General features: G+C 43.6%; 1 protein-coding gene and 2 pseudogenes across 3 annotated transcripts; 2 read left to right on the top strand and 1 right to left on the bottom strand.

Annotated features, from left to right (window-relative positions):
- Positions 1-19,410: 19,410 nt before the first annotated feature.
- Positions 19,411-70,638, bottom strand: LOC149744041 (2'-5'-oligoadenylate synthase-like protein 2). 3 transcript variants are annotated; one of them, XM_089905866.1, is made up of 5 exons: positions 46,029-46,514; positions 39,233-39,556; positions 37,989-38,140; positions 35,238-35,388; positions 19,411-20,618 (listed from the first exon to the last, which is right to left on the bottom strand). In XM_089905866.1, the coding sequence occupies exons 4-5, from the start codon at positions 35,330-35,332 to the stop codon at positions 20,423-20,425; spliced, it is 291 nt and encodes a 96-aa protein (XP_089761992.1). In that variant the 5' UTR covers positions 35,333-35,388; positions 37,989-38,140; positions 39,233-39,556; positions 46,029-46,514; the 3' UTR covers positions 19,411-20,422. The 3 variants fall into 3 exon arrangements, 2 of the variants coding, with proteins under 2 accessions (XP_089761992.1, XP_089761993.1); XR_016391582.1 differs by lacking the exons at positions 19,411-20,618; positions 46,029-46,514 and adding an exon at positions 67,194-70,638 and having other exon boundaries at positions 33,879-35,388; XM_089905867.1 differs by lacking the exons at positions 37,989-38,140; positions 39,233-39,556; positions 46,029-46,514 and having other exon boundaries at positions 35,238-37,979.
- LOC149744042 (putative POM121-like protein 1) lies at positions 29,068-31,351 on the top strand (annotated as a pseudogene).
- On the top strand, positions 30,977-31,082 carry LOC149744043 (U2 spliceosomal RNA; annotated as a pseudogene).
- Positions 70,639-72,089: the final 1,451 nt, after the last annotated feature.

Below are 72,089 nucleotides of genomic sequence, written 5' to 3'. Positions count from 1 at the left end.
GGTGCTTACATACTTTCCCTCTCCCCCATCCTATGGGGAAAGTACCTCTGCTATAGATTTAACATTTGCCTCCCCCAAAATCCATATGTTGAAATCCTAACCCCCAAAGTGATGGTATCAGGAGGTGTGGCATTTGGGAGGTGATAAGGTCATGAGGGTAGAGCCCTCATGCACAAAATTAGTGCCCTCATAAAAGAGACCCCGCAGAGGTCCCTCGACTTTTCTGCCATGGGAGGTTACAGAGAAAACACACCAACTGTGACCCAGGAAGAGGATACTCACCGGACTGTGAATCTGCTCGCACCCTGATCTTAGACTTCCAACCTCCAGAACTATGAGAAATAAACTTCTGTTGTTCATAAGCTACCCAGACTCTGGTATTTTGTTATAGCAGCCCAAATGGATTACGATAACCTCTGTCCTTAGGTTTCAGACCCAGAAACTCAACTTTGTAGAGGTTACGAGAACCCTAAAGCCACTCAACCAGGCAGAGGCAGATTTGAAATTTAAGTCTCCAATTCCACATGTAAGTCTATCAGACCCTGTCTCCAGACATGATGTCATGAACAAGAGCTAATGCAACAAAGAGTTTACATGCAGCAAAACAATTAGCAAACAAAGTAAGAATATAGTAGACCGACTGTTTTGGTCACCCAATAGCCATTCACCACTCTTCCAGTTGAACAGAAGCCATGCCCCGTGGGCACATTCAGCCCTGCTGTTTTCACTTCCCAGATTTGAGGGGTAGGAAATTATTATCCCTCCTGGCCATCAGCACCCTGACCTCTACCACCCACCGGGCCAGCTTCAAGAACAGCTGGATCCACCTGTTCAAATGAAACAGGTCTGCTCTCTGTGGTGTTGGCTTCTAGTTCAAGCAGCTCTCCCCACATGATAGCAAAGCTGGCTCCCAGCGGTTGCAAGCATGAATCCTACCAGCCTAGCAGTCCCAACAGATACCTTTTAAGTATTTTTTCCCCAAAGCTCCAGTTAAAAGTCCTAGGCTGATTCCAATTTGATCTGCTCTGGACATTTTCTTTAGAACCTAGAAGGCTGCCAGACAAAACACAGGATGCCCGCCTCGTTAAAGCTGAACTTCAGATAAACAGTAATTTTTTTATAGGAGTATGTTGCATGCAGTGTTGAAGACACCCTAAAAAGTCGTGGTTTTCACCTAAGGTTCAGCTTTAACTGAGCGCCCCGTGTGGGCTTTGCCGGCTGTGGTGGGCGCCGAGCGGGGTCGGCGGGGACGGGGGTGTGGGGGTGGGGTGGGGGTGGGGGGACTGTGGCCCGAGCCGTGTTGCACACCCAGCCCACAGCGTGCAGGGAGAGAGGGGCAGCCTCGTCTCCGCTGCAGGAGCTGAGACGGGGAGAAGGGGAGCGCCCCAAAAGGAAACCAGCTGCCCCTCCCAGGAGAGAGGAGATGGCTGTTAAGCAGCCAGAAACAGCAGAGGAGCCCGAGCACCGAAGCGGCGGCCTCTGAGGACGCGGCGCACATATTTCAGGTGGGCGAGCGGCACGCGGGCCGGTCCGTGGGAAAGAGGGGAGCCCGCGCCGGCCCCTCCGCCTCCCGAGCCTGTGCGTTTCCCTAAAAGAGCAGCAGCTGTGCAAACTGACGGTTCACAGTTGTGATAAATCTCCTTAGGAAAGCACTTCGATTAAAGTCACATCTAACTAGAACGCAAGAAGTCACCCCTGAACAAACCAATTGGGAGAGGGGCAGCTCTGGGCGCGCACCCACCCCGCTGCTGTTTTGCTTTCCCCGCAGGACGAGGGCCGCTCACTGGGTCGCGGGGACAGCGCGCTGTCTCAGCTGGGGAAGAGGCGCTTTCTCAGGACACATGCAAAACCCAAAGTGTGAAAGGAGGCCTTTATTCCATTCCTTTGGGGGATTTCTTAATGATGTAAAGCCCAACTTGGTTTCAGATCTGCCTGTCGTTTCCGTGACAGAACCTTCCTGGGGGGTCCACCAGCAGCGGGGTGGCCAGGCGCCACAGGGCTGTGCTCTCCTTCCCAAGCCAGTTCATCTCCATCTGTAGCATTTTCAGAGAAACTCTCGGATAGGTTTTCTCCAACAGGTTCTTTTTCCTTCACTTTATAAAGTCATTCTCCTGCACAAAACGAACGGCCTGAAGACATCACTGAGCCTCTTTTTCTCCCAGGGTCAGGGCCAGCACGGCCCCCAGACCACAGGGGCGCAGGACCTCACAATGGGCTTCAGGCCTTCCCCTCCCCTCCCGCCCCTCCCACCCTGCCCTACCCCTCCCCTCCTCCCCTGCAGAAATCACATCCCTTTCTCCAGACTCCCCACTTCAGCTTGAATTCCAGCAGATCTTTACCCTGCCAGTTAGTAATTCAGGACTAATTAGGTGATTGCTTTCATTTATGGTTGCAGTTGGGGCGGGGGGGGGGGGATGAAATGGCTTTGCCCCTATTCTTGTTGGAAAAATAAATCACACCCACTGTCACTTGAGATCTTATTTTTGCCCCCAATCAAGCAAATTAGCAGCGTGGTTCATTTTCCCAGCATTCACTCCTGAACAGACGGCAGTGCCCTGGAACGTGGCTTAGAGCTGTGTGGTCAGTGCAATTGTTTGGGGCTGTTTGTGCCGACAATGACAGGAGACGCCTGCCTCCCAAAAGTAGAGTGGCCCTTGTCTTGATTAGGCCAACGAGCTGCCCGGAGCGCTGCCCGCCCGGCTTCTGAGGTAGATGTACTCCGCCATCTAGTGGACATGGGGGCTCACTGCAGTGTGCTCGCTCTCCCGCCTTTCCTTCTGGCCGGTAAGGACAAGCAATAATGCTTCTTGTAAATTCCTAAAAATAGGGAGGTCTCATTATATCACCAGGAGTGAAATGTTTGCCTCAACGTCTGTAATGAAAGTGCAACCCCATGCTTGCACAACGTCTGTCTTGTCAGTAGCCCTCTTTCATCCCGATGTTTAGGTCCAAGACAGGATCGTCATTGTCTGAGCAATGGCTATCTCTGTGAAGCTGGGTAATTCTCCCCTGTCCCAAGTAGTGTGGGAGGAGACAGTGAGCACCTTCAGAGGCGCCTTCATCTCTGCAGCCTCGCCATCACTCCTCATCTCGCCCACAGCAAGCCCGATTCCAAAGTGCACAGGGTAGAGGCGTTCGAAAGTTGGCTTGTTCAACCAGGGGCATTGCCACTTCCCAGCCGGAGCCACAAACACACCCACATCCTAAGACTCTTTTCACTCTTGGCGTTGAGGAGGTTCCCACTCTGTCCCCTGACTACACGCAAGTCAGTGTCTTTTTCCTTTCCGCTCATTCTACCTACATGAAGAGCACGTTGATCTCCCCAGTTTTAACACAGGAACCATGATTTTCTTGGGTTTTGTGTACTGGGGAGGGGGGGAAGAGATTGGGAGAGAGAGCAAGTACATCCCAATATGGAAGGGCTTGGGGCCGTGGTTCTCAACCAGGGGCAATTTTGCACCCAGGAGACATTTGAAAGTGTCTTGGGACACTTTGCATGGTCACAGCTTACGCGAGGCTAAATGTTCTTCCATCACAGGACAGGCCCACAGCAAAGAAGCATCCAACCCCACCCAGCAGTCGTGCTGAGGCTGAGAAAGCCTGGTTTAGGCTCTCAGATATCACCCTCCAGCAAGCCGGTGAGAGCACTGATTGTCCTCAAATGGGCCACACTGCAGAGGCTGTGGATAGATAATTCATCCTCTCCCAAGTCAGTACTGACCACCGTTTTTCTTCTTTTAGGCTCTTCCATTTTAAACATAATTTAGCTGTCTCTTTTTTGTCCCTCTGCTCTGCTGGGAAGAGAAAGGATTGGAAAGGGAGAGGGGAAGGTGACAGAAAAGGGGGATTAGAGGCCTCACCTGTTTCTCCTGGAGAAGCTGGGCACATTCCTCCCTCACAAGCTTTGTGACACAGCAGGGTACAATTAAAAGCACAACAATTTGCTTGTTATTCAAGTCAGGCATTAGTCTGGGTAATGGCATGCTTGGTAGAGAGATGGACTTCCTTGTTTGGAGCTAAGCACAGGACTAGCTGAATTCTCCATGGAGAAATCTTGATTTGTTCAGGTCTTTCACGTTTTCTACAGAGAAGGGATTATGTCTTCCTAAAGAGGGGCCTTGCTTAAAAAGCTACAAAAGTATAAGAAAAGGATTTAGGGCAGAGGGGGCTGTGGTTACGTAGCTGAGGGGTACAGGGAATTTCAGAGCCAAGGATTATTTAAAGCCATAAAGTTAAAAAAATAATTGGTTTAGGGACTCCCCTGGTGGTGCAGTTGTTAAGAATCCACCTGCCAGTGCAGGGGACATCGGTTCGAGCCCTGGTCCGGGAAGATCCCACATGCCACGGAGCAACTAAGCCCGTGCGCCACAACTACGGAGCTTGCACTCTAGAGCCCGCGAGCTACAACTACTGAGCCCAAGTGTCACAACTACTGAAGCCCACGCGCCTAAAGCCCGTGCTCTGCAACAAGAGAAGCCACCCAATGAGAAGCCCGCGAACCGCAACGAAGAGTAGCCCCCGCTCACCGCAACTAGAGAAAGCCCGCGCGCAGCAGCAAAGACCTAAGGCAGGCAAAAATAAAAATAAATAATTTTTTTTAATTTATTAAAAAAATTAGTTTAGCACTACTGCATCCGTGCTGGCGAGTACGCTGTAAAGGCAATTAAGCATGAGCTAAAATTCATTTTACTTTGGCTAATTACTGCATGGATCCAGGAGAGGGAGCGGAAAGAAAACATGCCCCCTCCCTGGCAATCAGGGAGGACGTTGGTTTTGGTTTCTTTGCCTTATAGGCACGCTTATTAGTTGGGGTGCCCAGAATCCAGCCATCACAAGGGCCTTATTAGTTAAAACACAGGAAAATTGTTCTCTCAAGGCAGAACAGTGAATGCTCTGCTGTCCCAGTGACCAAGCAGAAGCCACTACTAGTTTTAACTCCATCAATTATTGTTAGCCAGAGAGGACATGACATACACAGTCCAGACTTCACCCATGTGCCTGCTGAGCCTGGGTCAGGGGCTCTCAACCCAGAGCAACTCTGCCCCCCTCCCCCCAGCTCCCCGCCCCCCGGACAATTGACAAGTTCAGGAGGCATTTCTGCTGTCACAGCTGGGGAAGGACTGCTGGCGTCCGCTGGGCAGAGGCCAGGGATACTGTAGGAGCATCCCACAATGCCCAGGACAGCCCACAGCAAAGAATTATCGGACACAAAATGTCACCAGTGGCAAAAGTAAGAGGTCCTGGTGTAGACAGAGGCAATTTCCTCTCCTTGAGTAGGTGAAGGTCTTCAGAATCTCCACTTCCTCAAATACATAATGGACAAGTCATCAGATGACCATATTTCATGCTAACACGCTTTTCTTCCCCCTTTTCTACACTGGGTATTCATTCTCCCACTTCAGGAAATCGAGTGACACTAAGAAAAACTTGCCCTGGAAGGATGGTCCGCGGGGGCGAACCGAGACCCAAGTCGCTGCCTGCCCTCTCCTTCTCCGATTCACACACACACACAGCCAAGAGAAAAGACAGCGAGCTTCTCTGCAACCCCCTGGTTCGGAGTTTTGAGAAGTTTTATTCCCTTCTCTGAGATTACCCATTCTTCCCTGCATGAAGCATGTTCAGCGAAGTCATTTGTCCTGCAGCTTTACAGGAGTTCAGATCCCGCAGCAGTGAGATATCAATTTCCTCCCTGGAGAATGAGGACTCCCCCTGAGGGAGGTTAATGCTCAGGACAGGAGCATCCCTGGAGCTGGTGACAGCCAAGGGGCTGTGACTCAGGACTGTCCCAGGCAGGCCATCAACTCTCTGGGAGAGCCTCAAGGATGTACTTAGCCTCCCTTTACAGGAGGTGAGGAGGGCAGAGTGCTGCAGACGGGGAGCGGGGCGGCCACACCCAGACTAAACCCTAGCTGGCACCCTGCAAGAGACAGAAAACCTCTCCCCTCAGGTCCCACCAGCCCTGCTCTCCCCTTCTGTGCACCCCTTTCAAATGCGTTTTCCTGCGTTGCCCCCTCCCATTCAATCCGTTCTAGGTACAGCAGTCAGGGTGATCCTGGTGAGTCCCAAGTCAGATCGTGTTGCTCAGAGCTCAAAACCCTTCAGAGGCTCCCATCTGGATTCGAACAAAAGCAGTCTTCTCCCCCTCTCCCCCTCCCCATTCCTCTCTCTCTCTGTCTCTCTGTCTCTCTGTCTCTCTCTCTCTGACACACACACACACACACACACCGTCCCTCCCCTTCCCTCAAGCCCTTCCAGACACACTGGCACGCTGTCCCTGGCTGTTCCTAGCAGCTCCCTCCCCATAGCCTCCTGCACTTACTATTCTCTCTGCCTAGAATGTTCTTTCTCTCCATAACTACAGGGGCTGCTCTCTCCACTCTGTCCACATGTCCCCTTCAAATTAGGGCAGCCCTCTTTCCCTTTGATGCTTTATTGTTCCCGTAACCTACATCATCTGGTAACATGCTAAAAACTTCCATGCTTTTATTTGCGGGTCCTTCCCTACCCCACCTCTCACTCCCAGATTGCAAGGATCTCTGTATAATTTTTTCACAGCCGTCTATCTCGAGGACCAAGTACAGTGCCCGGCTCCAGCAAGCACTCAGATATTCGCTAAAGAAATTAGGAAATGGACCAGGCTACTTAGCTTCAGAAGCTCTTTCATGGAAGTTCCCATCCCCTCCGTACCAGTTCTCAGCTAGTTGACTGAAGACTAGCACCCTGACAATGAGGCAGCTCTAAACTGTGAACGACAAAAATATTTACTGTGTCTCCGAGGGGCACTTTTGTTTGGTATTTTATTTTTTAAATAATTTTGTAAATTAATTGTTAAATTTATTTATTTATTTATTTTTGGCTGTGTTGGGTCTTCGTTGCTGTGCGCGGGCTTTCTCTAGTTGCGGCGAGCGGGGACTACTCCTCGTTGCGGTGTGCGGGCTTCTCACAGTGGTGGCTTCTCTTGTTGCAGAGCACGGGCTCTAGGTGCATGCAGTTCAGTAGTTGTGGCACACGGGCTTCAGTAGCTGTGGCTCGCAGGCTCTAGAGTGCAGGCTCAGTAGTTGTGGTGCACGGGCTTAGTTGTTCCGCGGCATGTGGGATCTTCTCGGACCAGGGCTCGAACCCGTGTCTCCTGCATTGGCAGGCGGATTCTTAACCACTGCGCCACCAGGGAAGTCCATGTTTGGTTTTTATTTGTAGTGAAATGCACATAAAATTGTATCATCGTATCACTTATGAGTGTAGAGTTTAGACACGTTCAGGACATTCACGTTGTGCGGCAGCCAAACTCCAGAACTCTTTTCTTCTGGAAAAACTGGAACTCTCTGCCCTCCAGCAACCGCTACCCCCAGCCCCTGGCACCCACCATTCGACTTTCTGTCTGTATGAACTTGACCACTCTAGGTGCCTCATACAAGTGGAATTGACAGCATTTGTCTTTCTGTGACTGGTAGATTAGCATCATGTCCTCAAGATTCATCCATGTTGTAGCCTGTGTCAGAACTTCCTCTTTAGGGCTGAATAATATTCTGTTGTGTATACACCCCGTTTTGCTTATCTATTCATCTGTCAGTGGGCAGTTGGGTTCCTTCCACATTTTAGTTATTGTGAACAATGCTGCTATGAACAGAGGTATACAGAGTATCTTGCAAAACCTGCTTTCAGTTATGTTGGGTATATACCCAGAAGTGGAATTGGACCATATGGTAATCCTACTTTTAATTTTGAGGAACCACCATGATATTTTCCACAATGGCTGTACCATTTTACATTCTCACCAGTAGTGCACAGGGTTCCAATTTCCTACATCCTCATTAACCCTTGTTATTTTTTGTTTTCACAGTAGCCACCCTAATGTGTGTAAGGTCTTGACTTGTACTCTCCTAATGATCGCTGATACTGAGCATCTTTTGAGGTGTTTATGGGCCATTTATGTATCTTCTTAGCAGAAATGTCTAATCAAGCCCTTTGCCCGTTTTTTAGCCAGGTTGTTTGCTTTGTGGTTGAGTTTTAGGAGTTCTCTGTACACTCTAGATATTAATCCCTTATCAGATATGTGATTTCCAAACATCTCCTCTCATTCTGCGATTGCCCTTTTCCTCTGTTGATAGGGTCTGGATGCACAGATTTTTAAAAATTTTCATGAAGTCCAATTTCTCTATTTTCCTTTTGTTGCCTGTGCCTTCGGTGTCATATTCAAGAAATCATTGCCAAAATCTAATGCCATTAAACTTTGGGGCACTTGTGCTTTTTAAAAGACCTTTTAATGACAAGTTCCCCAGTTTGGGGAGTTCAGAGCCCTGAAACCTAACTATAAGTGTTCCCAATGCAGAAAGTACATAAGAACCAGAGTGCTTAATCAACATTTCTGTTGGCAAGTGAGGTCCCAAGGAGCCTGTGGAAGCACAGCAGAAGTAACATGGAGGACTTTTAGGCATGTTCTCTGCCACCTTAGTTTCCTCCCTCTTTCTCCATATATCCCTCCCATTTTTCATTCCTTCCTTCCTTTCAGATAACATGTCTGGGGAAGGATATGGTGAGGAAAATGCTTTTACCTCACTCCCCTATAACAACACTGACCACCCCATGAGCCTTGGAGAAACAATTTGCCTAATTTGGAGAGAAAAACTCCATTCAAGCCCTGCTGGGATGCACGTTCAAATCTGCGTGACCACAAAACCCACGTTCATGGACCCACTTGCCTCTATTGCTTTTTTAAGCTATAGGAATGCTGGATGAGGAATGTTGTCTGTTATTAACTAGCAAAACACGATCCCCCTTTGAGCCTTCATGTCATTATCTATAAGGTGAAAATGGACAAGAACATCTCCAGTGTTACTTTTGAAATTTTCAGTGCTATCTTACATGAAAATAACATGAAGACACAGAAGCAAACCTGCCTTATTCCCCCTTATGCCTTGACTTCTTGGCCTGCAGAGAGGCCTCCAAGACCCTCCTTGGACGATCCAGGGTTCAGCCCAGCACTGAGCTAGACGACCATGGGCTCCCCTTCCGTGAGTGAGTCTTTGCATGACTGTTTTGGGTTTCTTTCCCTAGACTCCCATTTCTTAAACGTTTAACAGGAGAGCCAGTCACAGATCTCCCTTTCACCCGAGGGCTGGCAGGTCACGAGGTCGCCAATATTTGTTTTATGTACTGCTAAGAGATTAAGGGGCAGTATAATTTCAGAGAAAAGTTAGGTTCTCTGGAAGTCAGGAACCCCAGCATCCTGCCCTTAAACACTCGAATGACCTTGAGCGATGAAAGGTCCCCAGACCTTCATTTCTCATCTTCAAATGAGAAGACAAATTGGACAACATCACTGTTTCCTAAAGTGTGGTGTGTACACCGCTGTGGAAAGTAAGCAATAGGTAGAAACAAGTTAGGTGCTTTTATCTTATGCATATATCTATAAATACTTAAATAGCCTCTCAGCTCTACAGTATCTTAGCTATTATTGCTACAGCAAGGCTGAAGTCGGTGACACACACACAAGCAAGACCCAATGGTAGTACATGCGGTGAAGGTATCGCACCTTCAGGAATTGTCCTTTCCACCCAAACTGTCCAGAAAGATTGACACCGATGAAATGGATCGCTATTGTGGATCCTCATGTACCAAATTCCCATGAGCTTTGCTGAGAAGACCTCAGCAGTGCATCAAAGCATCCCTTTGATGCAATGTGAATAAGGTTTTAAAAAGTTATTAATGTGGTTAGTAACCGACTGCAGTTTGGGAAATCCTACACTTGATTTCTTGGCTTCTTCCACGTCTAGCTGTCTTTGACGTGTGACGTGCTTAGACAAAAGTCAGTGTGCTCTCTTCAGGTCAGTCTTAATCTATAACCTGTGTTATACATGTGCCTCATTAAGGACAAATTTCTAGTTCCAGATGGGGAATTTGGAGCGGGCTCTTTTTTCTCTAAATGAATGGGGCTCTACTCCAAGAACACAGACTTCACATATATGGGTATAAACACATACATACACCAGTCAAGTCACTTTCTATCCCTCTATTCACTGTTTAGGCCCTGAAGGTATTGTTTACAGCCGGACACTTGGCTTGCAGGGAATAATCTCATCCACCTGAGATCTTAGGCCCAGTGCCTCCAATCCCCTCCTCTCTTTCTGTTAAATTTCTGCAAAGGCAGGAAGTACCAGAGTGATGCAGAGGTTGGCTGGAAGGTTGAGAAGAGGCCCCAAAGATGTAAGGCTTAGGATGACCCTGAAGAACAGATGGGGTTTGGGCAGTCGGCATGGAAGCTAGAGAAAATTCCAACTGGGCAAGGAAGGAGTGGGCACTATAAATGGGGGACAGGGAAAAGACTGGGACACAGGGTTTGGACTGGGAAGTAAAGAGGATGCTATAAGGCAGGTTCGAGGGGTGGGTTAGAGAGAGCATGATGGCCCGCTAAATCTTTTAAGCTCCACTCTGTGCCACTCACGTGCTACAAAAGGGTTTATTTCAGTGTAAGGTAAGATGTAAGTGCTACTTTAAGAATTTAACTGAACCAAAATGACCTGGGGACCAGGATGCTAGTCTACTGTTCTAGGTACCGTTCTCCTGGGGAAAAAAGCCAACGTACAATGGTGCATTAGTCTGTTTGGGCTGCCATAATAGAATACTAGAGACTGGAGGCTTAAACAACAGAAATTTCCTTTCTCGCAGTTCTGGAATTCTGCAGTCTAAAATCAAGATGCCAGCAGAGTTGCTTCCTTCTGAGGCCTCTCTTCCTGGCTTGCAGACAGCTGCCTTCTCACTGAGTCCTCACATGGTCTTACCTGTGTGTGTGCATGGACAGAGAGAGGCCGCTGATGTCTCTATCTTCTTATAAGGACACGAGTCCAGTCTGATTAGGGCTTCACCATTATGACTTTATTTAACCTTAATTACCTCCTTAAAGACCCTATTTCCTAATACAGTCACATTAGAGGTGAGGGCTTTAACTCAGGAATTGGCGGGGGCGGGGCGTTTCTGCCCTATGTGAGAGGGCTGGGAATGGCACAGAGCACATCCCGCTGAAGGCTGTGCCTGTGCTGCCCTTCCCACCTTTTCCAGTGGTAAGATATAGGCAGAGAGGGAAGAGCGTTCTAGAACAGGCTTCATGACTTGCTTCAGTTCAAACCTATTCAAACCCAAGGACAAGCATTCACTCTTGTGGACCAGCACAGCTTACCAGATTTTCAGGGGTTGGGGGAGAGTTTAAAGCCCAAATAAAGTGTTAATTTCTCGTTGGCCGGGGCCACAAGCCGCCCACACAGTGTGGGCAGATAGCTCCCTCAGCATCCAAACTCCCTCTGTGGGGAAATGAAACCCCCGGGGTCATTTGGAGGAAAGGTGCAGTTTCAATACACCCATACAAAGGGAGTAGAGTCATAAGATTTATTACTTTCAAAAATAGATAACTAATGAGAACCTACTGTATAGCACAGGGAACTCTACTCAATGCCCTGTGGTGACCTAAATGAGAAAGAAATCTAAAAAGGAGGGGATATACGTACACGTGTAACTGATTCACTCTGCTGTACAGCAGAGACTAACGCAACACTGTAAAGCGGCTGTGCTCCAACAAAAATTAATTTAAAAAAAATGATTTATTACTTATATATCCCAGAAGCAAAGGGACACAGTGAGCCAGGGGAAGGGCAGTCTTCCACCCCAGGTCACAAGCCAGCAGGAGATAGAGCAGGGTAGCAAGCACCTAGTCCTTACAAGGTGATTGGGGCAGAGGCTACTAACTTTTCACAGGCTTAACTCTAAGTGGTTATTTTTTTTTTAACATCTTTATTGGAGTATAATTGCTTTACAATGGTGTGTTAGTTTCTGCTTTATAACAAAGTGAATCAGTTATACATATACATATGTTCCCATATCTCTTCTCTCTTGCGTCTCCCTCCCGCCCTCCGTATCCCACCCCTCTAGAGGGTCACAAAGCCCCGAGCTGATCTCCCTGTGCTATGCGGCTGCTTCCCACTAGCTAGTTTACGTTTGGTAGTGTATATACGTCCATGCCACTCTCTCACTTTGTCACAGCTTACCCTTCCCCCTCCCCATATCCTCAAGTCCATTCTCTAGTAGGTTTGTGTCTTTATTCCTGTCTTACCCCTACGTTCTTCATGACCTTCTTTTTTTTTCCCTTAGATTCCATATATATGTGTTAGCATACGGTATCTGTTTTTCTCTTTCTGACTTACTTCACACTGTATGACAGACTCTAGGTCCATCCACCTCACTACAAATAACTCCATTTCGTTTCTTTTTATGGCTGAGTAATATTCCATTGTATATATGTGCCACATCTTCTTTATCCATTCATCTGTTGATGGACACTTAGGTTGCTTCCATGTCTTGGCTATTGTAAATAGAGCTGCAATGAACATTTTGGTACATGACTCTTTTTGAATTATGGTTTTCTCAGGGTATATGCCCAGTAGTGGGATTGCTGGGTCGTATGGTAGTTCTATCTGTAGTTTTTTAAGGAACCTCCATACTGTTCTCCATAGTGGCTGTATCAATTTACATTAAAAAATTTTATTTTATACCCGCTTAGCTCTAAATGTTTTTAAACTTTTATTTATTTATGTTTTCTGGCCACACAGTGTGGCATGCAGAACTTCCCTGACCAGGGGTCAAACCCATGCCCGCTGCAGTGGAAGCTCAGAGTCTTAACCACTGGACCACCAGGGAAGCCCACTCAGTGGTTATATTAAAAGGTTCCACCAGGGAAGGCAAAGCAGGAACCTGTGGGGATACCCTAAACCTATCTAAAAGTCCAGACTCTGAACTTTTGGTGTTAGTAGGGTCACCATACTGTAAAATGCCTAGGCAGCCACTCAGAAAAACAAAATCGTTTTCCTCAAAGTTGTTTTCCTCATCACCCCTTTCTAGTTTTGACCCTCTTGCATTATGATCCCAGCTAGGACAGCAGGTGACATGACGCAGCTGCAGGAAGGGCTTGGGGAAAAAAGCTCAGTGAGGGCAGCCTGGAGTGGAGTAAGATAGATCCTGGGTGAAATCCCAGCTTCACCACTAGCTGTGTGACCTTGGGCAAGTGACCTCACCTCTCTGAGCTTCCATTAAAAAAAAATTTCCATTATCAAAAATTTTAAACAGAAAAATAGAAAGAGAATACAATGAACACTTATACATCCGCCCAGATTCAACAAGTCTAAACTCTGCCATATTTGCTTCAACTAAGCCACTTTAAAGTAAATTACAAACGCTAAGGACCATCGTCCCTAAATACTTTAGCATTTGTGTCCAACGAAAGAGAACATTTCCCCCCATAACCACAAAACTATTACGCCTCAATAAAACAGTTCCCTGGGGCTTCCCTGGTGGTCCGGTGGTAAAGAATCCACCTTCCAATGCAGGGGACTCGGGTTCGATCCCTGGTCAGGGAACGAAGATCCCACATGCTGCAGGGCAACTAAGTCCACGTGCCACAACTACTGAGCTCCCACGCCTCAACTAGAGAGCCCGTGTGCCGCAAACTACAAAGCCCACACACCCTGGAACCCACGCGCCACAACTAGGGAGAGAAAATCCGCACGCCACAACTAGAGAGAAGCCCGAGCCCGCACGCTGCAACAAAAGATCCCGCATTGCCACAACTAAGACCTGACGCAGCCAAGAAAATAAATAAATATTAAAAAAACAATTCCCTTATATATATATATTATTTAATATTCTGGCCACATTGAAATTTCCGCAACTGTTCCCAAATTATATTTTACAGATGGTCCATTCACACCAAGATCCAATCAGAGACCTTGCATTGCATTTGGTCATTATGGATCTTAAATCACTGAGTTTCCATTCTGCTCATCTGTAAAATGGGAAAAGAATAATACATACCTCACAGGGTACACAAATTAGACATAATACATGTTAAGGGGTTAGGCTAGTGCATCCAAAAATGTACACTATTATTATTAGCTTCCTTACTGGACTTGCTCTGCTCAAGGCAGCAGTGCATTGGGATGGAGTGTCTTGAGATGTCAGTAGCATGGGCTAGAGATAATGAGGCAACAGGTCCCAGCATCCTCAGGGATGTAGACCCACAAGCTGCATTTTGCCCAGCCCTGGCCTGGGGATGGAGGGAACCAGTCTCACCTTGACCACCTTCAGCACCCCCGATTCCTGGTCCAGCCCATGCTCCCCCTGGAAGCTCTGCTCCCTCAGGAACTGCTCCACAGCCTGCACAGTCTCCAACACCTCTTTTTTCCACTTCTGGCTGGGATGCAGGCAGTGAGCCACGAAGGAGTTCAGCCTGGAAGCTGGGGTGACAAAGAGCTTCGGGGGCACTGCCATCTCTGTCTTGAGAGTACCACTGGTGGCTAGATATATACCCACACACCTACCCAGCTCCTGGCACACACACTCTTCTTTAAGGGGACTCCTCCTCAGCTGACCTCCAGCACCCTGTGGAATAAAGGACCAGAGTGGAGAGGAAACAAGGGGTGTCTGGCTGACCAGGGGATCCTCTTCCTGGAGGCCATTCACTGCAGCTGGGGTATCGAGGGACACTGGGTGAAACCACCTTAACAGGCGGGGCTTTTAGTCACCCTTTCTGCTGTAGGTTTCATTTCTCACCTCTTAATTTTCCTTTTACAACTTGGAAACTGAAACTGGCTTGAGGATGGCTCTGGGAAAGGCAACTCCCCCAGGAGATGGGAGCTGGATGGTATCCACCAATCCCATCCCCACAACCTTGTCACCCAAAACAGGCTCAGTAAGAGCAGGCACTCGCTGGAGGTTGGGCTGAACAGTGGGAATTCTAGGGTTCCGCAGAACAAACTCTGGAATTCCAGTCTGCCCTTTGCCAGACTCTTAACCTCTCTGACTCTCACAGAAATAATCCTTAAAATGGGTTTAAGAATAATACCTACCCCATAGGTTGTGTGGATTAAGCAAGAGAACATTTAGCAGAGAAAAAACATTAAGTAAATGCAAGTATTGTTATTCGTTCACTGGACATCTATTGAGTGCTGGCTGGGTGCCAGACATTGTGCTAAGAAGACAATGTAAGACGTGGTTCCTGCCCCAGGGGCTCCCAGAGCAGTGGGGGAGACGCAGGAGACACAGAGAGTCCAGTGTCCTGTGTACTAGGAGAAAAGAGGGCACAGAAACTTGGTGGAAATTCAGGCAGAAGAGTTTCTTTGGGGTCACCTGTGGTGTCAGTGAACACCTGCTTGAGATGAGTCTTAAAAGACTGGGAACGCGGCCAGGAGACAGAGGGCACAAGACAGGATAAGGCTGAGAAGTGTGAATCATCCTGGTATGTGCCAGGACTCGGCTGTCAGATCCACGTTGGCATGGAGGGCAGGGAGGGGAGAGGTGAGAGCTGTGCCTGGACAGGTGGGCAGGGATTGAAACTCGGAATGCCATTCATTCATTCATTCAACAAACATTTGTTGCGTGCCTGCTATGTGCCAGGCAGGTGTCCTGGGGATACAGCAGTGAATAGGCAAAATTCTCGGACTGCAGAGAGCTAACCCTCTAATGGTGGAGACAGATAATAAACAGGATAAATAAGTAACATTATAATAATTAAGACGGTGATAAGTGCTAATCAGGAAAATAAAGCAGGGAAAGAGGTTAAAAGATACTGACTACGTGTGTGGGGGGGGGTCAGAAGTGGCAATGTTCAGGGGTTCAGTCTCAAGAAAGGTGGCTAGGGAAGGTCTGAAAAGGAGACATTTGAGCAAAGACATGAAGGAGGCGAAGAGTGAGCGGTATGTATGTCAGAGGGAAGAATGAGAGAAAGTGGGACTTCCCTGGTGGTCCAGTGGGTAAGACTCCACTCTCCCAATGCAGGGGGCCCAGGTTCGATCCCCGATCGGGGAACTAAATTCCACACGCATGCCGCAGCTAAGAGTCTGTATGCGGCAACTAAGAAGTCCACACGCCCCAACGAAAGATCCCGTGTGCCGTGACTGAGAGCCGGCTCAGCCACAAATTTAAAAAAAATAAAATAAATTAAAAAAATTAAAGAAGAATGGGAGAAGGAACAGCAAGTGCAAAGGCCCTGTGGCGGCAGTATGCCTGGTGGGATTGAGGAATAGCAGTGTGACTGGAATGGAATGATCAAAGGGGGAGAGTGGGAGGGGATGAGGTTTGAGTACAAGTGTAGGGGGCAAATTGTGTAGGATCTTGAAGACTACTAAGACTTTGGCTTTTACTCTGATTGAAATGGGGAACCACTGGGGAGTTCCAAGCAGAAGAGGGACATGGATGGACTTTCATTTTAACGGTATCACACTGGCTGTTCGTGGGAAGATTGGATTAAAAGCAGAGGGTGGGGAGTGGAGGTGAGAGCAGAAGCAGGAATTCAGTTAAGAAGCTACTACAACAGTCCAGGCAAGAGATGTGGCACCTTGGATCAGAATGGTAGCAGTGAAAGGTAGGGAGAAGGGGTATGATTCAATTTTCTTATTATGGAAAATTTCAAACATGAACAAAAGTAGAATAATACAATGAACCTCCATGTACCATCCCCCATCTTCAACAATTATCAACCTGTAGACAGTTTTTTAAATGTTTATTCAGGTCTTCTGCCCATTTTTATTTTTATTGGCCACCCGGCACGCGGGATCTTAGTTCCCCAACCAGGGATTGAACCCATGCCCCCTGCAGTAGAAGCACAGAGTCCTAACCACTGGACCACCAGGGAAGTCCCAACCTACAGACAATCTTGTTTCAATGATATCTCCATCCACATCTCCCCTCCTGTATTATTTGGAAGTGAATCCCAGACCTCATATCATTTCACTGGCTATATTTTGAGTATAAACAGGTCTTGCTAAAGGATAGAGTGTGATGTGAGAGAAAAATTAGAGTCAAGGACCACTCTAAGGCTTTTGGCCTTAGCACTGGAAGGATGGAATTGTCCTTAACTGAGAAGGGAAAGACTGGGCCAGGGCACAGTGTAGGCATGAAGGTCGGGAGCTCGGCTTTGGAAGCAAACTTGAGTGTCTAGTGAGAGAGATCCAAGTTGGCTAGGGAGTTGCATATTTGAGTCTGGATTTCAGGGACGAAGTCTGGGGTTGAGATACAAATTACCAGCATAGATATATTTAAAGCCATGAGGCTGGATGGGTTCACCAAGGGAGTGAGTATAGAGCAAGACAAGAAAAGGACCAGTGACTGGGCCCTGAAACACTTAATAGTATTAAGTGATTGGGGAGAGGCAAGCATCCGGCAAACAAGAATGCGAAGGAGTAGCCAGGGAGGTGGAAGAAAAATCAGCAGTGTGTTTTGATAGCCAAGTGGAAACATTGTTCTAGGAAAGAGAAAGTGATCCACTGGGTCACATATCAGGTGAATCTGCGCTGACTTTGTCCTGAGGGCAGTGGCAAATCAGAGGAGCGACCAGAGGTGAAATGACCATTCTGGAAAGATTGGTCTGGCTGCTTCTGTGGGGAGGATGGATTGCAGGGGCCAGGGGTAGATATGTAGGGAAACGTGTCAGGACACTGTACAGTGATCCAGGTGAGAGGGAAGGTGACCCGGACTTGGCCGGAGAAGGGATGGGATTCTAGGTCTACCTTGGGGGGAGGGTGAACAGGACTTGGTGACTACAGGTAGGAGGTGAGGGAAAAGACAGGATGGCTATCAGCTCTCTGGCTTGGGTACCTGGGTAATGGATGGAGGGTACTGTTAACAAAGGGAGGAAGATAAAAGGAGGAGTGGGAAGTGGGGAGGTCTACAAGGGTAGCTGTTTAAGCCAGAGAGCTTAAAAAAGTTGTCCACATTGCCTAATGCTTCCGATAAGTTCAGGAATATAGGTCTGAGAAGCACCCAAGAGGCTACTGGTGATCATTGTGGGTGAAATGTAAGGGAGAGCTGGGAGCAGAAGCCAGATTTTAGGTGCGGGGTTGAAGAGTAAGTTGGGTGAGGAGGATGGAGACCAGGAGTGTAGATAACACTTTCAAGAACTTTGTCGTGAAAGGGAGGAGAAAGACCAGGTGTTAGCTGGAGGAAGTGGTGGGGTGGAGGGTGTTTGTTGTCTTAAATACCATTTGGGGGAAAAAAAAAACCCTCAATCATGACACGTTTCAATTTAAACTTTCCAACTGGCTAACCCCAAACGGAAAGAATCACATTTTTAATTACATAAATTCTAAAAGTCTCCATATTTTCAAAGTTTGGTAGTGCCTGGTCCTTAAACAGTCCTATATTATAACTGTTTAAAGAGCAGTGGCAATTTCGCAAACCAAAGTCAACAATAAAGTGAGATTCCAAACATTTGTCCTATGTTTATAATGACAGATAATGAGCTTCAAGGCAATATAAAAGTTATTCAAACAAACGTTATTCAAACATTCAGACCTTACATCTTAGTTTAAAACTTTTTTTGAAGTATAATTGATTTACAACACTATATCGGTTTCAGGTGTACAACATAGTTATTCAATATTTTTACAGGTTGTACTCCATTTGAAGTTATTATAGGCACTTCCCTGGTGATCCAGTGGTAAAGAATCTGCCTTCCAATTCAGGGGACACAGGTCTGATCCCTGGTCGGGGAACTAAGATCCTACAGGCGGCAGGGCAACTAAGCCCGCGTGCCACAACTACTGAGCCCATGTGCCCTGAAGCATGCAGGCCACAACTAGAGAGAAACCTCCACACCACAACGAAGAGCCCACGTCCTGCAATGAAAGATCCCGCACGCCTCAGTGAAGATCCTGCGTCTCGCAACTAAGACCCAATGCAGCCAAAAATAAATTAAATAAATAATAAACCTTTGAAAAACTAAAGTTATTATAATATATTGGCTCTATTCCCTGTGCTGTACAATATGTCCTTGTAGCTTATCTATTTTATACACAGTAGTTTGTACCTCTTAATCCCGTCCTCCTATTTTGCCTCTCCCCACTGGTAGCCACCACTTTGCTCAATAGACTTTACATATTAGTTTTGATTCATTTCATTATTCATTTTCATGAGATATCTGGGAGTTCAGCAGCTTTCAAGATTTCGAAAGGGGGAATTCCCTGGCAGTCCAGCGGTTGGGACTCTGGGCTTTCACTGCCAGGGACCAGGGTTCAATCCCTGGTCTGGTATTTAGGAACCTGCAGGCCTCGCAGAGTGGCCAAAAAAAACGATTTAAGAAGGGAACATGGGGCTTCCCTGGTGGCGCAGTGTTTAGGAGTCCGCCTGCCGATGCAGGGGACATGGGTTTGTGCCCCGGTCTGGGAAGATCCTACACGCCGCTGAGCGGCTAGGCCCGTGAGCCATGGCCGCTGAGACTGCGCGTCCGGAGCCTGTGCTCTGCAACAGGAGAGGCCACAACAGTGAGAGGTCCGCATACCGCAAAAAAAAAAAAAAAAAAAAAAAGGGAACATGCAGTCGATTGTGTATTGGTTTTATGGTTTGTAGAAATGCCACGTAGTTGGGCATATTTCTATGGCGGTGGGGGAAGAGCTAGTAGTTAGGAAGGGTGTGGGCTGGGTTTTAGGAAGAGGAAGATACATAAAGATGGGTTTTCTCTTAGCTTGTGTTCCTCCAAATGCAGAGCCTGAGACAAGGAGTTGCATGAGACTTGTTTTGGGAAATGATCCCAAGGGACAGGTGTGGGGGATTGAGAAGGAGGAAAAAACAGTCCAAGAAATATCATGAAATTGATCACTACTGTGGGCAGCTGAGCTTTGATCCCACTGGGGACCCTCTAAGGAGCAATGCAGAACGTGCCTCAAAATTATCCACCTGAGAGGTGGAGGAGGGGAGTATGCACTCGCTGCACTCACTGGTTCCTGTCTTTCAATGCGCCAAGGCTTACCCCCTGGGGTGTTAACTCCCTGGAACTTCCATATTTGCTCAGAATTACTTGGAAGGCTTGTTAAGACACAGATTGCTGAGTCCCACTACCAGAGAACCTAACTCAGGTAATTCTGGGCTAGTTGCTGAGAAGTTTTATTTCAAAGAGGTTCCAGATGATGTTGATTCTGCTGGTCTGGGGTCCTTACTTTTGAGAATCAATAACTTAGAGGTTTGAGCTTTGAAAGGTGACAACATGGGGGAGAAGGAAAGTTGACTCAAAGTCATGGAGTTGTGAGCCAGCATTCAGTGTTCTGGAATTGCAAGTGTTTGGCCACGTCTGGTATGTTTTGAGAGTGACGAGGAGAGACTGAGAGGTCAGCAAGAGCTAAATGGTCAAGAACCCTGAATGCCAAGCAAAGGAACTTCAACTTGATTCTGTAGGTAATAGGAGCCATTGGAGAATTTTAAGCAGGGGAGGATTCTGTTTCTATTTATGCTTCAGAAAGAGCACAGTGGTCTGGGTAGAAAGGGGTGAGCTAGGGGGACATGACCATAGAAGTCTACAAAATGAACAGCCTGATCTTGGCACTCGTGGGGATGTGGGGCCTCTCTTAACGAGCATGATGGTGTCACAATCCTTGATGTGCAGTCTGAGAAGCTATTGATTCCACAGTTTCTGGCCCCGGAACCTGAGTATCTGATCCTCCATGTAAGGTCCTCCAGCCTCTTCAATCTTCTCTTTCAAGTCGTGGATGGAGTCATCAGGGTCAATGGTGTAAGGCTTGCCCTGGCCACTGGAGTCCTTCATGAAGACCTGGATCTCAGGGGGGAAGGTCTCCAGCACCTGGAGGCTCCTGAAAGGAGAGACAGTGGTGTTCACTGGGGCCACATGTCCTCTTGTTTTCATAGTTTTGCCTTTCCCAGAATGTCATATGGTTGGAATCATCCAGTGTGTAGTCTTTTCAGACTGGTTTCTTTCAACTAGCAATATGCATTTAAGCTTCTTCCATGGCTTTTCATACATCACCACTCACAGTAACAAATTATTTTTTTCTTGTGATGAGAGCTTTTAAGATCTACTCTCTTAGCAACTTTCATATACACAGCAATATTGTTAGCTATAGTCACTACACTATACATGACATCCCCAGGACTTATTTATCTTATAACTTGAAGTTTGTACCTTTGGTCCACCTTCAGCTATTTCACCCACCTCCCACCTCTGGCAACCAGTCTATTCTATGTATCTGTGAGTTGTTTCTTCTTTGCTTTTAAAGATTCCACATATAAGTGATCTCATACAGTATTTATGTTTCGCCCTCAGACTTAATGCACTTAGCATAATGCCCTCAAGGTCTATCTGTGTTGTCACAAATGGCAGATTTCCTTCTTTTCATGTGGCTGAATAAAATTCCATTATCTATCTATATCTATCTATCTATCTATATCTATATGTCACATTTTCTTTATCCATTCACCTGTTGGACACTTAGTTGTTTCCTAGTCTTGATTTGCCTATTTTATTTTATTTTTTTACCCACACTGCATGACATGCGGGCCTTAATTCCCTGACCAGGGATCAAACCCATGCCCCCTGCAGTGGAAGTGTGGAGTCTTAACCACTGGACCACCAGGGAAGTCCCCTGCTTTGCCAATTTTAGAATCAGGTTATTTGTTTTGGTTTGTTTGTTTGTTTGTTTTTTGCTATGGAGTTGTTTGAATTCCTTATAGATTTTGGATATTAACCTCTTATCATACATGTGGTTTGCAAATATTTTTTCCCATTCCTAGGTTGCCTTTTCATTTTGTTGATTGTTTCTTTTGCTCTGCAGGAGCTTTTTAGTTTGATGTAGTCCCATTGGTTGCTTTTTGTTTTTGTTGCTTGTGGTTTTGTTGTCATACCCAAAAAATCATCACCAAGACCAATGTTAAAGAGCTTTCTCTTTATGTTCTCTTCTAGGAGTTTTACAGTTTCAGGTCTTACATTTAAGTCTTTAATCCATTTCAAGTTAATTTTTACAAATGGTGTAAGATAGGGGTCCACTTTCTTTGTTTTGCATGTGGATATCCAGTTTTCCCAACACCATTTACTGAAGAGACTATCTTTTCCCTGTTGAGTATTCTTGGATCCCTGTCAGTTAGTTGCCTGTATGTGTGTGGATTTATTTCTCGGCTCTTGATTCTGTTGCATTGGTGTATGTGTCTGTTTTCATGCCAGTACCATACTATTTTGATTACTCTAGCTTTGTAGTATAATTTGAAATCAGGAAAAGTGTTGCCTCCAGCTTTGTTCTTCTTTCTCAGGATTGCTGTGGCTTTTGAAGTCTATTGCAGTTCCATACCAATTTTAGGATTGTTCTTCCTATTTATATAAAAAATGTCATTGGAATTTTGATAGGGATTGCACTGGATCTGTAGATTGCTTTAGGTTGTATGGACATATACTCTCTGCGTGAGATGTGCATGTAAATGATTTGCCTAAGACTTATTAAAGCAAAACAAAAAAAGTCAAAGAAACTGCTACATTAGAAAATACTAAACATGTAGAGTATGGGCGGCTGGTGTGTGCTCGGGATGACCCAGCCCCCTCCAGGCCAGAGAGGTGGGTGGGAAGCAGCAATTACAACAGACAAGGATGACCCTCCCTGTTTACCCCTCCCTCTGGGCCCATTTTCTTCCGGGCTGCATCGTTTAAACTCAAAACACACTTTTAATATAGGGCCCTTGTAGCCATCTTGTTGTGCTACTCTTCACAACCCATGAGCAGGGTCACAGGAAACTGTAAACGGGTCTGGCTTTCCATGTTACCACTCATACAAGCCAGTGCTTTTCCCACTTGATCTACAGATCACAGACACGTGAGGATTATGCAAAAGAACAAGAACAAAGCTTTATTATAAGTTTCACATCGAAACAGGGTCCACACGAGGCCCAGCCTGGGAGGAGGTGGACACTGATGGCCTCGCCACAAAATTATTGGCTCAGGCCAACTTCCTCCTCTTAAACCCCAAGGTAATGAATCGTGACCCGGAGGAGAATGACTTGGTCGATGGCCCAGCGGTTTGTTGTCCAGCCAAGCGCTTGGCAGGTGATGAGGGGGCCCTAAGAGCAAGGCTGCACCTTGCTGTGCCCACTGCGGAGCTGGGGCTGATAGTAGTAGAGGCCGGAACCGACACACCCCTAAAGTCAGTCTTGGCTGGGCATGGGTTGCGCCCTCCGCTGGAAGTAGGGGGGCCCTGCCTGGGTGCGCCCACGGGGATGTGACCTAAGATGGGCCCTCCCGTAACACTGAGAGCTGCAAACATGCAGCTCAGATCTCGGGCAGCCGCTCTGCTCCCAAAACCCAGCTGTGTGCTGGCATGGGTGCCCACGGTGGGACTTGTGGATGATGAACCCACAGAAGATGTTTGTGCGGGGCCGCCCGAAGCTGGGGGGCCTGGAGCAGAGGCAAAGGCTGAAGCTTTCCTTTTCCTATGCTGGGGAGAGCTGCCACAGGCGGTGGTTCCTCGCTGCTGCCAATCAGGGCCCCCAGGGATGTGACTTAAGATGGAGGCAGTAGTGCCTCCAAACCCAGGCTTCTTCTTAGGGCTGGGTCCCGTGGTCACCATGGGGTGGCTCTGGTGAGGAGGGCCCCAGGAGTTCAGGCCCACGCTGCCCCCTTTGCTGTGTGTGGTGCTCGGGGGTCCCCTCGTTGCTGTTGTAAGGCTGAGAGCTGCAAACATGCAGCTCAGATCTCGGGCAGCCGCTCTGCTCCCAAAACCCAGCTGTGTGCTGGCATGGGTGCCCACGGTGGAATTTGTAAATGATGAACACCCAGAAGATGCTTGTGCGGGGCCGTCCGAAGCTGCGGGGCCTGGAGCAGAGGCAAAGCCTGGAGCTTTCCGCTTCCTATGCTGGGGAGAGCTGCCACAGGCGGTGGTTCCTCGCTGCTGCCAATCAGGGGCCCCAGAGATGGGCTGGGTAGTGGCTCCAGGCTGCAGAGGAAATCTCAGAGTTTGGGTGCGGGACCTGAGTGCAAGCAAGCTGGTGGTGACTGTGACTGAGGATGTGCTGTCACTGGGGGGCGTCTGCCGGGCCTGGGTCGAGGAGAAGAGGCTCCCACTGGAGCCAGGGGCGGACCCCAAGAGGAGAGGATGGGAGGGTGGAGTGGTGTCCATGGGGGTGACCTCAGGGTCAGAAGCGGCCTGGGGTGCCAGGCCCGCAGATGTGCCGGGTGAGGGTCTGGAACTGACAGTACACGTAACGGGCAGGCTTGAGGAGGGGGCAGTAGGGCTGGTGACGGGAGGGAGGTTCTGTGGGGTGAAGACAGGAGAGTCCACACACATGGGTTTCCTATGCTGGGGAGAAATGCCCAGGTCCCCGATGGCATAGGTCTCACCCCGCAGCGCACTGTTGATGCGCCGGAAGGCTGCTTGCTTCTCCGAGTCTAGGTCTTCAGCGGTGACCCGGAAACCCGGCTCAGGGGCTGGGGGCAGCCTCAGAGGCTCCCCTCGCCGGTGCGGCAGCAGAGGAATCCTGCGTTTTCGGGGCCTGGGACTGTCAGATGTGCGGGAGCCCTCCCTCCAGGGTCCTTTCTGCCCTCTTGCTGTCTCTGCATTTTTGTCAGGCTGGCTTTTCCTCCGGTAAACCACCGGAGCTGCAGAGGGCGATGGAGGGCCCTCCTCGCCCCCTGTCTTTGTAGACTTCTGGGGCAGCCCTTGCGGTATAGCGGGACCCCTCCTTCTTTCCACTGGCAGGAAACCTCGGGTGGAGCTATATGAGCTCGTGATGGCGTTTCTTTGGGGGCAGGAGCTCATACAAGAGGTCTGCTGTTTCCTGGCGGATCTGTCCTCTGCCCACTTGGCGTGGAGGTCTCTCTGCAGAGGTCCAGACCTGGGCACGAAGAAAGAGCCCCCCAGGGGCCTAAATGCAGATCGTGCGTCCCCGGTGTCATTGGGGCCGCTTCTCTGGTCATCGTTCCTCACTGTGACTGTGGGGACTTCCTCCTGCTTGGCCATCCCTTGCCCCCTCTCTCCCAGGGCCCTCAACACCGTCTTCTCGGTGCTGTAGTTCGGGACACAGTTGGGTGTCGTGGCCGGCACTGGCTGCCCCTGCGCCACACTGGCAGTGACTGTGTCCACTGCGGACACTGAGCTGCGGGACGTCGTGGAGGTGCGAGCACCCATCACTGCCTTCTTCCGATGGCCTCGCCTGAAGATGGAGATAAGGATCCCCATAAGGAGTGCAGCGTCTGCGGGATGGTAGAATGGGGTCTCAGAGACTCTGTGGCAAAGCGCAGATGCAGAGTCACTGGACACTTGTGGGCTGGCCTGCGAGTGGATAGCCGGCCATAGACAGCTGGGTGGCCCGGGCCGGCCACGGGAAGTCGGTGGGCGCGGGGAGCGGGCTGGGGGCAGCCGAGCCCTCCTGGCAGGTGCTGGTCCCCCAGTGCCTGGGGCGGGGGTGAGGGGCAGGGCCTACCTAAGTAACTGCTCCTAGAGAACTTAGGTGAGGTCGGTCCGTGGATACAGAGCTGGGCTCTGAGCACTCTCCTTCAGCTGCCAACTCGGCCAAAAGTGGAGTGCGCTCTCTTTGGCCTGTTGCCTTTTTATACTCTGAAACCTGTGAGCGAACAATGGGCGTGCGTTGGTGGGGCGCAACAATTTAGGGAGGGGTGGCGCATGCGCAGAGTACACGTCAGGCCCTGGGGCGCACAGGTGAGGATGCGCGCCCCTGGACCGTCTAGCGCTTCTGAATCCCCCGGGGGTCTGAGGGCTGGAGGTGTTTGCCTTGAGGGTGATGAGCTTCTTGGCAGGACAGCTGGCCCTTCTCCCCTGGCCGCGCCCCAGTGCTGTCGGGGTAACTAACTGTACTGGACGGGATCCCCGCCCAGCAACGTGGAGCAAGGTTGCTGGCTGTGCAGCTCCCACAAGAGGCGGCAGCTTTGGCAGCAGCGCCTCTGCGTTCCCCTGGCGCCACTGGAGGGGAGAGCCGCTAAGAACGGAAGTGCCCACACCATCCAGATCCTGCTGGGGCGACACCTGAAGTGGTGGCCAGGGCTGGCTGAGAGGGCCATACTTACCATATGACCCAAAAACCCACTCCTAGGCAGTTAACCAAGAGAAAAACTTTTCACAAAACACAAATGTGAATGTTTTAGCCATCTTGTCCACAATTCCTAAATATAGGACTATTGAGGTTATCCAATTTTCTTGAGTTTGTCATTTTTTAATTGTTCTTGGAATAACACTATGTATACGTATTGTTTCACAGTCTAGAGTTAATATTTTACCAATTAAATAAAATTCAGAAGGCTTACATCCATATAGATTCTTTTACCTTCCACTCTTTGTTATAGCTGTCATATGTGTCACCTTTATATGACTTCAACGCCACCCTCTGAGACTGTGGTATCCTTTTTTCATACATATACAGGGAACTCCCTGGCGGTCCAGTGGTTAGGACTCAACACTTTCACTGCTGGGGCCCCGGCTTCAGTCCCTGGTAGGGGAACTAAGATCCCGCAGGCCACGCAGGCGTGGCCAAAAAACAAAAAAAGGCATACATATATAAAATAATGTAAGAGGATAATTTTTCCAGATACTTGCCATTTTTGTTGCCCTTCCTTTGTTCCTGAAGTTGCAAGCTTACTTCTTTCTTGTGTCATTTCACTTCAGCCTGAAGAAGTTCCTTTCATGTAATGTTTTTATAGCAAATTGTCTGGTGATGAATTCTCTTAGTTTTCTCTCATCTCCATCAGACTTCATTTTGGCTTTTGTTTGGCTTTCAGTCTTTAAGGATATCCTTGCTTTAAGGATATCATATCCTGGTTTGGTCTTTTCCTTTAATACTTTAAAGATGTTATTCCATTCTTTTCTGGTCTCTGTTTTCTGATGAGAAATCACAGTCCTTCAAGTTGACATTCTGTGATGTATAACAGGTCGGTTTCCTTGACTGCTTTCAAGATTATTCTTCACCTTGGCTTTTTTATCAGATTGTGTGTCAGGGTGAGGCTTTCTGAGCTTAGGTCTGTGTCTCGAAATCAGTGACGTTTTCAACTATTCTTTTCCTCATATATTTTCTTCTGCACCTTTCCTTCAGACCCTCCAACGGCACAAAAGGTAGAACTTGCAATATTGTTTCACATGTCTCTGAGACTTAATTTTTGTTCAGTCATGTATCCTCTTTGTTTTTCAGATTGTGCCATTTCTATTGATCCATAAGTTTTCTGAATCTTTCCTCTGTTTTCTCTGTTCTGTTATTCAGCCCATCCAGTGAATGTTTGCTTTTGGATATTGCATGTTAAGTTCTAAACTTTCCATTTGCTTCTTTTTCATAGTTTGTACTTCTCACTGAAGAACTTCTTTCCATTAATTTCAAGAGGATTTACCTTTAACTCATGGAGCATGGTTGTAATGGATGCTTTGTCTGCTAATTCCTCCATGTGGGTTATTTCAGGGCTGGGTCTGTTGATTGCATTTTTCTCTTGAGAATTTGTCACATTTTCCTAGTTCTTTGTATGCTCCGTTGTGTGATTTTGGGTGGTATCCTGGAAAGTTTGCCTATTATGTTTCGAGACTCTGGTTCCTATTAAAATCCTCAGGAGATTGATACTTTTCCTTTTTCTGTGGTTTTTATTAAGCAATTCATGAACCTATGGTCAAACAGGTATTGTGCCTTGTCTTCTGAGTTGTTCCAGTCTTGGTGCAGTTTTCAGGACACTGCTGTGCTGTTTGTGTCCACATGGTGCACGTACCACTCAGGGGTTAATCTCGGAATTGAGTGGCAGTTTATACTGTAGTTCACTTCCGCAAGCCTCTATTCTGCCTCGTTGGCTCTGTCTGTGCATGAGGCTCAGGGGGATCCCAGGACTTATGTGGGCTCGTACACAGACCTAAATAATCTCCTCCTATAGCTCTCTCCTCTTTGGAATTCTACCCACATTCTCAGGCTTCAGGGGCCCCTCCTACATGTTCCTTAAAGTGTTTAAGCCGCCATGCTGTCATGCAGTTCCCTATGACCAGGTTGACCTTTCAGGTGAAATAGCAAGAGAAAAGAAAGGAAAATAATGGCATGCCCCCACACTCTTCAGACAATAGGAGCCTCTTAACCTGTTCCTTTGTCCAGAGACACAGGCCATTTCTCAGTGAAGGCCTCTGCCATCACTGAGGTTGCAGGGGAGATGTGGTAACTGGGGAGAAAAAGACCAATGGGGATGACCCCCCTCACTCAACATCCAAGCCCCCCACTTTCTCACTTGTCTGGCTAGAAATAAAAGGTTGATCCCATGGTTTTAACTTTCAGCTGTTGCTGGACTTTGCGTGCCTTGCGTAAGCTGGGAGACAGAGGCAGGAAAAAAACCCACCATAATCACCCTGTTACGGGCTGTTATTCAACTTTGGACTTCCAGGCCCCATCTGCCTGTTAGCGTTCACTTCTTAGAGTTTCAAGTGCATGCTGTTTGTCCTCTATCTTGCTCCATGCGGCTCTCAAGCCCTCGTAATATGACCACAGTTCTCGTGCCACATGTAAACATTCGAACACTTTGCAGATACTGAATTAAAAATCTATTATTTACATTGACTCCACCATTTTTATTTTCCTGGTGTCTTCATTAGAAAATTCAAAATTACATATGTGCCTGGCATTATGTATTTTTTGGTGAGCAGTGATCCAGAGGATGGAAATGTATGCCTCCTTCGACTCCTTCAACTTAACCCCACTCTGGGGCAATGTCCCAGTCAGGCAGAAACTGCAGGTGGAGCTGGAGACCTTGAAGAGTTTGGCTATACTTCCAGCTCAGCCCAAAGCCCAAGGATGATTCTGGACTTTCATTCTGACTCGTGCATTTCAGATCTTTCTGGGTTTGGACCTGGTATATATGTCCCTCCCAGCCCGCCCTGCCTGCCCCTTCAGTTGTCACCCCAGCAGGATCCGGTTGGCTTGGGCACTTCTGCGTTTTTTTTCTTTTTTTTGCACTTCTGTTCTTAGTGGCTCTCTCCTCCAATGTTACCAGGTGGGAGGGCAGGTGGACGCACAGGCGGTGACGCCAAATCTGCCACCTCGGGCGGCGGCTGCTGAGCCAGGTACCCTGCTCTCCAGCTTTCCTGCTCTGGTGGCCGGGGACCCATCCTGTACAGTTAGAGCCGGCCGGGGGAGAAGGGGCAGCTGCCCTGCCAAGAAGCTCATCACCCTCAAGGCAAACACCTCCAGCCCTCAGACCCCCGGGGAGATTCAGAAGCGCTAGACGGTCCAGGGGCGCGCATCCTCACCTGTGCGCCCCAGGGCCTGACGTGTACTCTGCGCATGCGCCGCCACCCCTCCCTAAACTTTTGCGCCCCGCCAACGCACGCCCATTGTTCGCTCACAGGTTCCAGAGCTGCATCCCAGCAACAGGCCAAAGAGAGCGCACTCCGATTTTGGCCGAGTTGGCAGCTGAAGGAGAGTGCTCGGAGCCCAGCTCTCTATCCAAGGACCGACCTCACCCAAGTTCTCTAGGGGCAGTTACTTAGGTAGGCCATGCCCCTCACCCCCGCCCCGGGCACTGGGGGATCAGCACCTGCCAGGAGGGTTCATCTGCCCCCGGCCCGCTCCCCACGCCCACCAACTTACCGTGGCCGGCCCGGGTCACCCAGCTGTCTATGGCCGGCTACCCACTCGCAGGCCAGCCCACAAGTGTCCAGTGACTCTGCATCTGCGCTTTGCCACAGAGTCTCTGAGGCCACATTCTACCATCCCGCAGACCCTGCGCTCCTTTCTGGGGGTCCTTATCTCCATCTGCAGGCGAGGCCATCGGAAGAAGGCAGTGATGGGTGCTCGCACCTCCACGACGTCCCGCAGCTCAGTGTCCGCAGTGGACACAGTCACTGTCAGTGTGGCGCGGGGGCAGCCAGTGCCGGCCACGACACCCAGCTGTGTCCCGAACTACAGCACCGAGAAGACGGTGTTGAGGGCCCTGGGAGAGAGCGGGCAAGGGATGGCCAAGCAGGAGGAAGTCCCCACAGTCACAGGGAGGAACGAAGACCAGAGAAGCGGCCCCGATGACACCGGGGGCGCACGATCTGCATTTAGGCCCCTGGGAGGCTCTTTCTTCGTGCCCAGGCCTGGACCTCTGCAGAGAGACCTCCACGCCAAGTGGGCAGAAGACAGATCCACCAGGAAACTGTAGACCACTTGTATGAGCTCCTGCCCCCAAAGAAACGCCATCACGAGCTCATATAGCTCCACCCGAGGTTTCCCGCCAGTGAAGAGAAGGAGGGGTCCCGCCATACCGCAAGGGCTGCCCCAGAAGTCTGCAAAGAAAGGGAGCGAGGAGGGCCCTCCATCGCCCTCTGCAGCTCCGGTGGTTTCCCGGAGGAAAAGCCAGCCTGACAAAGATGCAGAGGCAGCAAGAGGGCAGAAAGGGCCCTGGAGGAAGGGCTCCCGCACATCTGACAGTCCCAGGCCCCGAAAACGCAGGATTCCTCTGCTGCCGCACCGGCGAGGGGAGCCTCTGAGGCTGCCCCCAGGCCCTGAGCTGGGTTTCCCTGTCGCCACTGAAGACCTAGACTCCGAGAAGGAAGCAGCGTTCCGGCACATCAACAGTGCGCTGCAGGGTGAGACCTAGGCCATTGGGGGCCTGGGCGCCATGCAGCCTTCCTGTCCCTTTCTGCTGCCTGCCGCAGGGGCTGCTTCTCCGCAGAAAATGTTTCATAGTTATTTCTATTTTAATATGATCATGGTACATTAAAATGTATTAGTGCTTGCCTGTGAACACTAAGGTCACTTGACTTGTAATTGTCTATGTTGTTCTATATTTTTGTGACTAAAGGCATTACTTGGGGGAATGAAAAGAATATCTTGAAGCGATTTTGGCTTTTGATCTGCCACTAACTCCTATTTAACCTTAATTCAGGCGTCGGATTCTTTGACCCAAGGAAACAGAATAGTATAAAAAGAAAGAATGTGAGTGTCAGATGGTGGCAGTGATTAAGTATAGCAAGAGACGCCTTTGCAAAAGTTACTCTTGGTCCCAGAAGACTCTCACTTAGCTGTGTGACCGTGGGCAAGTCACTTCACCTAAATCTCTGAATTATAGGGCTGTGCTGATGATTTAAAAGTGACTGAGCACGGTGGACACTCGGAAATCCTGGGTTCTCAATAAAGCCACTGCCCTGCTCTTTGGTCCTTTGGGATTACTATATTAGTAAAATTTATACTTGACAGTAATTTTAGCTTAAAGTTTATTTTGTCTATTTCATCTCAGGCTTTTGGCTAAGATCAAGTGTAGTATCTGTTCTTGTCAATTTAAATAGCAAGAGAAAAGAAAGGAAAATAACGGGCATGCCCCCACACTCTTCAAACAATAGGAGTCTCTTAACCTGTTCCTTTGTCCAGAGACACAGGCCATTTCTCAGTGAAGGCCTCTGCCATCACTGAGGTTGCAGGGGAGATGTGGTAACTGGGGAGAAAAAGACCAATGGGGATGACCCCCTCACTCCTCAACATCCAAGCCCCCCACTTTCTCACCTGTCTGGCTAGAAATAAAAGGTTGATCCCATGGTTTTAACTTTCAGCTGTTGCTGGACTTTGCGTGCCTTGCGTAAGCTGGGAGACAGAGGCAGGAAAAAAAACCACCATAATCACCCTGTTACGGGCTGTTATTCAACTTTGGACTTCCAGGCCCCATCTGCCTGTTAGCGTTCACTTCTTAGAGTTTCAAGTGCATGCTGTTTGTCCTCTATCTTGCTCCATGCGGCTCTCAAGCCCTCGTAATATGACCACAGTTCTCGTGCCACATGTAAACATTCGAACACTTTGCAGATACTGAATTAAAAATCTATTATTTACATTGACTCCACCATTTTTATTTTCCTGGTGTCTTCATTAGAAAATTCAAAACTACATATGTGCCTGGCATTATGTATTTTTTGGTGAGCAGTGATCCAGAGGATGGAAATGTATGCCTCCTTCGACTCCTTCAACTTAACCGCACTCTGGGGCAATGTCCCAGCCAGGCAGAAACTGCAGTGTGTCTTGGAGAAGGTCTTTTGCATTGAGATAGTAGGATGCTCTTTTAGCTTCAAGAACTTGGATGTTGTTGAGTTTAACCTGGTATAAGTTCAAATTAGAGTGTTTTAATTTTAGGATGTTAAAGGTAATCCCCATGGTAAACACAAAGAAAAGAGCTATAGAATATTCCCAAAAGGAAGTGAGAAAGTAATTTAAATATTGTATTGTAAGAAATCAGCTAAACACACACAACGAAAGAGAGGAATGCAGGAAATGAGGGGCAAAAAAGCTTTGGGCAGATGGAAAAGAAACAGCACAATAGCAGAAATAAGTCTTTTTTTTGTCAGCAATTACTTTAAATGTAAATGCATTAAACTCTCCAATCAAAATACAGAGATTGGCAGAATAGGTAAAAACATATGATCCAACTATATGCTGTCTACAAGAGACTTACTTGAGATCAAAAGACTCAAGCAGGTTGAAAGTTAAAGGATAGAAAAGGGAATTCCAAACTCAGCAAGAAAACTCAAATAGTAACCAAGAGAGCAGGAGTGTCTATACCAATATCAGACAAAATAGACTTTGAATTTAAAATGGATCAAAGAGTTAAATATAAGAGCTAAACTATACAAATTTCTGAAGAAAAAAAGGGATAAATCTTCATAGTCTTGGATTTGGCAATGAACTCTTAAATATGATAGCAAAGGCACAGACAACAAAAGGAAAAAGAAATTGGACTTTATCAAAATTAAAATCCTTTGTGTTTCAAAGAACACCATCAAGAAAGACATAATACAACCTTCAGAATGAAGGAAAATGTTTGCAAGTCATATATCTGATAAAGCCTAGTATTCAGAATATGTAAAGAACACTGGCAACTCAACAATAAAATGTCAAATAACCAAATTTTAAAAACGAGAAAAAGAATCTGCACAGATACTGCTCCAAAGAAGACACAAATTGCCAATAAGCACATGAAAACATGTGCAAAATTATAAGTCAAAATTATGCAAACTGAAACCACAGTGAGACACCACTTCATACCCACTATTGTGCCATATAATTTTTTTAAAAACAAGCGTTGGCAATGATGTGGGGAAATTGGCACTTTCAATCATTGCTGGTGCAAATACGAAAAAGAAAATAGTTTGGCCGTTCCTCAAAAAGTTCAACACAGAGATACAACATGGCCCAGGAACTCCACTCCCAGGTATATGTCCAGGAGAAATAAAAAACATACGTTCACACAAAAACTTGTACATGAGTGTTATATTGTCGTATCATTATTCATAATAGCCAAAGAGTGGAAACAACCCAACTATTCGCCAACTGAGGAATGGAAAAATAAAATGTGTTATATCCATACAATGAATATTATTCAGCCATTAAAAGGGTGAAGGACAGATACATGCTACAACCTGGATGCACCTTGAATACATTTTGCTTACTGCAAAAGTCAGACACAGAAGTCCGCACATTGTGTGGTTCTATTCATATGAAAGGTCCAGCATAGGAAAATCAATAGAGACAGAAAGACCCAGGGCTGGGGTGAAAGGGGTGGACAGAATGAGAATGACTGATACTAGGTATGAGGTTTCTCTTGGGGATGATGAAAATGTACTGGAATTAGAGATGTTGATTGCAAAACCTGAGTACACTAAAAGCAGCTGAATCACACAGTTAAAAAAAATGTGAATTATATCTCAATCAAAAGATAATATGACAACCTTTTTATAGTCATTACTCTTGATCAGTTTCAGGATGGAATTCTCACAGTGACTTCAATGGAGTGGCTTGTATGGGATGATATTTGAGGCTCAACCCTTTGGGACTAGATGTTCATTTTGAGCTGTTGAATGACGGTGAGGGCCAGCCAGTATATTTTCTTCACGGAGGATCAATCCCCATATGGTATCCTTGGTTTGAATCCTTGTCTTTTTCTCTTCATATTCCTGAAACAAGCTCCTAGGAAATACATTCACAATAGTGAGAGGTGTTGACATCTTCCTGGCAAAAGTCTTATTCACAGGTGAAACTTCAGATCTCCTTATTACTAGCTGCCCGGGGAGTCCCCTGAATCAAAGTAGGGCTTATGAAGATGGACCTTGCATTTTAGCGTGCACTTAAAATACCCAACAGGCTGATCACATGGGGAAAATAACTTTATTTACATGAGACAAGTACAAAGTCAGCACAACACAATGAGGGAGAGTATGGGTGCTGGTGCCTGATGGCCTGAAATCAAATCCTATTCGAACGCCATGTGTACCTGGGAAGGTTAGTTACTTAGCTCTTCTGTTTCTCAGTTCCCTGGCCAGGGATATGGAAATATTAGTAGGACCTGCTTATTCGTATTATGTTCTGAGGCTAAAAATTAGTAAATACAAAGCCTGAAGAAAAATGATGGGTACTTCATAAGTGCTACCTACATAAATGTTCAAGTATTAAATGCCTGGAAGAATAAGTAGGTTGTCTCCAGAAAGGGCACCTAGGAGGCTACAAATAGGAGGATAGAGCCTACTTTTTCACATTGATGACACGAGTAAGAAGTTTTAGAGCTCATGGAAAGAATATTATTTCTTGTGATGCACTGTGGGGTGGGCAGAGTAGGGGCTGTGACCCATATTTTATGGTTCAGGGCACTGAAATTTAGGCAGATTGAGTAACTTGTCTAGCGTCACAACACTGATGAGTGATGGGTCTGAGGCAGGGGAGGGACAGAGATTCCGGAACACATGGACATGAGATCATACCCTGGATACACAAACCAAGAGCTCTCCTCACTCCCTTTCCCACATCCTCCTGCCCCAAGAATGCTGCAGGGAGACAGCTGGTACTCGGAGGAGGTGCCTGGCCCAAGAGAATGGCTCAAACCTGGACCCACCTCCTGGCTCTACGTTTCAATCCCTGACCCCAAATACAGTGTCTTTCCCCCAAATGCAGACCCCCTGATGGACCAGGGTATCCAAATATGTGTGCATCTCCCCTCCCTTCCCCCTCAGCACTTGATTCTAGCAGCTGATTTGCAGTGAGACTTCCTGGTGGTCAGGTGACCACCCTGAATGACCAGTAGTCTACTTGACTCCCTAACTGACTCAAAACCCAGGACATTCCAAACCAACTGCCCACATGACAGTTGCACAGAGAATTAGCATCATCTTCAACGGATCAAACCCGGATGATGAGCAGTTAATATTCATTAGCTGGGAACAGGGTCTACTGGGCTCGTGTTTTGGTGGCTTAACACATGAAGGTTACAGGCCCCCAGGGTCTCACTGACTAGAAACTGACCAATCGTCTGAGCAGCTTGGACTAAGGCCTGGCTAAGAGCGGGCAGTGGCTGCACGGGCTCTGAGTGGGCACCTTCCCTGCCCAATCCTCCCTCAGCCAGATCCAGGCTCTGCTGTACAAACTACAGCCATTGCTCCTGAATCTACTTGCTGGTATTAGTTCCACAGTACCTTCAATGGAGTGGTCAGTGGGGGTGCTATTTGGGTCCCTACCCTGTTGTTTGGCCAGATGCTGATTCTGATGTGCCTGAACCACCGCTGCGGATGGCCAGCAGATTATCTTGATCACAGATGATATTCTTGTGCATCCTGTGTTTGATTCCTTTATAATCTTCCTTTTCTTCTTGGTACCCGAGTCATGATCCTGGAAAACACAACAAAAACTGAGAGAACTATTGATATGTTGCTGGGAGAAGACCATGCAGAGGTGTCAATTCATTCCCAGGTCACACGTCTGTTCTCTTTGTTCACCAGCCTCCTAGGGGAGTCTAGGGGAGTCACGTGAATCGAAGCTGGGCTGAGAAGAGGGTGTTGCAATGTGGTGTGCACTTAAAATAGCCAGCAGGCTGACTGCACGGGACATGACTTTATTTAGTGAGATAATATAGAAAGGGAGCACAGCACAGTGACCGACAGAGTGGGAGCTGGTGCCTGATGGTCTGGATTCAAATCATACCAGAAGCCACATGAACCTGGGAAAGTTATGCAGACCCTCTGTCCTCAGTTCCTTGTTCTGTGATAGTGGAAATGTTAATAGGGTCCACTTATTAGTATTACATGATGAAGCTTAATACAGCAAATCAGGTAGACCCTGATGAAAAATGATGCTTACTTCATAAGTGCTACCTAAGTGTTCAAATATTAAATGTCTGGAAGAATAAGCAAGAAATGTGGTAGTGCTGCCTCCAGAGAGGGGACCTGGATGCCACAGGGCAGGGGAGTGGGGAAGGTTATGGGTGTGATGCTTTAGAGCTTGTGAAGAATATCTGTCATCATCTCCTGTGATCCCCACATCAGCCCCGTGGGGAACTCATGGCAGGTGCTGTGAACCATATTTTATGGTACATGGCACTAAAATGTTGAGATTTTAAGTGACTTTCCCGGAGTCGCAAAGCTGATGACAGATGGATGTGGGACAGGAATGTAGTTGGTTCCCTGGGACAGAAATCCCTGAACCCCTGAATCCTCTAGATGGTGCTCTGGACTCCTGAGCCCAGGGCTCCCCTCCCTCCATCCCCCCAAGCCTCCTGCCTGCCCCATGGTTGCTCCAAGGACAGGAAGGGTCTGAGCCAACAGGAGGGCCCAAGCCTGACCCACTGCCTCCCTTACATGTTGATCCCTGACCCCACAGCTCTTAAATATCCCTGAAAGAAGGTCCCTTGAAGGATCAGGGGGTCCCATCTACGTCCCTCCTCCCTCAGCGTCCTCACACACTGGGTGAGCCTCCTGGTGGTCTGACCAGTGGTCGGCTTGTCTCCACGTGGCTCAGAGCCCTGGTCTCTCCAAGCCAGTTGCCCACATGGCACGTCTCTAACAAATTAGCTTGGTCTTCAACAACCAGCCCTGGATGCACAGTTAGTGCTGATTAATCAGGACAGTGGCCTGCTGGGCTGTGCTTGGTGGTTTAGTGGGTGAAGCTGGCGTGCCCCACTGTCGCCTGACTATTGATGTGAGCAACTGTCTGAGTAGCCTGGGCTACGGCCTGGCTGGGGAGGGGCCGTGGCCGCACTGGCTCTGAGGGCGCACCTTCCCTGCTCATCCTTCCTCATCAAAATCCAGCCCCTACAAACTCCTCATCCATCCCTAGACCCTGCAGTGGCACAGGAGAGAGGCCCATGCCCTTCTAGAGGGACCCCTCCATAGCCACAGCCTAGAGACCCCATCCCAGGACTGTCTCTGAGGATGACCCAGGCCCTCCTAATCTCTGTCACCAAATGTTCATTCCACTAACCCGATGGCATTGTCCCTTCTCTCCACGTTCCCAGGCAGCGCCCAAACACCCAGTGATCCTGTCCACATCAACCACTGGAAATACCGCCACGAAATCCCAGTTTCCTTCCTTTCTGAAAACCTCTAGGTTTAGACTGCTAGTATTTGCTTTTGGATTTTGACATCGACATTCAGAAGTGTTTAGCCTGGAATTTCTCCTGTCCTGTAATATCTACTGCTGGTATGACATCAGTATTCTCCTGGTCCGATGAAAGCAGTGTGGGTGTGTTCCCTCTGTATCTGTTCTCTGGAAGAGCGTGTAGGAGACGGGCATCGTTTCTGTCTTAAATGTTTGGTAGAAATCAGAGGAAGCCACCTGGCCCTGAAGTTTGTTTTGTGGGGAAATTTTTTTGGCATCTCTTTCTAATTGAAGTTTACTTGGTGTATTGTACAGGGCACAGATCTTAAGCATAGAGCTTTATGGTTTCTTGTAAATATAAACACATCTGTTACCAACACCCAGTTCAATATACAGGACGTCCCCAGCACTCTGGCCGCCCCCTGTCGAAGAATAAGTGCTAACTTATTCGGTTATAAGAATGAAGTCAGTTACTCCATGTATATTCCAAGTGCAGTGATTTACACACAAATAACTCAAAATGAGTGTGGCAGCACAATGAGAAAGTAGTGGAGGGTGCTGGAGGGCTGGGAGAATCCAGTCCCTTTGGGATTTCCGCTGTGGAGGTGGAGCCAGAGTAAGGAAGCTGAGAGGAGCTTCTCTGAAGCATCTGGGCTTTTACAGAGGGAAGAACTACTGCTCCCCAGAGTGCAGCGCCCATTGTAATTCACTGAGCCCTCCCTTTGCGGAGGGTGCTTTCGATACTTGTGTGTTATTTTACATAGAAATGTTTAAAAAAATAAAGAGGAGATCAATTTTGTTTGATGTAACAGCCTTTCACTGTTAAAAGTAAGACATATATCTAAAATTATGCTAAATCTGTACAGCTCCGACAGGAAGTAACCGGCACTCACTACCTGACTCAGGAGCGGAGGCGGAGCAGAGAGGCGGCCCTCCTTCCTTGGCCTCGTGTCTCATTTAAGCTGCCAGACGCTGCACAAGCTCCATCCCCTCTGAGTCTCAGGCTGACGCCTCCAGGTCACAGTCTTCACAGGAGTCAGACGAGAACCTGCCACACAAAGGCAGGGACTGGAGTCAGTGGGGAGGTGGGCTCCCTGGGGTCGGTGTGTGGGACCCAGGGGGCTACTCAGACCCTGCAAGTGACTTTGGGCCCTGACATCCCCAGGGCTCACATCCCCAGGGCACTGGGGCCTGTTTGCTGCTCTTTGCCAAGTGTGTTCTGGTAGCAGAGAGACCTGTCCTACAGGGGCGATTTAACCTGGGCATTTGGCCGGGCGGCGTTCGAGCGACTGGTCCCCTGAACAGTGAAAGTGATGCAGAGGAAAGGGGAGGCACTGGGGCTCCAGGGTGAAAAGTGTGGGTCCCTCCCACCTGGGCGCTGTGAGGAGTGGGAGGTCTGATGACACAGGTGGGAGTAGTGACCCTGTCCCTCCAGCCCACACGCAACACGGCCCATCATGAGACCAGCACAGTGGAAGTGGGCAGAGAACCGCAATGTTCCCTTTTCCCCTAATAATCGTTTTTCTTTCTTTAACACCCCAGCCAAACTTGCCTGTGCTTTTTAATTTAAAAATATCCTGATGCTGTGGTCACAGAATCATAAATTCTATAGCTTTGCTGTATCCCAACATGAAAAGTTTGTAGAAGACACTGCTTTTCAGCATGTAATAAAACCAGATGTATTTGTTATCTAATTTTAAGGTCATAATTAATTTGGAATCCTGGCCCTTTAACTCATCCTAAATTAGCATTGCTTTGAATTGCTTTCATTTTGTGTGTGTGTTGTATTCAATTTTTACACATCTATGAAAAATCTATAGAACCTCAGGTTGAGAAATGGTGCCATGAGGTGACCCAGGCCCTTCAGTGGGGCTCCACAGAGGCTGAGGGGTCCCCAGGGGTTGGGCAAATCCCAGCCAGGTGTGGATCCTGCAGTGTCCCCTACCGGATGACAGGGCTACTGTGTGCCCACAGGGATGCAGCAGCGCTGGGCCAGGTGAGCTGTCTGCTTGCATGAGAAGAAGCCCCGGTTCCTCTGTCCTCCTCACCCTTTCCCCAGGACGCCTGAACTGGGGGGTACCAGGGCCACTCCAGATATCTCACCACACCTGGTGATTAACTGGGGGTGTTGTCTGCTGACCTTGGCGGGTTGGGAGGGCAAGGCTGGGTCCTGCAGAGGGAGATGTTGAACCTCACCAGGGACACTCTTTACAAAGAACACAATGTGAACAACACCTCCAGGAGTGATGTACGTGATGACCCCACAGACACCTTCGGCCCCCCATCTAAACATAAGAGCCTGGCATCTTCAGGGATTCTATGGAACGGGGACTGTTCCCTGGCGAGATGCACTCAGGTCATCCTCCAGTTGCCTGCGCAGATTACCACCATTCTCTTCTCTCCACCTTTTTGTTTACATGCAGTGGTGAGCACCTCTGTGCTCTTCTCTGGCTTTTGGGTTTTCCTGAAGCACCAAAAAAAAAAAAAAAAAAAAAGTCAGGGATGGCAAGAGAAGCACATACACTTATTTGCCTTCTGCTCTTCCTCCTACCCTCTCCACGCTCACATTTCCTCTTCTTGTTCTTCCTCATCCTTTTACTTCATCCCTTCTCTTGAATCCAGGATGAGAGAATTTCTTTTTTTTTTTAATTGGATGAGTCAGTCTTCTTTTACTTATTTATTTATTTTTAACGTCTTTATTGGAGTATAATTGCTTTACAATGGTGTGTTAGTTTCTGCCTTATAACAAAGTGAATCACCTATACATATACATACATCCCCATAACCCCTCCCTCTTTTGTCTCCCTCCCACCCTCCCTATCCCACCCATCCAGGTGGTCACAAAGCACCGAACTGATCTCCCTGTGCTAAGCGGCTGCTTCCCACTAGCTATCTATTTTACGTTTGGTAGCGTATATATGTCCATGCCACTCTCTTTGTCACAGCTTAACCTTCCCCCTCCCCATATCCTCAAACCCATACCGTTTTTATGCTAAGTTATATTCTACATGTACCTGGAAAAATGTTAAAAAGATTTTTAAAGAACTGCGCATCTATTTTTGCAGCTGATTTGCCTGTTCAAGGCTCGCTAGCACTTTATCCATCTCAGTACTATTTCACTTAGTAAACAAATGCAGTTACCATAATTGCTGCATATGTGTCTGTGTTCCCTTCTAGGTTATATGTTTTTGAAGTTAGAAACTATATTTATATCACAGCCCCTATGTATGGCACAATATCCATTGCTAATTCAGATTGTGTTTTAAGATATGAGACAAAATTTAAGACTTTTATTATAGTCATAAACATCTAGCAAATCAACCAGAAAATAAAAACTAATTTTCAATTGGTTGGCCAAGAACAAAAAAGGGAGGAATACCTAGTGCAAAATCATATCTCTAATAACTACTGTTGGATTTAGAGCACACACATGCTAAACTTATTTTAAAATATCTTCTTATCAAAGATTTGAGGTTGGACCGGAAAAAATTATATCAGAAGTGAAAATAATTATGTGGTCTGACCAGCGTGGATCACAGAAAGTAAGGGTATACTATATATAAAGTAGATAAACTACGAGGTCCTGCTGTATAGCACAGGCAACTATATTCAATACCTTGTAATAACCTATAAAGGAAAAGGATCTGAAAAAGAAATATATATATATCTGAATCACTTAGCTGTACACCTGAAACACAACATTGTCAATCAACTAGTCTTCAAGGGAAACAAAACAAAACAAAGTAAGTGTAAAGGGAAGTATAGTTTTATAAATTCACCTCTGATAGCCAATGGACCAACTGAAAGAAAACAGAAAGTACAACTTTCTAGGAGACAGGACATGGCCAGCAAACCAGGCCGTTACCCTCGGTAACGGTCATACCTGCCAAAAAATATACAGACTAGCCTGCATTCAGGAATACATAGGAATTCTTCATTTATCTGGCATTGTTAGGCAATGAGGTATTGCATGTTAGGAGAAGTATTTTTAAAATGACAAAATGAAGAGGAGTTGTTTTAACCTTCACTCGGTAATTTTTTTCTAAAATTAAGAAATGTATCCACTGGTGTATTTAATGTTTCCGTGATAACTCGGGGTCATCAGTTCAATCAACGTTTGCATGAATAATGCAAATGGAAACAAGACAGGCATGCTTACTTACTGAAACTGAAAATGACATGGCACTGGCTGGAATAACTGATGAGAGAGCACGAAAAAAGCAAAAATGAAAACAAACCGTGATCAAGAAACAATCAGTCAAGTTCTGACTTTCTGTACTTAGTCTCAAAATGAGATACCACAAATCCCAGCGAGAGACTCCAGCATCATCAGCTGTCTTTCTCCTTTGTTTCCACCTTCCTTTCCTTCTCCTTCTATCCTAGACTGTTCCAGGCAGTGCTTATGGCTGCTTGCAAGAGAAATTCTAATACTTGCTTTCTCTCACACAAACTTCACAATATGTCCATGTGATAACTAGTGTGGAGGTAAAAGACAATTCATCACAGAGACATCTCCTATGAAAATAAAATTAGAAACTAGCTTTTAAACATGCAGAGAGAAGGGCGTGGAGTCAGGCACTAATTTCCTTGCGAATTCCTCTCCATTTCTAATAGACGTTCTTCTTTACCAAGATCCCTTTTTATTGGTGTCCTATTCCAGACTGCTCCACCCCGCCCATCCTCATTCTGTAAAATACATTCACACTCTTTTGTGACCCTACTTATTTGCCCATTAAATAATCAATCATAGAACTGTCGGAATTATTTACAGAGTGAAATTAAAATGCTGGAGTCACTTGGAGGGTTTAAGCAACTCCACCAGAAAATACTGGGCATGGATTTAAAAGAGGCTGCGTGGGACTTGCTCTTGTCCAAGTTCTTTCTCAAGAAGTATCTGAAATAAGCCTAAATTCAGAGTTAATCAGACTGGCCTGCTTTCTCAGGTGGACTGGAACTCATTGCTCTTTCCCCTCAACTCCCTGATGTCAGCGGCACTTTCCGGAGAGGAGGTGGACTTCTCTGCCTACTGCAGAAGCTCAGTTCCCCCCGGGCCCACTCCGTGTCTGAATCCCACACTTGAGGCCACATGCCAGCCTTCCCAGAACATTCGTCGTCTCATTTCAGTTTTTGACCTGCTCAGATTGAGTCCCTCTAGACTCTTCCTCAGCTTGAAACCTGATCTTCCACCACTTTCCCTGACCTCGATGGTAACCTGCCTACTTTAGGCCTCAGGTGCTTTAGCTATAAATTGATATATTTGCCCTTAATTCTAAAGTCTTCTTTCTAAAGCTCTACAATGTGGTGGCTCCTTGAAAATGTTTCTCTTTGCTGGTTGTAATTTTGTACAGAATTCAAAGCACAGCTACTCTAAAAGACAGTAAGTTGCATTGGATAAGGAAAGTGTGCTCTTGTAGTTAGAGTAACAGGGATGGAAGACGACTTAGTATGTTTTAAGATACTCATGATCCATTCTCGTGAGAGTCGGGGGAAGAAGGGGAAGAGAGTTAATAAAATACCAAATGTTTGTGACAAATTAAGTTCAAGATGTAGCTGATAAGTTACTACTTGAATAAGCCACACAAATCCAATTCAAGTTTTGCTTTATTTTTCTAAGAAGGGATCCCAGTGAACTGAGTCCCATGTTCAGTAACTCCACGTTCAATGGCTTAGTCTTTAAACACTGTTATGTTGCTGGAAGAAGAAATATTGCCCACCATTCCTAACTGATGTTTAGCTATCACGCACATTTGAAATAAATTTATTACTTTGCCTGATCTCAGGGTAATACATTCCAAAGGGGCAAAGCACACACGAAAAGTTATGGAGTCTCCATCTTCTACACTAAAGTGTGCAATAAATTACATATTATTTGGCCGTTAAGTTCACAAGCCATAGAAACCATTCCATTTGCAATGTATACAGTGGTAATCAGCAGGTAATGAGAATGATATAAAACCAAACAGACCATGTATGATGGCACTGCTGCCAATAAAGCAATCATTAAATGCATTCATATGCATCTACGATAGGTAAGCTCTTTGAGGGCAATTGCTATGAATTCTACATACCTGTCAGGATACTATATAGAGCCCACTTTCTATGGCCTTTATTCAAAGACGCTGAGAAAGGGTTACTCTGGGTAAATTCAGACCTTTTCTCAATATAGAATTTGGTCAACATGCATTCTGAACAGCAAAATTTCACAGTATTTTCCTACACTAAGTGCCACCTCAGCAAATGCAGGATTAAGTATAATGGATTATAAGAAGTGAGAAAGGAAAGATGGAAGAAAAGAAGGAAGGTAGGAAAACGGTGGGTATGGAGTACTTCAACATTTATGTAAAGAGTGGAACTAAAACTAACCTGAGGTTACCCTGAATTATTAGCATACGCTATAGAAACTTAAATGAAAAAATAAAAAAAACCCAGCAAGGGAAACCCAAAGATTCTCTGTTTTTTCACTTTACTGCATATACACGTCCATCTTAAACAATCTATATGCTTATATCCAATAAGAGAGCATTGTTTTGCAAGGCTATTTGGCTTCTATCAGCATGTAAAGGTCGGACAACTCAACTTTGGCAGAGTCAGCCTTCAGGTGAATAATTGCTTCTTTCAGGTTGTGAACATTTGAATTTTCCAGAAATGTTTCCCAAAAAATGAAAACTAAAAGAGTCCTAGGACAGCGTCCTTTAGAAGTTTTATAGTACCAAGGTTTTTGGAAGAAGAGTATTCTTGTCAATTATCAACACAATGATTCCAAGCAGGTCAATTTTTGCTGAGAATATTATATAACAGAACCCACTTCACCTCCATTATACTGACAATGATCTTCCTTACTTCAACCTTGTGCTGCTTAGTAAAGTTGAAAATACGGAGCCAAGAACAGACAGTGACAATGCCAGAGACTCAGATGTACCTATAAGTGCCTTCAGACAACATCAGCCACCCAGGCTAAAGTCCTGGTTTAAAACATCCCAACATGAATGAATCTCAAAAACTATATGCTGAGCAAGTGAAGCCAGATCAAAAGGGCACCTACTGTATTATTCAACTTACATGAAATTCTAAACTGGGCAAAAGTCATCTCTAAAGATAAAAAACAGATCAGTGGTTGCCTTGGGGTGGGAGATGGGGATACTTTTGCAAAAGCCTAGGAGGAAACTTTCTAGGGTTTTAGAATTGTTATCTATCTTTATGGGGGTGGTAGTTATACAAATGTATACATTAATTAAAAGTCACTGAACTATTGACTAAAAATGTCTGCATTTTATTGTATGTAAATGATACCTTAATAAGGTTGATTACAAAATGAACCAAAACCAAAACAAAGCAGAAGAGAAACCTCTCAAGACTTCAAAGGAAATACACTGTTTTCTTCCAGGGTACCAGATTGGAAATGAGGCATTGGTCTGTTCTACCCTCAGCTTATCCCTAGGGTTATCTAGTCTATTTTAAAGCACTAGAGTCCCCTATCAGGAAAACTCACCCCATGTTTAATTACTTTGATTTCTTCTCTGCCTCTTCTCCCAACACACTGAAGTCATTCACGGAAGAAAAACCAGCTTTTTCCAACTTTGCATCATGACACATTCTTTCCAAAGCTATTAGCTATAGAATAAAATTTGGGTACACTTTGTAAAAAATCTAGCTTTTTGAGCCTTACAAATCTTAACAGTTAACCTATTGCCTCCACTGGAATTTGGAAAAAAATTATTTTGAAAAGGAATAGCTGAGACTTGACATTTTTTTGTGTGTGATTTTCTCTTCCCCTAAGAGAGAAGTGAGTAGGAATGAGAAACACATACATAAAGAAAAAAAATTATCTTGCTGCCTTTGCATGGTTATAATTTATAGGAGGCCCTTTTCAACAATAATCTATTATCAGAATCAATAAAATATAATCTCCACGAAGGCCAGGCCAGGATACTTGTCTCTTTTTCAGCAGATTGCAATACAAACCACATTCATGGATATGCTTCTTGATGATCTTTGTAATACTGTAACAGTTGACCATTTCCTCATGCCTCTTCACCTTAACTTCAACCTGGTTTTTCACTAATGACTTCACATTTCCTTCTCTAACACTTGGTTGTGGGCCTCTTTTCCAACTCCAACTCCAACTCGCATTTCACTCTGGAACCAAAGGAAGACTCACACCTTCCTGCTACAGTTGCAGATTATATAGACTAGAAAAAGGAAGGTTGCCAGATGGTGGTTTACATTATCTACAGACTGTCTCGGCTCAAGGTTAACTTCCCTGGGAGAAAACCCATAAACCCAGAAGCATCAAAAATAACCTGCATGTGCAGGGGGGAGACAGCTTTGCTTGTCTCATTTTACATTCTTTCTGATTTCTGGGCCCTGGTGATTTATCTCCCATGGAATGGAACAAGGAGGGGAACAAGTAGGGACAGTCCCTTCGAGCTAAGAGAAACACTCCGGGAGGTTTTGAATCATACTTGGTGTTTTGTTAGCCAAGTTACAGGAGAATTTTTAAAGTGGGGGAAAGGGAAGAAGGAAGCGGACCAGGAAAAGAATTTAAGCCATCATCTATAAACCAACAAAGTACTGATAGTTCCAAACATTATGTCACAAACTAAAATGACTGATGTAGGCTCAAGTGGTTTATAAAACCTATAAAAAGACTACAGCAGCAAAGTCCCCATTTATCTGTAGAGTTCAGAAACTAAAACAAGGAATATTTTAGCTTAAAACCTTATCTCAAGAGAATCATATACACTTCACATGAATAAAAATACCTGAAACCAAACATTTTTAAAAGCTCCAATACCCAAAATATAAAGAAAAATATTAATCCAGAAGACTCAATCAATCCATGATAATCACAAAACGGCTGGGCAATCTCTATCTCCCTTCCACACTAACCATCCATCCCATGGAAGACCAAGGGAGATCAGACCTTCCAGACTTACCTTCCAGACCTTCCAGACACCTGGATGCTGCAAAATTCTATGGAGACTCCTTGTGGAGCAGCAGTTTCCCATCTCTTGTGTCTCTCCCTATCGTGATCATGATCATGCAGGAAGCAAGTCTGGCTGTGCTATCTTATCATTGTCTGTCACCCATCTGCAACATGGTATTGTACAGATAAGGAGAAAGTAGCTGCCTTTCCCCCGGAAGGTTGAGGCTCAGGTACAGGGTAATTCTCCTGTGCACACAGTCATTATTTAGGCCGACTCAGTGACTTCAACAGGCTTAATCATGTGATCAGGTTTGTTGCCAGCTGCGTAATGCTCCCACATCTGTAGATAGAGCCGCTCTAGGTCCATTGTGTATTGTCTGGTGTTGAACAGAGGGCTAGATGTTCTCTGCTTCCAGACTTTGCCACGAATTTTCTTCAGGTATTCTAGATCAGTTCCCAGTTTCACAGCTATGTCTTCATATTCTTGACTATTTTTAGCAATAAGCTCAAGACAGCCTAAACAAGTGAGCTGGGAAGCTGCAACTCGGGAAGCAAGAGTCTCTCCTGGCATAGTCACCATGGGTGTCCCTGACCAAAGGACATCCATCCCTGTGGTGTGTCCATTACAGAGTGGAGTGTCCAAGCAGACATCAGCCAGCTGGCCTCTCCGAACATGTTCCTCTTTAGGAGCAACAGGTGAAAAAATGATACGGTTCTGGGGAAGGCCCATATTTTGTGCGTACTGTTGAATATTAGGTTCTCCTACTGCTGGAAAACGCAACAGCCACAGTACACTATTGGGAACACGCTTCAGAATATTTGCCCACATCTGCAAAGTAGATGGGTCAATTTTATATAACTGATTGAAGTTACAGTACACAATGGCATCTTCCGGTAACCCGTACTGAGAACGTGTGGTTACAATAATGGTACGGGGAACCTCCTCTCCAGTGGCAGCCTTAATGTTGATCTGGGTAGTTGCCAGTCCATTGCTAAGACTGAATCCATTAATTGTTATCTGAATTTGTCCTCTGTTAATCATTTCAATAACTGCCTCTGCAATAGTATTCATAGGAATGACAGGCATATTAAGAGCTGTATTACTGCTGTCTGCGGTGTCTCCTCCCTCAGGACATTTCATCTTGACAATTTGCACATCTGGGAGACTATCAAGAAATGCTTTGAGGTCGATGCCATTCAGCACAATCCGATTGTCATAAATGTGCCCATTGGACTTAAAATCGATGACTGCTTTCTTCTTCAGGTGAGGGAACATATTGGCATGATCACCAATAAAGAAAGTATGGGGCATATAAGCCAGTTTCTCAGAATACTGCTCAGCAACTTCAGCAGGTGAAGTTTCCTGATCAGTGATGATATAATCCATGAAAAGCACACCACTTGTTCCAGGGTAGCCCAGCCACATTGCCTGAATAGGAGCTGGCCTGAGAGCAAAGAGTTCATTTCGAGCACCCCTGGTATAACCATTCATATTTACAAGGATGTGTATACCATCTTGATGGATGCGATCAGCTGCTTTCCCATTGCATGGAATCTGAGAAAGATCAATGAAATGATGGGCTTCTGCCATCACCTTCGCTCGGAAGTTTGTGCCGTCATCTGGGCTCAGGGCATAATAGAATACCTCAAATTTATCAGGATTGTGCGTGCCTGGAATAGACTGCATAAGATGAGAAGTAGGATGATTCCCAAAGTCAGAACTCACGTATCCTACACGCAGTCGACCATCACTGAGCTTCAAGTCTTTTGGATGTTCATACGGTGGTTTACGAAGGACACTGATCTCATCCAAGGAGAGGTTCCCATGGCTCTCAGCAATAGCCTTCCTGAAGCCATGAGAAAGAGGATACAGCATACTATGATGAGGCTGCACAGAAGGCAACCTATTCTTCTCCAACTGGTCAGCCACAATGCTGACCAACTTCTTCATTCGCTCATCATAGTCTGTCCAATCACAGACAATCTGCAGGCAATGAGCCAAATCACAATAACCGTCAGGAAAGTCAGGTTCAAGCTTCAGAGCAGTGCGATAAGAAGCAATTGCTTCTGGAATATTCCCTGAATCCTTGTGAATGGAAGCCAGATTGCTGTGGGCATCTGCAAATGCAGGGTTAATCTGAATGGCAGGAGTATAACACTGCAAGGCTCCCTGAACATCCTGCATCTCCTTTAGAGTGTTTCCCATATTACAGTAGGCGTCAGCAGAGGTAGGACTGATTCGAACAGCCTCCTTATAATGCATCGGAGCTTCCTGCAGTTTTCCCTGCTGCTCCAATACACTTGCTAAATTCGAATGGGCAACAGCAAACTCTGGGAAGACTTCTAATGCTTTACAATACAAGCGAACTGCCTCTTCAATGTTTCCCTGGTCTCCTTTGATATTGGCTAGAGAGTCTGCATGGGTGGGGCACAGCCGCAGAGCTGTATTATAACAATCTTCTGCTTTGGCAACACGGCCCTTCTCTTCCAGAGCGTTGGCTAGGTTGCAGTAAGCATCACGGAAATGTGGTTGCAATCTAATAGCTCACCAATAGGTGTCTATTGCCAGATCTATCAGGCCTTGCTCGCAGTGTACACAAGCCAGGTTGGCACGTACCACTGCATGATTTGGACTCAAGCTTAGGGCACAAAGGTAAGCTGCCACAGCTCTGTCAAAAATCCGTGCCTCTTTCAAGACATTTCCTAAATTGATATAAGCATCCAGAAAATTGGGGTCAAGGGTGACAGCCTTTTCAAAGTGATGAATTGCAAGCCAAATCTCCCCTTGTGCATTGAAAACACAGCCAAGATTACTCCAAGCTACTGCAAAGTTCGGTTGCGTCTCCATTGCTTTCAAATAACATGCCTTGGCTCCTTCCAAGCGACCCAGGGCTTTGAGCAGGTTCCCCAGGTCACTGCGAACACAGTACAAATCAGGATTGTACTGAACAGCAGAGACGTAAGCTTATACTGCCCCTTCCATGTCACCTGCTGCTACCAAAGCAGCTTCCAGGTTAATATAACCATCGATGAAATCTGGTTTGAGACGTAATGCATGCCGGTAATGCTCAATTGCTTCCTGCAACTGCCCTCTTTCCTTGTACACATTCCCCAAATTCGACTAGGCTTCTGCCAGAAGAGGGTTCTGTTTAATTGCCAGAGTACTAAAGTGGGCAGATCTGTCCAGCCTTCGACACTGGAAGTGTAGAGATGAAAGTAGAAAATAAAAGAATAGGATGTGATTTGTAGTCGATACTACTTTTGCAAAAATTAGAAAATACAAAACAATTCGGTATTTCAAATATATACATATGTTTAAAATAACTATAAAGGTGAGTTGGGAGATTACATATTAAATGGCCCAAATGGTGCTACATAGGGGAAAATAAAGGAAATAAATCTGGCAGAGGAACGTTGGGGCCAAAACCAATCTTAAAAGTATTAGAAAATAGAGTGACCATACACACTGATGATAGAGTGACATGAACTGAGGCATATGGTCCCTTTTGAGTAAATGCCTTAAATACAAACTAAAAAAATAATGTCATAAGATTTACAAGCACTATAAAAATATTTAGCAGTATTGCAGTAGACAGTAGAAATATATAACCTTTCAACTTAAATAAAAACAAGACTGATGAAATATCATCTTTGTTTCCATGTCATCCATGCTAAGGAAGAAATAATAAATCAGCTTTCAAGATAGAATTTTTTACAATGAGAGATACAAAAACAAAGAAAAAGAAACCCTAACTGTTTATCCCATGAAGGGAGAAAAAAACAATTTGAAAAGTCAGAGTAGAACTCTATGAGGATAATATTTAACATCAATTTTTTTTTGTAAAACAGAATTTTAAGCTGGTTTTGAATTGTTTATAGAGTTTCTAATTAGCATGCTGAGGAAATACAGGGTCCATCTTAATCCAGAAGCAAGTAAAAAGTTCTGACTCTTAAAATTCTAGGCTCTAGAGTAGGTGTGTGCTGGTGTGTATGTGTGTGTGTGTGCACATTTGCTGTGTGTTTTCAATAAACTCAAGAGTACATAAGGGTGTATGTTACTACATTGTAACAATTCTTGAGCAAGTCTAACTGAAGGTCAGTAGCAAACAAGTAGATGCCGCTTGGGTGGCCCCCCAAACTCTCAGGTAATGCGCAGATCTGCCTTGGCAATCATGTTCTGCTTTTAGACATAATGCATTTTTATGTTCTTGTTAGCACTGAAAGGCTAACTTGAATATTCTGCAACTGATGAAATGGACAACAGAGCAGTAACCTAGAGTTTACAAGTATTTGGGGCAGTAAAACTTTAGTTCTAGATTTAACTTGGATTTGAGTCCTAATTTAACTTGGATTTTCTACAACGCATTTTTTTTTCTATAAACTGGAGGTATATACCACCATAATCCTAAAAAACCTGTGACTTTGGGCTTCAGGGGTCTAAGCCTTCTCTCTAAGTGACTGAAAGGTACAACTGGATATTAGACCTGTCTAAAAATTGTCCTTTTCTGTCCTCACATACAAGGGAACGCTTGATTTTTGGATAGCTGTCATTAAAAAAAAAAAAAAAATGTGCAAAGAGCTAATGTCTTTTGCTACAAGACAAAACAATTTCTCCTGGACATGCAGTAATAGGAGGCAATGCCATGTGTTGGAAGCACGCACATATTTTATGACAGATATTAATCTGGAGGTTAACAGCTAGGTGCTCCGGTTGAAGCAGTTTATTTCAAACATACATATAATGTTAGTCCACTTTGTAACAAAGCCTTCAACATTTCATATGCAAATTCGTTTTTCTTTCTAGTTTAAGCCCAAGGAAATCCCTATAAATCTTGTCTCCAAAGAGAAAATATAAAGAATTCATAAGATTAAAGAGTTCTTATCAATTGTATAAAAAACTAAAAAGGTACTAACTAGATAAAAATGTAGATGTCTAAGAGAACGTCCAACAAATAGAAAAGTAGAGGACTGCACTGAGATTGCAATCCTGAGAAAAATACATTATTTCTAAATGAAGAAGTAAAAGGAGATAGCATAAATTAAAGCCAGAAGAAAAATTTAAAACCTACAAAAGTACGAGTCGATACAAAGTTAAAAACCCATTAATTTTACTATATACCCAAAGGCTTCACAAAAGATCTCATGAATATCACAAATTAAAATAAACAAAAGCCAGAAATATTGTTTTCCCCAAATTGTACTACTACCTGCTTATTGCTTCAGTGGTAAGAAGAAAAATTATCTTCAAATAGTTGAATTGTATACCTACTTATATTTTAACTCTTAGGTGGATCTTGTTATATAATATATATGATCTTTAAAGAAAACTTGTTGATTGTTTATTTTGGCATCTGTTAGGAAATTCCTATTTAATTAGATAAATCTCCTTAGATAACTCTTAAATAAAAATAGATGCAAATATAGTATGTTTCCTATCATTCATTTTAGACCTCTAAGAGTTGGAAAAGTTCAACCTGGAGAAGAAACTAGTTTTACTGAGGGAAGAAACTACTTTCCAGTTTAGAAGAGGAGGGATTATCCCATTTCTGTAGAGGAAGCAATCAGGAAGATACAAAAAGAATGATCCTTGGCTAATGCTAAGGCCAGAACTACTGTGAATATTGTACCAGATCTTGTAAAAACAGCCACTGTGCTGGCACTCACAGGCCTGGGTCATGGTGTGTTCAACAATAAAACTTTGTTCCAAAGGATGGAACTCCTTCGGGCCAAAAAGCTTTCACCTGCATGATTCCATTAACCTCACTGTTTTGTTATGGGAAATGCGTTTATTTTTTGAAATGACATTGAAATATATCCTTAAAAGAACACTTTAGGTCTCAACAAGATTCTCTTCTCTTTCAGCCAACACATTACCTTTTAGAAATCAACAGTCTACTTCTTTCTTTAAATCATCACATTTCAAAGCTGTAGCAGCTAATAAATGTTAATATGATTTTTCCAAAACTGCAATCTCCCTAAATTTCTATGCTGTCTTCTTTATCCTGTCTTTTCAAGGTAAAGGTATCTTTCCAGTTTTCTTAGCATTATCAGGATTATGGATTTTGTTCATTGTTAAAGTTCGTTATTTATGGACATAAGTTAATGTAAATGCAAAAATATCTCGTATTATTCACAAGCTGGCTGACTTAAATCACTCGCTCTTAAAACAACTTTACTGCTCTCCAATCTGTTCAAATGCACGGAAATATAAATTCAGGATGATGTGGCTTTTCTGCAATGCTTTCTTTTCAGGCTGCAGTCTACATGACAGCGTTATATCTTATCCTTGCTGCTGTTGTTGTTCTATCTATAAAACCTCTCTTGAAGACCCCCAAAACAGCTTGTAATTTAAACTTTTACTTTTGGTGACTCACTGTTTTCAAATTGCCATCTCTGACCATATCCCCCTTCCAGGGGAATTTATGCAGACTCTTAACCCATAATTGCTTTACTCTTTACCTCTATTTCTGGGTTCTTAAATTAAATTAACTGTTACATCAGTGTTCTTCATTACTCAAATTATTTTTTCTTAAGAACTTTTCCTGGAAGTAAGTTCATGCTCTTTTTGACAAGCAAACATTTGACTTCTGAAAGAATTCTTATGGAAATGGGTTTATATCCCAAATGCACCACCAAAAATCTTGGTGACCTTGCATAAACGTCCCTTACCATTTCAGGTGCTATCTTTGCTTGACTACAAAGGGAACTGATTAAAACTATGAGCATCTAGCTGTTATGCACTTTTGTCTCAGTTTGGTCAATGAAACTCTTAAAAATCCATCAGATTTTCATTATTTTTATCATTAGCCTGTTTGTGTAAAATAAGTTACCATTTATGGAGCCAGTGTTCTCCTTTATTCCGGCATCCAATCATTGTAAATATTTCTCATGGACACATTCTTAGAAGGCCTATGAATAACCTGGCCTCTTACTGATTCTCCCTTTTGGAGTCTTACTAGCCAGACTTCCCCAATAACTTTCAGAGAGAGCTCTCCCAATTTCCGGGTCTTCTTTTTGACTTCTATACGCCATAGAACTTTCAAAAGTCATCACACCAATACTAAGATTACCACATACCCTCCAAAAAGCTCCAAGCTGTTTATGCCTATTCATTAAGTTAATACTTTATCAAAACTTGCCCAGTTGAGTAGTTTTAGCACAGATATTTTATACATTTTAGCACAGACATGCTCTGTTTAAGGCTGACAGATCCATTAGGAATTAACTTTCTGGTACATTTTCCCTCTGACATTTTCCTCACAACTGCATTTCCTCATAACTGAGCCATCAGTTATCTCTTGCCTATAGAAAGGCAGATAAAAGAAAGCTAAGTGAGAAAAGATATGTAAATAGACTAGCACAATATTGGACACATAATAAGTATTCAATAAATGATAGCAAGTATTCTTACCCTTATCCTCACATTAGTTTATATGTATTAAAAACTGATTACTGGACTCAACTCTTACTTCCATTTCTCATTAGATCCTCACAGAAACCTTGGAGGAAGCGAGGTTTTATCCCCATTTTACAGGTTGGGAGACTGCAGCCTAGAGGGCTTAAGTACCTTAACTGAAGTCATATAGTCAAGAAATAAGCCTATATTTGTCACAATCACTTGCCCATGCTTTGACTTGACACCACCACCCATCATTTACCCAGCTTCACCAAGGTACTACTAAATTTTTTACTCTTATTCTCCTCTCTTTGCTTCATACTGCCATTGCCACCAACCCAGTCAAATTCACTTTTAATTTTCCAATGTTAGTGAAGGGAGTAGAAGGTGGAAATTGAGGTTAAAGGAGGAAACTTTAATGTTATTCAAGGATGACTTCATCTTAACTTCCAGCCTTTGTCTACCCATTCTCTGCTCCAGTCACACGCAGAGTATTTGCTATCTCTTCCGTAAGTCTTGACTTTTCTCGTCTTTATGCCACTTTTCTTTTCTCCATTTGCAATGAATCTCCCTTTCCCTTGGTTCTTCACCATTTCTTACTCCATACTCTCCATTAAAATTCAAATCTACCTTTAAAGCCCAACTCATATACCAGTTCTGTCCTACAGTCTCCTGGATCTGCCAAGTCAGAACTAACCACTTGCTCCTCCGTGCTCCTGCAATGGCAATGATGTTAGAAGGGCGAGTGATTTTACAGCTCGCTCACCACCTGCGGGAAATATGTCCTATTTGCCCTTCCACATCCTTTCTCCACCCAACTCTATATGGATGGCTTGCATGGCCTATCTTAGTAAGTGTCCTTGCTCTGGCTTCTGTTTGGCTCACCAATGAAGAGTACCAATAGAAGATTGTAGGGAGTGAAGGAGGGGAGTGAAGTTAGGGTATTAATTCTTGCCAAATTGCTGGGAGTTGGCTGCATCCCCCAACTAACGTATAGTGCTTCTCTGTGGGGCATCACAGCATCTTTGGGGAGGACTCTCTCTCCAGCAAGGCTTCCTTTCTCTTTCATCTCCTATAAAGTAGCCACACTTTTACTGAACCCAGGGCACTACACTATCTCTTGATTCTCTACATTGGGCTCAATTTATCCCTATTGATGTACCCCTGATTTCCTGCTGAGACCCTGTCTGATGAACTTCGTAATATGCTCTTCTAAGCTGTTAATTTTACAAACCACATTATTACACTTATTAGAAGAATGTCTTCAGGATGTGTCAGTAAGCTCTGATTGATGATAATGGTAAACAGCTAGAATTTATGGAACATAACGTATGCTTTGGTTACTCTGTTGAGTACACCGTGTGCATTATTCTAATTAATTAAAATCACTATTAGCTAAGCAAGGCACACAGATGCTAAGAGGTTCCCAGAAGTAACTTGCTCATGGCCACTCCAGTGTCTCAGTAGTGTTTAGGACTCAGATCTGTCCAAAGCCTAAACCTTAAGCTCTAGGTCTAAGCAGTGGCTCTCACACTTGAGTATGCATCGGCATCACCCAGAGAGCTTCCTGAAACAGGTAGTGGGCCCCACCCCCAGAGTGTCCGAGTCTGCAGGTCTGGAGCAGGACCCAAGACTTTCACTTCTAAAAATTCCTACGTGCAGCTGATGTGCTGGTCTGGGTACCAGACTTTGAGAACCACTAGTCCAGGCATTTTAGGTCCAGAATTTCAGGTGTTAGAATAATTTTCTGGTGATAAATTGTCGAAAAAAAAAAAAAAAGCACTGCATTTTCCTGTTTGTAAGGAGGTAATACATTCAGTCTTAAAGAGTCAATAATGGGGCTAAGTATTTAAGAAAGAAGAGTTATTCTCCAGGAAGATGGGAGGAGATGGACATTCTAAGGACAGGAATGCCCTTTCAGGAATCTTGCAAAGGGAACAGAAAAATAACAGTAAGATTCTGCTATCCAGTGTTCACAGAACAAGAGTGGGATACTCTTGACTGTAAAATGGGAAGCCAACTTTTGCTCACCATATACATACCTTATTCAGTACAAATGTTTATTAAGAATCTCCAAAAGCTAGACACTAGGCATCAGGGCTACACTGATAGAGCAGATAAAGTGCCTGGCCTCAGGGAGCTTGTGCTTCAGAGGATGTACATCAGCTAGATAGACTGAATGATGGATACTATATTGGGTTCACACTTCGTCTCAAGAAAAAAATATATCCATAGACGTGATCCAAGAGTCAAATGGCAAAAGACCGAGCCTCAAAGTGAGTGTTAATTTCATTAAATGGTAGGTAAAAATTATTTTATATGCCGAGATAGGCTCTGCTTAAAAGACACACTATTCCTCCAAACGTATTATACAAGCCAGCTTATAAACCTGTGACTTTTTCTAGGAGACATGTTGCCTTCTTTCCCAAGAAGGGAGCAGTAGGGGTCGGGGTGGAAATAGTTTCATCATCAGAGGCACAGTGTCACTACTACTGCTCAGCTCCAATTCGCAACCTTCTGAATGGTTTCCAGACTAAGAAATTTAGCAAAGTGATGAAGAAAACATGGCCCATTAATCTTATGATGCGTGTTATAACTTAACTCTGGGTTTAGCATAGGAAAAATATTATTTGCATTGATTAGAAATATGCTTTATGGCTGCATATATTATTCACTCTGAACATTCTAAAATTATTAGCTGGGTTGACATGATGAACTGCACAGGAGTACTTCTAGACGACATCTCAATGTCATCTGTTACTCACATCATATAGGTCTAGGAATCAATACGTATTTTACTCAATACGAGATCTTATTCCAAACACCAAAATATGCCTGTTTTTATTCGATGGTTATCATCATGAAACTACCAGCTAAACATCATTTAGAAAATTCAAAGCAAGTAAATTACTGTATTAACTGTCCAACTATGATTATGACTTTCCTCCACTTATAGCTGAACCTAATATAATGATCTGGTCAGTCTGACTAGGAGGATTTATTCATTAATTTACTCAAAGGTTCTGAGGTATATTTTGAAGGACTTAAATTATGGTCTGGTTGGTAGGATCCAACAGTAAGGGTGCAGGTTTATCTCCTACAAGCTCTGTGACCTTGCCCAAGTGACTTAGCATCTCTGAGACTCACTTTCCTAATCTGTAAAATGGAAACAATAGTAGAACCCAAGTTGTAAAGCTGAAGGAAAAAAAGGAATATGGTAACGTATTTTGGCACAAAAGAGCAGTTACGCTGACGGTCATTATTTGTGAATACTGTTGCTAAGATTATTGAAAACCTGTTGTGTGTTAGGTGCTGTTCAAGGACTAGAATTTTAAGACTGTTCTTCACCTTTATCCCAGTTTTACCTGCAAAGTTCTGCCATGCACTGGAAAAACATACTGGTATTTCTAGGGAAGGGGACCACTCAGGTGACATTTTTGTTTCACCAGGTATATAAAGTATACAGAGGTTATAGTGTATCTTTTAAGTCCTTTGGACGTCTAGTTACCTTTCACTAGAATGATTCTAGTAGATCCTGATAGATACCTGAGACAAGGTCACGTCAGTGATGTTGGTACCTTTTCTGGCTTAAGAGCATAGGGCAGAAACACAGGAAGGGAGGTCTTCCTTTTCCACTCCTGTTACTAAGAACCCTCTCGAATAATGACAATCTGAAACAGATCACTACATTGTTGTATGTTGTAGAATCAAAGCAGTGTACAAAGCAAAGAGCACTGGCCTCCATTATACGTGCATTTCACTTGAGATTCACTTTTCTAGACCGTGGAGAAAGCAGATGTTCCAACACTTTCCAGGCACTGGAATATTACAATCTGGCAATCTCTACCACTGCATGTTTGACCACACTATTCCCTGCAAATGGAATGCTGTTCCATCAAGGTCAGATTGACCAGTGCAAATACCTGATTTTATCGTACGGTCAGAACCAAATTAACTTACTGAAATTCTGCCCAGCTCAGGGTCTACCTTCTCTGTGAAACCTCCTGTGAGATCCCAAGTTACAAACAACTCTATCTTCTTCAGAAGACATTGTATACTATATAAATAGTAATTTACATATAAATATATGTATATGTGTGTGTATTTTTTTGTTACGTTAAGTTATAACTCCTGTGGTTTGTTTCTCTTCTTAACTAAACTGGACCCCCTTATCATCACAGTGGCCATGTACATCATTGTATCCTCCAAAAAATCCAGATAATAATATCATGGATTCAGTATATAGTTGTTTAATAGAAAACAATTAACTAACCACTGCAGAATACTAGTGTGTCTCAAGTGTGTTCAGTGGATCATAAATCCTATGAGACAGTCCATGAAGGAAAAGATTTCAAATAAATTTGGGATCTGTTGTCCACTACATCTCCTTATCAGAGACTCATAATTCACAAGACTGGTAAAAAGCTCTGTAGCAAAGAAACTGTTGACTTAGTTTGACCCAGTATTTCTCTTACAAGAGTATCAGTTCTGGAGGTCAAGGACATTTTCCACCTCTAATACAACAGCTCTACTGCCTAGTAGAGTGCCTGGCACTTAGTAGACACCTAATAAATATTTGAATAAGTTTCAACATACATTCCCCTTTTAAGCTATAGAAGAAAAACACAGTATATAGATTTTGATTTACTTGGGGAGAATAATAATATGAATAGATAAATTTACACAAATCATTTTAAAGTATATGTATTTGATAATACTTTTTTCCACAAATCTACACAATTGCACATTTAGTGGTGATAGTAAACGAAGTACATTTGCTTCTGAAAACTTGCTAAGAAGGATGGCTACTAAAAACTACAACTTGAACCCAAAACAATTGATTTAGTTCATGGGTCCCCACTCCTTAGCAGTTTTAATATAGAAGAAAATAGACGCATATATTTCTTTTCTACCATAATATGACATCATATAAGGAATGCTATTTTATTAGCTAGAAATAAGATTTGCTTTTGTTATTTTAGTACATTTGATCACATAAGAATAATTCTAGATTTTGTCCTAGACTGCTTACTATGTGCTTTCACTATAGATTTTAATGTCAATAGAGAAAGGAGAAGGAAAAGTCAGAGGGAAATGAAACAGGTGTATGCAACACCCCTCTCTACTACCGACATTTCTCAGAATTCTGGGGGAAGTTGCATCTATAAGGGGAAAGTTTTTCACCATGGAACTCACGGTGGTTGAACTTCTCATGAAGAATTTTTTTTCACTACTGAAGAAAAATATGTTTGATTTTACCATAACTGAAAAGTTCTCCTGTTTCTACTTCTGAGGTTTGCCCTCAAGACTACTGTTTACCTAATGGAAGTGACTCCTATGCATGGAGGAAAAAGTGCACCATTTGAAGGAAAAGCTAAAGGAGTGATATTCAGGTAGCTCCTCATTCCACCAATGAAAACGTACACATAGATTTTCCACTTTACACCTCATTTTCCACCTTATTTTCATGATTTTGAAATGAATATGTAGGGTCTGATGAGTTTGTCAATAGTCTATAATTATTAGTGCTATTAAAATAGAATACAAATGATAAGCCATATGTAAAAATGCTGTGTGAATAAACTGCTATACCCCAAATAATACAAATGAGTGAATGGCAGTAAATGCTAAGAGGGATTAACAACATAAAGGATATTAAAAAAATGATGACCGTATTTCATATTTATGTGTCTTTTTCTCTCTCACTCTTTTTTTTTTTTGCGGTACGCGGGCCTCTCACTGTTGTGGCCTCTCCCGTTGCGGAGCACAGGCTCCGGACGCGCAAGCTCAGCGGCCACGGCTCACGGGCCCAGCCGCTCCGCGGCATGTGGGATCTTCCCGGACTGGGGCACGAACCCGCGTCCCCTGCATCGGCAGGCAGAACACTCAACCACTGCGCCACCAGGGAAGCCCTTCTCTCTCACTCTTACTCAACTCCTAAATAACTAAGAGAATATGCTCACAAATGGTAAGCATGTTTTGGATGTTCGATGTGTGTTTGTGGGAAAGAACAAAAAAAATACTGCCTCAATTAGGTCAAATATACAAGAGATGAATGAGATTAGAGATGGGATTGGGATTTGTGTTAGTTACTCAATAGCTAACCAATCACAGACATGAGAGTGTAGTGCAATATGCAAATATACTTTTAAACAACTTCTCTTAAGTTATCTACTGTCTGTAAAGACAATCACACTCAACTGCTCTGCACTTAAACCCCAGAGCTTCTGAGTTAGAATCTCTTAGAAATAGGTACACGTTTCATTGCTTTGGCAACATTTACATGGCTCTGCATCAGGCAATACAACTGCTAAGATCACACTCTGGGAATTCAGGAAAGGCTAGTGTCCAGTTCTGGTCGTTCTACCACCCAACTGTGATCTAGGGTAAATTCCTGATTAAAAAAAAAAAAAAGAAAGAAAAACTCTGAAGATGCTGAAACAGTATTTCCTACTTCACAGGGTCGTCATGGGGATAAAAGGTCATTAGGATAAAGTGCCTCTCACCCAGGAAACACTGATAAATGCTACTGCTGCTACCATCATCATCATCGTGACCGATCAAGAACATATGGCCACATGGAAATTCAACATTCCCTGGGCCATTCACAACTTTCCTTTAAAGGACTCATATTCTATGTGGGGTCTTAACACCTTCAAATAACAGAAAATACAAGTCTTTACACCTTTTTTTCTGTAGCTAATTTTGGCATCTTTCACCTCTGTCCACTTAAGTGTTGGTTTAGCATATTCTTGTCACACAAAGAAGCTACTTCCCAAAGAGAGGAAGAATATGTCAAGTGACAAAGACACTGAGTGAAGTCTTTCACATCCTAGATTGTCCACGGTACAGCTCAGCTGGTCTCTGGGTTGGAAGGCCTGGGTCTACTTTGCTCGTCTGTTACAGGGGAAGGGACACGGTCCTTAGCATGTGGTCTGTGAAACAGAGGCAGCTGCGGGTAGAATTATAACACAAGCAGAACTGGCTTCAATTCTTCCTTCTTAGGTCTTTTTCTTCTTGTTCAGCTGTTCAAGGAACTTGCCTGCCCTCTGTCCCCGCCAGGACGATGTTACATCTGCCTGGATAAGTAGGTCACCATTGTATATCAGGAAAGGTCTTATTTGTAATCATCAGGAACCAGATACGGCTAATTTGAGCAGAAAAGGAAACTTCTGGAAGTTTATGGTTAGGTCTCAGTAACTAGAAGCAGACTAAACAACCGAAAGCCAAGCCTATGCTATTGCAATTATAGGATCAGGCCAAAGTGATGTTATAAGTCCTAGCTGGCCTTGCTACCAAGCAGGAACAGGAAACAGGAGGTTGACCCAGCACTGCTGGCCTTGCTTCTTTACATCATTTATTTGTAATTCAAAATCCAAGAGAAGGGTGCAGTTGGCCAACCCGAGGTCGCCCGACTGTTTTCCATCTGTAAGGGAGACTGAGCATGTGAGTAAACAGTGTATCTGACATGTTCAGCTTGTATAACGAGAGGAAGGCTCTGTTTCTCACCAAGACCCACAAAGTGGAAAATTCCCCAAAGAGAAAGGAATTTCACATCAGATGCTTGGAAAGTTAAAAACAACAACAACAAACAAATGCAGGTGTGGAATTAAAGACATGGAGTCATTAAGAACCTATATGTGGAGTGATTCAGACCTGAGTTCACATCTGGAGCAAGCTACTCAATCTTGCTGAGCTTCAATTTTCTTTAAAGGAAACAATGTGGAAGATGATATCCACATGTAACTTGTGGTGCACATGAAGGAGGATAGTACAGTATATGATGACTGGCACATCCTATGCATTTTCTAAAACTACTAGTAGTACTATTATTATTGTTACTTATTATACAATTTATTGTAGAAATTAACAGGGAGAGTATTAATAAATGTTAATACAGTGCTAAGTGTCACATTTATGATCTCAACTAATTATCTGTTTATTCAACAAACATTCCACATATCAGAAAATAACCTGTGTGTGTATATATATATATATTTTTTTTTTACAGAAGAAAAGAAACCCTGAGGCTTAGAAAGTGTAAACAATGTACCAAAAGTCACCCATTTAAGAGGTAATGGAATATTATTCAGCCTTAAAAAAATGAAGGAGATCCTTTCATTTGTGACAATATAGATGAAACAGGAGTGCATTATGCTGATGAAATAAGCCAGACAGGATAAATATGAATGATATCATTTATATATGGAATCTAAAAAGAAAAAAAGCCACACTCATAGAAACAGAGTAGAAAACTGGTTGCCAGGGGCTGGGGTGTGGGTGGGGAAAAGAGGGGAAGACTGGTAAAAGGGTACAAACTTTCAGCTGCAGTATTGTATAACTAACATTTTCGGAGAGAATAGAACTTAAGTGTTCTCACAAAAAAAAGAAAAAAAGCAAAAAGGTGTCATGAGCTGTTAGATGTATTAATTAACGTGATGGGAAGGATCCTTTTACAACGCATATGTATAGCAAATCATCATGATATACTCTTTGACTACCTTACAATTTTGTCAATTATACCTCAATAAAACAGAAAAAAAAAGAGGTAATAAATATGAGACTCCAATCCAGGATTATCCAGCTCAAAAAACTACACTCTTAACCATTACAATATAGTATCCATCCATATGTTGTAACTGTAAAATGCTTAACACAAAGGAAACGTTAAATAAATGGTATTTATTCTAACTCTAATGCTTACTAGGTATTAGTTATGTGGTATGCTTTACTTCTAACTACAAGGGTATAAGGTGCAAATTCTTGCTACAGAACATAAAAGCCCCTGTGGTACCCTGTAGGATAAACACAGTACCTGTAAATCTCTCATCTCTCAACCCAGAGTCTCCTCAAGTTGGAGGTCTTTACCCCCTTTATAATGTGGGAATAATGCCTTTCCCACATTTGCACTGGGCATGAAAATCCATACTTCCAGGTGTATACTGAACATCTGCTTAGCTCCTCATCACCTTGGAATCACCAGACCAAAGATCATTTATTCCATTAAGATAAACGATGTAGGGATAGAAGTATAGAATATACAGAGAGTGTTGGAGGAATCCAAACAACAAGTCCTCCACTCTCAAAACAAATTTTACAGTTCCAAAAGTAAAGAGCAATGTTTGGAAATAAAACTAAAAATGAAACTAACATCTACAATTAGCCAAGTATTTATTATGGGCCAGGCTACTTACTAGGCACTTGATAAACATTACAGCTCATCTTCCTGCAGCCCTTCAAAGCGTATAATATTGTTTCTATTTCATAGAGAAGAAAATTGTATCTCTAAGCAGGTTAGTGATTAGCCCAAGACCACAGGGCTAGGCTGTAAGAAAAGAAGGCCAAGTTTCAGTGGTCAAAATGGTGATGGATGTTAGAACTAGAAGATTATGGCTAATCAAATAAAAATATTCAAAACGGTCCTAATGTATTATTAGGATTTCTTTAGAATAACTTGGGTGCCTTAGTGAATACAGCAGTGGTAGGCACTACAGTCTCTTTAATTTGCTAATCATACAAATCTACTTTAATATTCTTGGTGACAAGGAGCTAACTATTGATAAGACAGCTTCTTCAGTTTTGGGGCTACTCCAGGGTGAAATGCCGAACGTCTTACTGCCTGCAATGTCACCTAGTTCTACCAGGGGGAATAAAGCAGAACAAGTAGCCACTGTTCTTGACAAATGGATACAGTTTCAGTTTTTCAAACTATGAGTGTCAGATTCATTCATTGTATCAGATAGATCTGTCAAATGGCTTTGCCCATTTACTAATGGATGGCACACTGCAGACACACGTTGGGTCAAAGGACTCAATGTCACCTCATTGATACTGTCATCAATATAATTTGTATTGGCATTTTGTCTCACCCTGACTTTTAGGACTATGTGAGGAGATCCAAGTCTCCAGACCATGGACTGATCACCTCTGCTTGACACAGTATTCTCTGCTCATTTCCAGAGGGGACCAAGGATGAGCTCTTGTACTTCTGAGTCTATTCACCCTACCTGGCAACACATACTAGCTGGGCTGATTGGATCAAGCAGGAGCCCCACAGTTTAAAGTTCCAGCTGCATTGGAGGAAACAGAGGCTATGCCCCAATCCCATAACCCCTCACTTCTTACCGCTAGCCTATCCTAGGCTGTTCTTGCTGATAGGAGTACTTCATGCTAAATATTAATTTTGCTTACCTGATGGCAGTCACACAACCTCAAATGCCATTTTTATAAATAAGGCAACCACCAATGGAGTGTGATTTAGGGTTTTTTCTTCTGTAGACCCTGCCTACCCTATAAAATCTCCCATTACTGCATCATGGAGACTATAATCCCTTTCCGAGGGAATAGATTCTTTCCAACCATAAGATGAAATAAGAACTTACATTTCCATACTGCCCAAAAGGAAATACATTGATTACAAAATGCAGGAGAGTGACTGATTTTCCACATTTGTTGTGTTCATTAAAGGGTTTTTGAATAGACTTGACAGTATTAAAGAAGTTCAACACACACAAAATAAAAATTAATAAATGAAGAGAAAAAAATTGCATTTACAACAAACAAAATAAACACATTGATATATAAAAGGTTGTTATACATCGATGAAAAATGGATGTCATAAAGTCACAAACTAAAAAGTATTAACAGCCAATTAAGATAGGAAAATATGTTCAACCTTGCTATTATTAATCAAAGAAATACAAATAAAATAATTCAGGTGTCATATTTTACTGACTAGAATGACAAAGTTTTAAAAAACGTGATAATACTGGTATTGATATTGATAATACTGGTACTGATGAGTGTGTGTAAGAAACCACACTGGATGTTAAATTCCTGGTAGAAATAAAAAGCACGGTAACCTTTCTGGAAGACAATACGTCAGTATGTACCAGAACTGACAACCAGCCATTCAAGTTCTAGAAGTCCATTCTAAGGAAATAAACAAATGCTCAAAGATATATGAACAAGGATGCTTGTCTCATTGTTTAGCAAAGCAAAACAGGAATAATCTAAATGCTGAACAGTAGGGACTGGTTAAATAAATAATAGAATGCTGTTCAACCATTAAAAATGATGCTGCAGATTTTTATTAGGTGATGAGTAATCATACTTATATTACTAAATAAAAATGTTATAGAACTGTTTTGTAGTTGGATATAATAATTAAAGGTATTTTATACTTGCATTGTATTTATATGCACCCCGTCACAAAAAAGTTTCAAAAGATACCCTCAAAAATGTTACAGAGATGATTTATCAGAAATGGGATTTTGAGTTATTTTTCCTTTTTTCTTTAAATCCTTTCAATTTTGGAGTTTCTGCAATGAACCTGTATTATTTTTACAATTAAAAATATTTAAATTTACAATAAAAGGATCTAAATTCCTCCAGTTTTCCATTTATTTTCCACCCTGGCTCAGGGCATTTGTGTAAAAAAAAAAAAATCAGCTTATTTTCTCTTTTGTATCAATCTAAATTTACTTTTCATAAGTTAACTATTTTAGTCTGGCAAAAGTTTCACACAGGAAAATTGTTAAGGTCTGAGTATTCTATTACCTTTAAAAGCACTGGAAACTTTGAAATTATTTCTTTCAGAATTTTCATATAATACTGAAAGGTGGGGGGGAGGTAGCAAAATGAAGGGAAATAGATAGTAGTAGTCAACTTCAATTAAGAAAAAGCAACAAGAGGCAGTTTGTACTCTTTTGATACGGCAGAAGCCCCCTGTGTCAACTCATGCTAAAAAATGTATATATACACACACATATATATGTTTGTGTGTATTATATGTATATGTGACACGCACACATAATTAATCCACAGTCTTAGGCTAATCACTCATTGTGGCAGAAACAACGAGCTGTTGACTACACTTTAATTAGCTCCTCCAGCCTGTAGAGGCATCACTAGGACCAAGATAGGAACAACATTCTCCATCTCCGCTTGCATCTGGGTATGGTTCTATCCCAAAGAATGTGACCAGAGGTGACCTGAAGAGTTTATGTCTGAAGGATAACGAGTTGATAATTGTAGCTTGCAGCTTCCTCTCTCCTTTCCTTTTTAGGACAAACGTAGAGCCACTTGATGAAGGTGGTGGGTCCCTGAATAACTGAGCAGAAAACTGACCCTCAGACCACCAAAGTCCATACTACACTCCTGAGTGAGTGAGAAATGAACTGTCCATGTGTTGCTCCACTGAGGTTTAAGGTTTATTATTTAGTGTTTAACTAACGCATTTTTTCTTTAAACCTCAGTTGCCTTCTCTGTAAAATAAAGTCTTTGAAAAGGATCCACTGTAAGTTTTTTCCATTGCTTATGTTTTTATCTTAGTTTTTAATTCTCAGAAACACTGCGCACATTTTACCTTTTAAGTTAGTAAGTCTACTTTTTTTCCCACAAAGACGGGTTCTTCAAGTTATGGAGAAGTCATAGCAGACTGTTGCTTCAGTTTAAGATACGCATTCACATATGAGATGAGAAGGGTGAGGACCCAGAGAAACGCCTTTGACAGAGGGGAGTGAGAGCATACTGAAGAACGTTTAGTAATAAAGAATTCAGATGGGAGAAACGGATGGGTTACATCTAACAGATTTGCTCAAAGGAATTCTGGAAAGGCAAATATGTGAAAATGTATAGCAAAGACGTGAAATGCCTTTTGGTCCCTAAATGGATTTCATTTCAAAGATGTGCATATTGCAAATACATGTACCATAACACTTCTCTGTCCACTTCTAGAATTTTCTAAAGCCTGACAGAACATCTGCAGAGAGAGGATGTCATTCCAAGATAATCGACTGCAAGTTACTAAATTAAGATAAAAATGTCCTTAACCTTGAACAGTTTTTAAAGAGATTTTAGAAGAAAGGAGCCCTCCAGGGGGTTGTATAACTATATAATTGTACCCTTTCTAAAAGGCTATTTACAGATACATAATGTTTCCCCTCCATTCTTTAAAGTAAAATATAGGATAAAAAAAAATAGTTTGGGGATAATATTTGTTTGGGACAGCAGGCACTGCTAATCAGTACCACTCTCTCCTTATCCCTTACTATCAGAGCCCTGGTTTAGGAGACCCCATTATCCTTAAGGCTAAGGTGGCCAGTTTAAAATCCGAGCTGATGAGATCTAAGTGCAAGTCTGCTGACCATCTGTGGTAAAAAATTTGCTCTCTGAGTTAGACACTGCCTTTTTTTTCTTACTTAATTTCTTTTTTTTTTTTCCTTTTCTTTCTTCCTGCCCAAATTGTTGGAACACTATTGGAGATTCTGGGGTCACTTTGAAGCTATGTGGACGTGCTAGAGATGTGGAAGCTGGAAGAGCGAAGCAACCCAGTCCCCTGGTGATGCCCTTCAGCAGCTGGACTAACGCTAGAGGGACTATCTCCAAACTTCCTGCTACCCGTGGAAAGTAAGGTAAATCACTCATTCACTTTCTGTTACCTACTAACTGATCCAGAACTCTAACCTCAGGGTTCTAGAACCCTTCTCAGTATCCCATAGTCATACTCATGTTCCGGACTCCTGATCATCAGACTTGCTTATAGCAGATGTATGGGGAGGGCGGGCTCTTCTGGAAGCCCTCATACTTCCTCCCCGACCCCCACCACACACAAATAATGATCTTTATGTCCACTCATCCTTCTATCTACACTCAGAGGCCAGGGCCCCCAGGAAGGCTTCACTGACAACCCTTTACTCCTCTCTACATGCAGAAAGGGTAGAGGTGTGGGCTCTGGAATCAGACTTCCTAGACTTGAATTCTTAATCTGTTACTTACCAGTTTAGGACGTGGGCAAAGTAGTTACCTTCTCTGGACACCCCTGTAAAAGAGGAACACTAAGTAGCACCTATGTACCTTACTGAAAGGATTAAATGAGCAAATGCAGGTAAAGTTCTTATAATTTTTTCTTGGGTCAATCAATTCTAGCTGCTATTGCTACCTTTGACTAATTTAGGGCAGTCCCTTTGCCCTCCTTTGGTTCTCTGGGCCCGTCTCATTCACAACACACACAACCGCATACTGCATTCACAACACACACAACTGCATACTGCAGAGTTTTGAAAGGTGGTTCTCAAAATGTGGTCCCTGGGCCAGCAATATCAGCCACACCTGGGAACTGGTTAGAACTCTGGCGCTGGAGCCCTGCAATCTGTGTTTTAACAATATTCTCAGGCAAATCTGATGCACACTAAAGGTTGACGACAACTGAGAACATCTGTCTCAGACTCTCCTGGAGGCATTCACCAAAAATACAGATACAGGACTTACACCTGACCAGCTGGAGAAGGGGTCTAGTAATTGCTCTGGTTATCATGCTTGTCATGATTTTTCAGCACATAAATGTTTGAGAATCACTGCCATTTTGAATGTGTGTTTCACTTGTCTGTTTTTCCAGTGGACTTTACTTCCTTGCAAGGAAGGTTTGTGAAGATCTGTTGTTGTTGTTTGCATTATTAGTTTTAGTATGCTAATTCTAGAATCTCTGGCGCATAGTGCAATCTCAGGCAGGAAGTAGTGGCTCATTAAAACAGGTATCCCAAAAGTCTTAGTAGAACTTCAAGATTAATTCCTTCGGGAAGAGGTAAAATTGTCATTAGATGCAGATGATATGATACTATATATAGAAAACCCTAAAGACTCTACATGAAAACTACTACAACTGATAAACGAATTCAGCAAGGTAGCAGAATACAAGATTAACATACAGAAATTGGTTGCATTTCTTTATACCAACAATGAAATATCGGAAAGGGAATGTAAAAAAACAATGCCTTTTAAAATCACAACCCCAAAAATAAAATACTTAGGAATAAACCTCACCAAGAAGGCAAAAGACTTATACGCTGAGAACTGTAAGACATTAATAAAGGAAAGTGAAGATGATTCAAACAAATGGAAAGACATCTCATGTTCTTGGGTTGGAGGAATTAATATTGTTAAAATGCTCATACTACCCAAAGCAATCTACAGATTTAATGCGATCCCTATCAAATTACCCATGACATTTTTCACACAATTACAACAAATAATCCTAAAATTCATACAGAACCATAAAAGACCCAGAATTGCCAAAGCAATCCTGAAGAAAAAGAACAAGGTTGGAGGCATAGCCACCCCAGACTCAGACAGTACTCCAAAGTCACAGTAATCAAAACAGCGTGGTATTGGCACAAAAACAGACATATGGATCAATGGAACAGAATACAGAGCCCAGAAATAAACCCACACACCTCAGTTAATCTTTGACAATTAATCTTTGACAAAGGAGGCAAGAATATATAATGGGAAAGAGACAGTCTCTTCCGCAAGTGCTGTTGGTAAAGTTGGACAGCCTTATATAAACCAGTGAAGTTAGAACACATCCTTTCACCATACACGAAAATAAACTCAAAATGTCTTAAAGACTTAAACATAAGACCTGACACCATAAAACTTCTAGAAGAGAACACAGGCAAAATATTCTCTGACATAAATCGTACCAATATTTTCTTAGGTCAGTCTCCCAAGACAATAGAAATCAAAATGAAAATAAACAAAGGGGACCGAATCAAACTTACAAGCTTTTGCACAGCAAAGGAAACCATAAACAAAATGAAAAGACAACCTACAGAATGGGAGAAAATATTTGCAAATGATGCGGCCAGCAAGGGCTTAATTTCCAAAATATACAAACAGCTCATACAACTTGATGACAATAAAAGCAAACAACCCAATCAAAAAAATAGGCAGAAGACTTAAAGAGACATTTCTCCAAAGAAGAAATACAGATGGCCAATAGGCACATGAAGAGATGCTCAACACTGCCAATTATTAAAGAAATGCAAATCAAAACTACCATGAGGTACCACCTCACACCAGTCAGAATGGCCATCATTAAAAAGTCTACAAATAACATATGCTGGAGAGGGTGTGGAGAAAAGGGAACCCTCCTACAACACTGTTGGTGGGAATGTAAGTTGGTGCAGCCACTGTGGAAAACAGTATGGAGGTTCCTCAGAAAACTAAAAATAGACCCACCATATGATCCAGCAATCCCACTCCTGGGCATATATCCAGACCAAACTATAATTCAAAAAGACACATTCACCCTGATCTTCACAGCAGCAATATTCACAATAGCCAAGACATGGAAACAACCTAAATGTCCATCAACATATGAATGGATAAAGACGATGTGGTACATATATACAATGAAATACTACTCAGCCATAAAAAAAAGAATGAAATAATGCCATTTGCAGCAGCAACATGGATGCAACTAGAGATTATCATACTAAGCAAAGTAAGTCAGAAAGAGAAAGACAAATACCATGATACCACTTATATGTGGTATCTAAAATATGACACAAATGAACCTATCTATGAAACAGAAACAGAATCAGAGACATAGAGAATAGACTGGTGGCTGTCAAGGGGGAAGCAGGTGGGAGAGGGATGAACTGGGAGTTTGGGATTAGCAGATGCAAACTGGTATATATAGATTGGCTAAACAACAAGGTCCTACTATATAGCACAGGGAACTATATTCAATATCCTGTGATAAACCATAATGGAAAAGAATATGAAAAAGAATGTATATACATATGTATAACAGAGTCACTTTGCTGTACAGCAGTAATTAACACAACGCTGTAAACCAAGTATACTTCAATAAAAAATAAGTTAATTAAATTTTTAAAAAGATTAATTCCTTCAGAAGAACAAGTACTACACATTCACAAAAAAAGCACCCTTTGAAAGTTTAAATTTTTGAATTTCTTTGCCACTTCCTTAGTTTTGATCATCTTGGACAATATATTTTTAATATTGACTTTTAAAAAGAATTGTGTTTCAGTGTTTGCTATCCTTAGAGAGACAGAAACAGATAAGTACAACTAAATACTTATTTTTCAAAAGTCTCAAAAGTATAAGGGAAATGAAAGTAATTTATCTTCAAATGATTTTGGGGTATGTTTCTAATTTCATACTTCTGATGGGATTCAAGATTAAAACTGTATTAAGACATTTGAGACATGCCGCATTGGTATTAAATGAATGTAATTTTGTGTAAAGTGGTAGAAATATTTTCTTCAGCAAACATACCTGCAGATATAAAATCACAACCATAAATCTACAAAAAAGCAAGCTATTGAATGAAATCTGATTGGTTATTTCCCTGCAGTATGGATCTGCTAATAATTTAATTTACTACTTGCTAACACAAGCCAAAATTTAAATACACATATATATATATGTGTGTGTATATATATATATCTCTTCAATTTTAAATCATTCATATATATGAACAAGTATACATACACATATATAACAATTGTTCATATATATATATATATATATATATATATAAACAATTTAAATTAAAGAAAGTACATCTGGTGGCCTATTTTTCCCCCCCCGATTTCTAAAGAACACCATATTCTATTCTAGGCAGTGGAATGTCAATCCACCTTAAGGGTTGTTCAATGAGCATATCTGAGAAACCACTGGTTTAGCCAATGATGTACTTATTCAGGGAGGTCCTAGTGCCACTGTCAAGAGCTTATCCACAGGACAGATAAGAAGGTACTTGTTTGGTTTGTGAAAAGAAGGAGTAGTGAGGAATGGCAGGTAGCTGCAGGCTGATGACACGTGATGTCCATATATATGTAGAACCAACACGCCCATAATTGCACCCATTTTCCATACCCAAATCCAAAGCCTTTATATCATTAATCCCAGGCAAAAATGGTAAGATTCATGTGTGTTACTATCCCACGGCTTCAAGATGCCTATAAACTCATATGAGTATGTCTTAGTTTTATCAGTGGAGGACAAACCAGGCTTCTATCACCAAGCCCCATTCCATAACAGGCAAACCAGTCCAACACTTCTCTGAGTGCTGCAGGAGAGTCTATGGAAGGGGCGCTCACTCCACTGTGATGCCTAAAATGCCTTTGCACAGAGCAAACATTCAAACCATGCTGAGTGAATGAATGAGTGAACTGGTGTCATAAAACAGGCTTATTTCAGGGAAATTCCATTCAACAGGCTGGCATTCCTTCCTACCCATCTTAACTGTTAAGCTTGCCATCAGACAAAAAATTAATTATAAAACGTTAGAGCTGAGGAAATTTTAGAAACTATCTACTCTCCAGAGGTATACAACTTTAATTTAGTGGTAAAAATCACTAGGAGTGATTTAGGAGTCTATCAGACCTGAGTCCAAATTCCACATCTACCATATTTTTGTGAGCAAATAACCACTTCTGAGGCTCTGTTCCATGTATGCATTATGGGATACATAATAATACATACATTAATTGTACGACTATCAGGGGATGAAATGACACAATCCATTTGCCATGGTCGGCTAAGTAACTGGCACCAAGTAAGCACTCAAGACATTAGCCAATATTAATAGCGGAGAGATGATAACAAAACTCTAGGACTGATGCCCACCCTAGTGGCCCCAGTGGTCATAATGACTTTCTTCCATTCAGCCTGCTCTCTTCTCACTAAGCCTAAGGAAGAGAAGATGAACAAATTAGGAATAACAATTTGAAAATGGTTTTATACTCCCTGAATGAATGGAATTATAATAAAATGATTCATGAGTTCTGCAGAAATATGATGAGACTTTAGATCTTTATGTTAGTTCTCTGCAAAACCAATTTATGGCCCTAAGATGTACCT

Source organism: Delphinapterus leucas, unplaced genomic scaffold (assembly GCF_059928025.1).
Source record: "Delphinapterus leucas isolate spDelLeu-1000000601 "Yukka" unplaced genomic scaffold, BTC_Dleu_Yukka2 spDelLeu_asBTCV2_sq25, whole genome shotgun sequence".
Lineage (NCBI taxonomy): Eukaryota > Metazoa > Chordata > Mammalia > Artiodactyla > Monodontidae > Delphinapterus > Delphinapterus leucas.
The sequence above is the reverse complement of the archived record's forward strand: the minus strand, read 5'-3'. Positions and strand labels throughout refer to the sequence as shown.

Excerpts from the sequence above, each read along its gene's own strand:
- LOC149744041 (XM_089905866.1), bottom strand. The coding sequence starts at position 35,332 with ATGCACAAGAATATCATCTGTGATCAAGATAATCTGCTGGCCATCCGC. Across the intron at positions 20,619-35,237 it reads GCATCTGGCCAAACAACAGG|GAGCCTCCAGGTGCTGGAGA; the intron begins GTAGGGACCCAA and ends CTCTCCTTTCAG.